We start from the raw sequence: 72089 nt of genomic DNA, 5'->3' as shown, positions 1-72089 counted from the left end.
ACCAAAACTAACTGTGCTTGGTGCTTTGGATTGAATGGTGGGGACTACAGAGAAAACTTCCAACTGTGCTAAAAATGAGTGGAGCGGCGACTATTAACAGATGGTGAGGACTTGAATTGGTGGAAGTGGTGAAAGGTCCTCTTTAAAGCACAGTCTGAGATATTTTTTTTTTTTTTGCTTTTTTTTGATTCTGCTTTCTGAGCTTGCGTAGAAAATAAACGGGCCATAATAATTCTACAAAAACATACTGATAGGTAAAAGAAAAAAAAAGTATATTGTGAATGTGATCCCTATATAGGGCTCACAATCTACATTAAAAAAAAAAAAAAATGGACACTTGATGTTCAACCATGACACCAGCACTGTTGGCTTTCCTAATCTGTGCCCTGGGTAAAGAGCTATCGGTCCTGGTACCGTAGCTCTTTACAGTCAGAAGAGCGTTCCTGACAGTCAATCAGGTACGTCCTTCTCCACAGCAGCACCTATCGCGCTGTGCTCTGAGACCGGGGAGGAACGCCCCCCCTCCTGATAATACTCGTCTATGGACGAGCACTGTGAGCAGAGGGAGGGGGCGTTCCTCCCCGTTCACACTGTACTGTGCTATAGCCGCTGCTGTGGAGAAGGACGTACCTGACTGACTGTCAGGAACGCCCTTCTGACTGTAAAGAGCTACGGTACCGGGACCGAAAGCTCTTTACCCAGGGCACAGATCGGGAAAGCTGACAGTGCGCTGAATTCAGCACACTGTCAGCTTTCCAGCAGTATATAGAACTGCCTATGCCCCGGACCATGAAAGGTCATCTTTAAGGTGATTCTCCGCAAATTAATTCAAGTCAAATTGAATCGTATCGGAAAATTTGGCGAAGCTACCAAATCAAATTTTTGGAAAATTCTCTCATCTCTAATTACTACTAAAACTTTTGGTAAAAATGACTTATAATGGATACCTGCAAGAAGGCCCTGGGGAAACTGGTAAAGCCTGCAGGTGCTTGCATACATGCATGTTCTATATAAAACTTCACTTTATAATTTATCAAGGAACCTGCTCTTGGTTTTTTCATTACTTCTCGTAAACTTCAATGACAATTTGTCAATTTTCAATCCTGTTTCCTATTTTGCAAAACCTGAGAATATTGCAAATCACGACACAGATAAAACACTGCGCAACTGGTTTTAGCATGCATGACCACAGGCCGCACAAGCTTATATCTATTATTACTGCAACGTTCCCTTTATTAGTATGTAGCTCATTTTCCCCTAGGTAAGTGATTTACCAGGAAAGGAATGAAACTTACATTGAAGACCTACACATAGTCATGAAACAAATTGCCACATCCAGATGCTCCTTTTTATTGCATATTACTCATTCTGAATAGTCTCCGATATTTACACCAGATCTGTCATTTAAAGGGAATTTATCAATCTTTATATCTTCTATTCGGCATTAAAGGGGTTGTCCAGCAATGATAGGTAACTGATACTGATATCAGATCAGTTGGGGTTCGATAACCCAGATGCCATCCCCATCAAAGTTTTGGATGTCGGAAACAGCCGTCTCCTATTCAAGTGAATGGGAGTGGGGCTCAGTTTCAGGCACCACTACAACAGTGTATAGAGCGCTGTACAACACCTAGAACTCGGCTGAAACACCTAAAACACTTTTCATAGCCGTGAGGTCTCTGTTGTATAATACAGCCCACGATCAGTGATCGCACTAATTGAGGGAATTAAGGCCCCTGGTGTCTACGTCAGAGCTGAGTGAGGCGCCACTTTTTCGGCGGAGTCTAATAAATGCAATAAAAAAACTAATAAAAAAAATTATTTAAAATTCAAATCACCCCCCCTTCCCCTTCCCTAGAACACATATAAAAGTACTTCAGTGCTGTGAAACACATACACATCAAATATCCCTGTGTCCGAAAACACCCTGTAAATGTAAATAAGCCTTTAGAAATTTGGTATCCCCGGAATCGTACCGAAACATAGAATACAGGTGACATCTCATTTTGGCTGTAGAGTGAATTACGTAAAAATGAAGCCCATAAGAAAGCTGCACAAATGCACTTTTTCTCCCAATTCTCAGATCCTTTTTTCAGCTTCTCAGAATATTGTATAGAATAATAAATGATACCACTATGAAGAATAATGAAAGAAATATAAAAAGAAAAATAAAAAAGTTATGGGATTTGGAAGGTGGGGAGTCAAATACAAAAATTGAAAAATGTCACTGGCGGGAAGGGGTTATAAAGGTTGTCCGGGATAAAAGCTAATTCCTACACTAATCTAAACACCCTCTCCCCCGCCTACTTTCTAAATGACATAATTTATCATAAATGTATATTTAACCATATTCCCAAGAAGATCCGCCCCAGGGACATTTTCTGGTTTCCTGTATCCCATATCTGGAAATGGAACGTCACTACTACTCCCCCCTCCCCATCCACCAAATTATATTTACCTATCTTCCTTCCAGACTTCCTCCCGCAGGACGGCTCCTCCCTCTTTTCTGACTGCCGAAGCGCAACAACCCCACGCTTGCGCAATTGGTAGATTGTTGGCTGCAGAGCACAAAGCAACACCGGGACTATTGCACACGCTGGCAGTCAGAAAAGAAGGAGTAGCTGTCTCACAGGAGGAAGTCTTGAAGGAAAAGAGGTAAGTATGATAGGGTGGGGGAGTGAACTGAGCTAGTTGGGAAGGGCTAATAGTGGACGGGATAACTAGAGAGACAGGGAGGGAGGAAAAGAGGAGAGGCGTACTGAGGTGAGAGGTAGCTAGTGTGGAACCTACACAGGAAGTTACACCATGTAAACAAATGCTGAAGATACCAGGAGCTGCCAGAGAAACACAGTAATCAATCAAAACACTGCTGAAGGTATTTGGGTGCATTTATTAACCCATTAATAGCACTAGCAGACTTTTACAAAAAACAAAACAAAAAAAACCATAACATTTTTTTGCCTTGAAAACCCCTTTAAGGGCGCATTCACACTGAGCATACACTGAGCTCATTCTGAACGTAAAACACGTTCAGAATGAGAGTGTACAAAGCAGATCCCATTCATTGAAAGGAATAGGGAAAAAAAGCAGCCCATTCATTTCAATGGGGAGCGCACGTGTGCCGGCTCCCATAGAAATGAATGGTATCTGCTTTGTACGCGCTCATTCTGAACGTGTTTTACGTTCAGAAAGAGCTTAGCATATACTCAGTGTGAATGCACCCTAAGCTGTTTCACCCTCCAAATTGTGCAGCCTAAATCTCATGGTAAAAGCCCTGGTGTTTTACAGTCACAGCAAAGTGGATGGAATTCTAGCAATTCCCATCCCCGCTTTGCGTTAAAATACGTGCTGCGTACATGCTGCAATTTCCAAAACGGTTGCGTTTTTAGAAATCGCAGCATGTCAATTATACGTACGAAAAAGCTGGTGGTTTCCCTATAAAATCATTGAAGCAGAAAGTTTGCTAGAACTGTCCGAACTTTCTATCAAAAGTGTTTTTTCCCACAACGCTTTTTTACTGCGGGACGCCACGTGCGACCTTAACCTTAGAAAGGAAAAGCTGCTCTGGAGCTGATAAAGATGCTGCTGTAAAAGCACAGTACTGTCATTTGCAGTTGCGAGAAGACTTCACAGGCGGTTTCTTTAAACGACGCTATTGTAGCCATCAGAAGTAACGCCAATGTAACAGAACAAACTAAACATAACTTAAAAGAAACATCTATGTAGCTTTAAGACGCAAGTCAGTTTTGCTATAAACCTCCATAAACTTCGCTTAAGCACGAGCCCTTTTATGAGGTGCCGAGTTAAACTTTACTCTTCGTTTTTTCATTACCGTTTACCTTTTGTACTCCCAATGTTACTATTTAATTGGTATTCATGTTTTATCTTTTGTACTTCATTTGCATACATTTTGCTAGAAAAGGAATAAACCGGGCTCACTGATTGCTCATTAAATTTAATGATGACTACATTACCATTACACCAAATTGGACAGAGGTTTGAATATCCTTTATAGTCCTGGATAAAAGCTGATTTTTCACTCCGTCCATATTTTTGAGCTGCTGGCCATATAATTTGTTTAGCATTTACTGGAAACAAAGTGAATAAACTCAGCAAAGAACATAATGGAAGCAATAACCTGCCCAGGCTTTTCTACAGAACCTGAAAATGTTTTACTTTATTTTTTCTGTCTTCCCCATTTCAGGATTTTTTGTTTTTTTTTTAACACTGTAAGACATGTGCACCTATAAAAATAAAAAGAATTGGACCTACATCAAAGTTATGCCCTGTAGATCTCTATTGTTTGCGTATCGGTCGTTAATACCTGGAGACCGTAGCTCTACGGAAAACTAGTGATTGGTTCTGAAATCTCTAAAATGTCAACTCCAAATGGGAAGATTAAAAAAAAATAAGCAGATATTTAGGACAAAAATCAAGGGCATATAAATATCAGTACTGGTGAGTCACTTTTATCACCTCACATAGCTCCATTATATTCTCCAATTGTCATGCATCATCTTAGGGGATATGGCGCATGCTATATGACTCAACAATAACAGTGTTTTACCACTGACCCGCGTGCCAGTATTAGTAACCATGCCCCATTACCTGTCTTATAGGAATGACAGGAGAGTATTATTTATAGAGGGCATTGCAGTTGTTACTGTGTATAGCCTTATATCTCTGGGGTGCTATTTGTATAGTAAATTATATGATAAGTGCTGACTGGCTGCTATAGTTCAGAAAATCTACCAGGTCACTGCATTCACTGTCAGCAGCATACAGTTTGACCTTGCATTCATCATAGCTAGGATGTAAATGCAAGCAATAGCTAGGATGTAAATGCAACCCTGTATGACAGGATTCGAACCTCTCCCCCCTCCCAATAAAACAGATATCTGTTAAAAAGGGACACATTAATATCAGTTAGTGTCCATTAAAGGGGTTTTACCACGAACACAACCATATTTATATTAAAGGGATCCTAATCATTGAAAGTCAATTTTTTTCTCCCGAACAAGTAGGAATAACCTTAAGAAAGGCTATTCTTCTCTTACCTTTAGATATCTTCTCCAGGCCGCTGTTTGGTATATAATCCGGTTTTCGCCGGTATGCAAATTAGTTCTCTCGCAGCACTGGGGGTGTCCCCAATGCTGTGAGAGAACTCTCCAGCGCTGCCTCCATCTTCTTCAGGAACGGGTCTTCTTCGCTTCTTCCGGCGGTGGCTTCAAACTTCTAGGCCGACTGCGCATGCCTGTCGGCCACAAGAAAATGTCCACTTACAATACTGTGCAAGCGGCCATTTTCTTGTGGCTGGCGGGCATGCGCAGTTGGCTTTGCCCTAGGCATAGAAGTTTGAAGGAGACACAGGGAGAGGCCGTTCCTGAAGAAGATAGAGGCGGTGCTGGAGAGTTCTCTCGCAGCATTGGGGAGGCCCCAAGTGCTGTTTGAGCACTGGGGACAGCCCACAGTGCTGCGAAATAACTCATTTGCATACCGACAAAAACCGGATTATATACCAAACGGTGGCATGGAGAAGACATCTAAAGGTAGGAGAAGAATAGCCTTTCTTAAGGCTATTCCTACGTGTTAGGAACAAAAAATGACTTTTAATGATAGGATTCCTTTAAAAGTTTAACTTTTTGAAAATATAAAGAATTAAAAAATTTTGTGAGTTTTAAAGGTTTTCTCTAACCATCTTAGGAGTGACAGTCTGTTGTCTTTATCAGTTGTCAATGGATATGACCATGGATGCAGGAACGTTGTATGGTCTAGGACTTCTCAGAAACCAAGTCAAGGTGAATCTGGACTCAATAAGGACATTGTGGCTTGGTTTCAAAGGGTCCATTCACACGGAGTTTTTTGGTGCTGTTTTTGGCGCTGAATCCATCTCAGAATCCATGTGGAAAAAAAGCCTCCCATTAACCCCTCCTCATATTGCATTTATAAATCACGGGGGCATTAGATTGAAGGAATATTGAAAAATATGAGGGGGTAGAGAACCTTTTCTATTGTATGTAATACAATAAAGTATAAAATACCTCTGCTCCACTGCTTCACACTCCAACACATTTCATTTAGAAACTGGAATTTTATACTCCTTGGGTAATGGTTGGGTCAAAGAGAAATCCAGACTTTAATTGCAAACGGTCGCGATGCTGTTTGCTTTATAAAGTCATTTTCAGTCTCAGAAACAAACTGTAATTTAATGAGCACAGTTAGGAGCAGAAGCTGAAATGTGCTCAATCTGGACTGCTGAGTTATGGTCATGATCATGCCTTGGTAAAAGGGAAATGGCGCATCCCACACAGTATTTATTGCATTTATAGTCAGCAGCTGTGAGCTCCGACTAAGTCCAATCATTCTTCTTCAGTTTTACAAAGTATCTGCTCACTGCTGGTAGTGGAGTGCAGACTTTTATGTAAAGGCTTGGATGAATTATTATATACATTCTGCTAATTACAGAAAGAAACGAAGGAAGATACAAACATAGACATAAGAATTATACACACAGAAAGGATTTCCGTCCACTAAATCTGTTACCATCATCTGCTAAAACTAAAGTTGTTGAGTAACAATTAACCTTGAGACCACATAGGGCGGCACTGACACAGTCGCAATGCAGCACAATGTACTTCAACAACATCCTTCACACCACGGCAGAACGAGCAGGCCTGAAACAGACCAAACTCAAGAGACTTATTAACAGTCTCACAAATGGTTCGACAAGGCTCTACGGCGCTCCGTAAGGGCAGCCTCCAACCAAAAACACAGAGACCCCAACAACAGGGAGGCAAGGGAAGCCTACGACAATATATGCAGGCGATACAAAGGCATCCAAAGAGAAAAGAAACAGAAGCACCTCTCACACAAAATCCAGCAACTCGAGGACAAAACCCCCAACAAGGCTGAAATAAAAGGGGCCATTGAGAGTGAAAAAGAGCGGTACATCGAAGAATGGAGAATCGCAATAAATAACTCCAAGAAACTCACCGTGTACCAGTCACTGCAAAGGGACTACACCGTGGCCACCTACCTGGAGAGAATACCCCACATCAAACACAGACAGACCCTGAGCCGGTACAGACTGAGCGCCCACAGCCTGGAGATTGAGACAGGACGACATAGGCAGACGTATAAGCCATGGGAGAACAGACTGTGCCAGCACTTGGACCAGGAGGCCCTAGAAGACAAAGCCCACTTCTTGCTACACTGCACCAAATACTCAGCTGTGAGGGCTGTCTACTACCAAACACTCACTGCCCACATCCCAGACTTCACATCTGCAGACCAGAAGAGGAAACGCTACATCCTACTGGGAGAAGAGGAGTCGATTGTGGAGAAGCGCTGCCCAATTTGTGTCCAGACCTCACCAAATGAGGGGAAGATGAAATCCCATGGACTGTTATACCTCATTACAACCCCCTCCAATCACCAAACCACCCACAGACATTACCACCCCCTCTAATCACCCAACCACCCACGGACATTACCACCCCCTCTAATCACCTATCAACCCCCATAAGTCCCAACCTCCCCCCCCCCCCCCCATTCCTGCCATACCAACCACTCTCTTTGGCACCAATAAAGCTCTTCTGATCTAATTTAATTTCATGAGAAGAGGAAACTCTACATCCAAATGCGAGAAGAGGAGTTGACTGTGGAGATCGCTACTCAACATGTGTCCACCTGCCACCAAATGAGGGGAAGATGAGAACCCAAGGACTATTATAAACCCAAACCACCCACCCATCCACCCTACGACCCACCTCATCCCCCCATGAAGTAAGTATGAGTCCATAATCCCAGTTTAAAGTTACATTAAATTACAATGGGGCAAATCCATGTGCGGATGTGCTGATTAGCCATGCTGGATATTTTCTGCCAGCTGGAGTGTAAGATCGGACCACAATGGAGACTGCTGTGGTCCGATCTTAGACTCTGCCTCCTCACAGACGAGCCTCCAGCAGAACCAGCTGTGATTGGCCGAATGCTGTACACTGGCCAATCCACGCTGGTCAATTCATTCCTATGAGAAAAAGTAATCTCCCTCGTAACAGCAAGCTGCCAGCTCTTCTGACTAGCAAGGACGAGCCTGCTGCAGAACCAGCGTTGATTTGCCGAATGCTATACACTTTGTATAGCATTCGGCCAATCAACGCTGGTACTGAATCGAATATTTACAACGAATAGCTAGTAGTATTTCTTTGCAGTATGCTCTAATATCACTAGATCCTACTAATACAAAACGCCTGCACGGATTAGCCTCACAATTGGTACACACATACAATGGAACTGGAAAAGAAACATAGGCTACTTATTTTGCGACTAAAGGCCCGTACCTCACTACCGGAGCTGCCGAATTCATATTCACGCTGGGCTAAAGGACCCAAGATGACGTCATCTGAGGCCATTCAGCCGCGCGAATGTGTGGGTGGAGCTATATAATAGTGTGCGGGACAGGAACATTGCGTCGCGATGCTCCGGGCTGCCGCCGCCATGCAGCCTTGGTGTGTGACTCCGCGGCATCTGCCAGCTGTGTGCGCACGGCATGCCTCCTCACTATTCAGCCTCTGCCGGTAGGGAGTGACAGTAGCAGAAATGTCGGCGGCATGTCTCAGCTCCACATACTGCGTGAGTACAACGGGGGAAGCGCCTCTTCATCCCACAGCGTGGGGAGGTTAATGGTATTTAGGGAGCCTGCTAAAGGAGCAGGGTTTATTGCTGGGAGACTGCTGGAGGAATTGGGGGAGCCGGGCCGCACCTGCAGATATTGCGCATATACTTAGATGTTGCAGAACCAGGACGCAAACCCAGGCAGATTATTGCCAGCACCCATTTCATACATATACGCGGGTTGCACCAACAAACAACCCCTGGACGAAGTCGCGGGCGGATGCTAGTTGTTTCTATACTGTGACATTGTGTCTAAATTTATACTTGAAAGTGACACTTTTTAATTTTATTTCCTACACTGTGAAGTCTCAGGTACAGTCACCATTTTGTATGTTTTATTCCTTTGATATTATATTAGTCGTTTATATTAACTTTACACTGTGACCTCTGTGCATCAGGGAGATTAAATCAATCATAAGCTTTTTGGACCTTGTTGATAGTGGTCAGGGTGGAGTAGTGCCCAGAAGTTACTTGTATATCCTGTTTCTTACATACAGTGTTGTTCAAAAGTTTTAGGAATGTTTGGAAAAAATGCTGCAAAGTAAAAATGCTTTCAAAAATAGAAGTGTTAATAGTCTATTTGTTGTCAATTAACAAAATGAACAATGAACAATTAAATAAATGTAAATCAAATCAATATTCGGTGTGAAAGTCCTATAGAGGAGGCATGGAGATTATATAATACAGTCTCCACAGAGCCCTGATCTCAACATCATCCAGTCCGTCTGGGATTACATGAAGAGACAGAAGGATTGGAGTAAGTCTACATCCACAGAAGATCTGGGCTTAGTTCTCCAAGATGTCTGGAACAATCTCTCCTCTGTGGTCCTTCAAAGACTGTCTGCAAGTATACCTAGAACTGATGGAAGGCAAAGATCATACCAAACAACATCACACAATTAAGCAAGTGATTCCTCGGTTTACCTGCATCCATAGGCCGTCATTGGTGACTGTATACAGAGTTTCAACCGCATCTTGCAGCTCTGGTGTAAGAACACAGTCTTATACTTTGTGATTACTTACTATAGTGTGTTTTTCACAAGTGTTTGAAGTAGCCTTGAGCTCGATAGAAAACAATCTTCATAGCTGCTCCTTTCCCACAAATGACTTTTTCATTTTCTGGACATAGAAAAAAAAAAAAAAAAAAAAGATTTTAAGATTCCAACACTTTAATGAGCCCTGTTACAATTATTGCCCGCACCATGCTGTGCAGCTTACGTCTGACTTTCTCTACACGGCCAATAATTAAAAAAAAAAAAAAAGTTATATATATTCTCCTTCATTATAAATGATGGACCAAATTATAATGCGATTTGGTAAACCTTACAAAATATGTCCATTTATTGTTTTGTATCGTTATACGATGAGGTATATTTCTACAGCTGTTGAGTAAGGCTGTGTTTACACGGTGGTTTATAATATTAAGACCTGAAAGCAGTTATGTGTAGAAATGTGGAATTTTGTCTGGATATTAATCAGAAAATACTCCAGATTTTCTTGCATTGCAAAGTGTGAAATATGCAACAAAAATCTGCAGCTTTAAATTGACATACTACAGATTTTAAATTTGTACCATAGGTTTAAAATGGGCAGGCAGCGGATTGTTGGCCCACCATGTTACAAAACTGGTTTGGCTTGCGGCCACCTCTAAGCCCTTGTTTGCATCAGCGTTTGGATTCCATCCAGGGGAGTCCGCATGGGGACCCCTCGAATGGAATACAAACGCAATTGCAAGTGCTGTGCTGTAAAAGCACACGGACCCCATAGACTTTAATGGGGTCCATGTGCTCGCTGCGTCCTGCCTGCATGAATCATGCGGACAGGAGAGTAGATGGTGAACTACTTTCCTGTCCGCAAGATCCCTGCAGAGATCTGGCGGTAAGCACACAGACCCATTATAGTCTATGGGGTCCGTGTGCTTTTCCTGCTCCAGCTCTTGCACTTGCATTTGGTATTCTGTTCGGGGTGGGGTGGGGGGTCCTCCCCCAGACAGAATCCAAATGCTGATGTGAATGTAGGGAAAGGGTGTAAGGCCTCATTCACATCAGCATGAGGACCCCCCGAATGGAATGCAACTGCAAGCGGTGTGCCAGTGAAAGCACACGGACCCCATAGACTATAATGGGGTCCGTGTGCTTGCCGCCAGATCTCCATAGGGAACATGTGGACAGGAAAGTAGTTCACTGTCTACTTTCATGTCCGCTGATGTGAACCAAATATTATCCTAGCAGATTTCACAGACTTTGCCCTTTAACAATCATATAGGGATCTGGTCTTCACTGCGGGGAGTCTGCTGGCCTGTCTCCTCCTGAAGTGGTCCTGGTTTTAATAGCAACTGATCTAGCAGAGCAAAACTGTGGCTACAGAAGCTGGGTAACCAACAATAATGAAGGACAGGACTACAGGACATGTAGAAGAGTATATCACAGGGAGGCCACACGGTGGCTCAGTGGTTAGCACTGCAGTCTTGCAGCGCTGGAGTCCTGGTGTTCAAAGGCAAAAGGGCAAAAAAAAAAACATCTGCAAGGAGTTTGTATGTTCTCCCCGTGTTTGCATGGATTTCCATCCCATGTTACAAAAAGACATACTGATAGGGAAAAAAATGTACAATCTACATAAAAAAGAGTATATTGCAGAAAACCCAGGGCCACAGAGATATATTGCAGAAAGTCCAGGGGCCAAACAGGGATAAAAACAGACAGGACAAGCAGATAAAACGAGTAGACAAGGACTCCAGCATAAAACAATCAACTCAGATAAAAAGCAAAGACTCTAGTATAAAACAACATATGTATTTGTAGCATTGAACTGAGCACAACACACATATCGCTAGCCAAAGAGGGAATAAGGCTGTATTCACATGACTGAGATTCACTTGTGAAACTCAATCCATGTGTTGGCCAGATTTTACTGGCCTGAGCTGGGAGGGGGGGTACACAATTTGCGCTTTAAAAAAAACAAAAAAAAAACTTAAGTCATAAATGTAGTGTGAAAAGATTCTCCACCTAGGCCATGCCCCTTTTCTCCCCTAAAAAATAAAAAGTGGCAGGGGCAGGACATCTGGGAAAAAATAAAAAGCAACAAATAAATGTGCCATGTTTTATCTATATAAATCAAAGGTACAGAGATAGGCAAGAGGAAGTTAAGCAGGTGCAAACAATAGTTCTAGAGACAAGAGCAGGAGCATATCACAGGGGTAGCAAATAAGCTAGGTCTAAGGTACTATGCCAGAGGACACAGCGTAGGCGTTACAAAACACTTTTTTTGTTCAGTATGTGAATGAGATTTACAGAAACCTCACCCAAAGTTGTGAGGTTTCAAAGCAGCCACAGCTCACAGCATAGGACGGCGATGGCGAACCTTTTAGAGACCGCGTGCCCAAACTGCAACCAAAGCCCACTAATTTATCGCAAAGTGCCAACACGGCAATTTAACCTTAATACTGAGGTTTTATTTTATTAAAAACAGATCCATGAAACACCAGACCGCCAAAAACAGGACATGTGCAGGGCCCAATTGAAATTAGTGTGTGATCCTCAATTGACCTCAATTGGACCCCCTGAAATACAGTTGTGTAAATGCGGTATTGTAGAGCTTATAATGATACAAACCACAGCAGCTGCCACACAGTACAACATGTTCCACAGTGATCCCTACATGGTACCAAATGCACCACAACAGTCACACAGTATAATATGCTCCCAAAAGCCTCCTCAAGCCGCTTTATGTGAAACCCAGGAAATTTGTTTCGCCATCCACATCTCCTTTTTGTACCACCACTTTGAAAGACCTAGAAGCCAACTGTTTGTTTTTTTGTTAATGGAATTGTGTGTGTGTGGGGGGGGTTATTTTTAGTAGGAAGACCTGATGTTTTTACTGATGCATTTTTGGTGAACATAACACTTTTGATCATTTTTTTAAGGTTTTTTGATTGCCAATTATCAACACTAAAGAAAACATATCAAAATATAACCTTTAATAAAAGATGTACTTAGGCATATAGTGAAATTATTAAGAACAAATGGATCAGCTACTAGAGCAAACTAGCTCTGGTCTGACTATGACACACAAGCGGTCACAACAAACTGACTACATCTAATATCTAACACGTTTCTACTAGGGTGCATGACCCTAGTTTCATCAGAGGTATATCTCAAGTACTAAAGGGATATAAGTTATCAACCCTCTCGGCCAGGCGGCTTTCGGCATCGGTACACATAACTTTAACTATTATTATTTGATTATATTCATTTTTTTTGTAGCCAATAGACAAACATTTATTAGGTTTATTTATTTCTTTTGTTACATGCTTCACTGTACCGGAGAAATTCTCACTGTGCTTCAAAAATAAGAATGGTACCTGCAGCCATACACTGACATCCATCCTGGGCAGAAGGACCTGCATGAAATGTATGTAATACAGCCAACACTAGGTTTCAGGGTACTGTAGGGGCCATTATATTACATGAGGGGACACTGTGGGAGCCATTATGTCACATGTGTGGGGGGGGGGGGGCGCAGTGGGAGCCATTATGTCACATGTGGGGACACTCATCAGGTTTTGCTCTTTGTTTTTTTTTTATGCCATTTATCATCATTACAGACACATTCAATGTTTTTATTTACAAAACCATTCGGAATAAGGGGAATGTTTTAATGTTTTTCAAAAAAAATGTTTTTATATATCTAACGATTAGGCCCCTAGGGGACTTGAACTTGAGATAATGCGATCACTTAAATAATAACTGCACTACCTATGTACAAGTCTTGTGTTACACCTGTTAGATGTACTAAATGCAGACCTGTAAAGACACTGACACCCTTCAATCATATTTGCTGCGATGATGATACTTAGTAAATTGATATACCTATCTAGTATCAAGGTTAGTAAAACAATGAATAATGTTCACAAAAATATACTTTATTAGCTACTTGAGCAGAAAAAGGATTTGTTTAACATCAATTAAAAACATAAAAAACAATACATAAGTGAGAAGAGCACAAAAAGTAATCTAGATACACACATATAGGGTCAAGGCCCCACGGCACATAAATGCCGCAATTTACCCACGGTGAAAACACCGCAGGAAAAATCATGGCATTTTACAGTCAGAGCAAAGTGAATGGGATTCTAGCAAATCCCATGCCCTCTCAAAAATGCAAAGTCAAAAAAGACAGAGGCCACGATTTCCAAAATTGGCTCAGTTTTGAAAATGGCAGCATGTCCTTTATACCTATGGAAACACCAGCGGTTTCCTCATAGATATAAGTGTAACAGTAAGATAACTTGTGACCACTAGGAGTTAGAGAAAATCTTTAACACACTTCATTACTTACATTTACAAAAATGATCAACTTTTAACTATCAACAAATTTAAAAATGGTTTTGTTCATGGGAATACCCCCTTAAGCATAACCTGCTCACCAGAAACCTAGAGTTAGGGCCTGTTCACACAGCAGAAACCATTTCCACGTGCGAGTTCCCTCATGCAGCTACCAGAAAAAGGATGATGATGCTGTGCATTGGCATCCCAATCAGGCCCAAATTAATGGGACTAAGTGGGAGAGATTCTCAAGCCGAAAATGCTGCGGCTGACAGCCATGGGAAGATGGGACATATCGCTTTTTCCCACTAGCTGAAAAAATATAAACCGCTGGCGGGGGAGAAGTGAGCGGCTCACATTGAAATGAACGGGAGCCTTTTCCACAGACGGATTCTCAAAATCTGCCTACAAAAAAATACATGTGAACATACCCTAAAAGTGGCAGATCCTTGCTAGTGCTCACAAATGAGTTGGCTGATTGGTAGCGGACAGCTCGCTTAACCCTGTCCCTTTATGGATAACCCCACCCATATGTAGCTAACCATGGCCCGCAAACAATCCCCCCCTCCCCCCAATCTCTAAATGGGTCACTCAGTCTCCTAAGAAGGTGTCTGTTTAAGAAAAAAAAACAAAAAAAAAACGACACCTATCATTACAGACAGTAACTGCCGGCTATCAGTCACTGCCCATTATGTCCATTGCCCATAGACCTCAATGTTAAAAAAAAAAAAACACTGTCCCTTTTTTTTTTTTTTAAACAGACAGACGTCCTGCACGTGGGATTTTTTTTTTTTTTTTATCCACTTGAAAAAACGGACATTGTTGTAAATGGACACAAAATAAATCCCCATTGAAATGAATGGAAATTACAAACAGACCAGCTAGTGTCCATTAGTAAAATCTTGTACGGATTATGCTAGGTTCACACTAGCGTTCTCCTGTCCGTTCTGTGGTTTCCGTCTTCTGCATGCCAGAAGACGGAAACCATAGACCGGGTCCGGCCGTGAGCATTTTAGGCTCTCCGCCGCAAAACCGGATTTTTTTTATCCGGACACAGAGTACTGCATGTCCGACTGTGTCCGGATTATAAAACCCGGTTTCGCGGCGGAGAGCATAAAACGCTCACCGCCGCACATCTCTCTCACCCATTCAAATGAATGGGTGAGAGAGACTCCTGCAGGTTTCAGTCTCCTGCTCTGTTTTAGGCAGAAAACGGAAACCTCAAGTACGGAGTTCACAACGCTGATGTGAACGAGCCGTAACAGCCACAGACACTGCTGAGGGTCCACCAACGGTAGTGTGAGCGCCCCCTAATAATATCACACCCCATGGCTGACAACAGCCAGTGGGTCAGATTATTAGGTTAAAAAAATGGCTTTTCTTCAGGTAGAAGAAAATTAAAAAGCTTGACAAAGATTCTGCCTCGGAAATTGCCGCAAAATGAATTAAACTAAAAAAATATATATATATATATATATATATTAAAAAAAATCCCTGTTCACTAGAACACGACACAGCAGCCGGCGTGCCCCAAAATCTGTATGGAAAACAGCGCAAACTTACACACGCAACACATCCGTTTTGTGTGCGCGTTAACAATCCCGGCTCCATTCCCTTCCCACACACAACTCCCGCCACCTCCAGCAGCGAAGTGAGGTAATCGCGCGCCAATGACCTCTTATATAGGCGCCTTACCCGGGCTGCCTTTTGTTTATAGGCCAGCCGCTTAGGCCCCGCCCTCTCGTCAGAATGTACCAACTCTCTTTGCGGAGGGGAATGTCTTGCAATTTACGCGACTATAGACCCATTTTCTATCTACTAATGGAGATCATTTGTAATGTAAATGTGTAATGATTATAAGACCAGAGCGCAGGCTGTGATATGACCGCGCCATACTACTAGTCAGCCCATATACGTGCTGCAGACAGGGCGCCCGCCCCTAGGCTGCCGATAGTTGGTGCCGCGGCGCGATCTCCGCATCTTGGTGACGGTGTGGAGCCTTCCCCTGACCCCCTCATTGATTCCCGCCCGAAAGTGACCGGTGAAGGGAATGTAATCCACGTTACACCGCGGTGACTAGCCTAATTAGATCCTTCCGCCGCCGCCATGGCGGACACCGAGCTGAAAGTTCCGGAGGACATGTTCAAGGATGTGAAGTTTTACCCCGTGGGGGATCTGGATCCTCAGGTAGAGAGATCGGGCACATATGGGGGGTCGGACAGCCTGAGTGCTGTGTACGGAGCTGGTCGCCGGTTTTAGGCGGGCTGGGGGGGCAGTGTACGCGGGTGAGCAGTGATGTGGTGCCGCTCCGGTGCTCCGCACTCCTCTCCCGGCCTGTAGTGTCTCCGGTGCCGCTCACTGCTCCCGTTATGGGATGTTTAGTGGCTGCCATATAGTGTGCCACAGTGAGCAGCGGCACGGATGACGCAGGGCGTGCACTTCCTGCCAAATAGTGAGATCTAAGTCAGGGCAGAAGTTGGAAAGAGTCTTCTGGTCCTCCAGTGCTGGCAGCAGGTCATTGTGCCCTGTACAAGTGTCACCCTGACAGTCACACCATCTTGTCGTAGCCTTCCTGCGGATCTGTACAACGTTACCTGTCGCGCCTAAGTATCTTAATACAACGACAAGGCGCAGCATCTTCACCTTGTGACCTCTGCTGCATTGGACCCTCAGTCATTGACTTGTAATGGGGTCTGCTGTGGTGAAGAAATCCATGATGGAGGCTCCTGAGTGCCCGGCGCAACTCTGAATGGCCAGTGATAGGAGTAGAGGCGCCATTGGCAAGGCCGGAGCTGATTCCCTGTCCTGGTGTCAGTCCGCTGTTGTCAATGGAGAAGTCGCATCTGGCCATCCAGTTTGTTGCCTTCTGAAATGTCGTCGTGCACACTGACCAGTCAGATGATTTACCGCCATGTAGTACAGCGGGCACCTCTGCTCTTTTTTCTAAAGTGGATCCCCCTCCTCTGCATTGTCCCTATATCCTACAATGACATGCAGAAACCAAATGTTTTCAGTCCCACTAAATTGGAGTTCCAGGCTCCTCCCTGAAAGAGACCCTAAGGCTATATTCACACTACCAGTATTAATGTCCATTGCTTTCATCCGTCACACGATAAATACAATGGACTTTAATATAAAAAACAAAAAACTTGAGTCTTCAGTAGTTGATAGCCATTGAAAAAAAAAAGGTATCTAATAATGATGACAGATTACAAGCTTTCGGGATAACTGATCCCTTCCTCGGGTATAGTTGTTTTTATACTATACCTGTGGAAGGGATCAGAGTTATCCCGAAAGCTTGTAATCTGTCATCATTATTAGGGCTGGTTCACGCTGGGATTCCACGGTGCACATTCCGTTGCGGCTGCTGCGATGGGATGCCGGTGCAGTGTACGGCATCCCATCGCGGCTTTCCGCTCCGGATTAGACCCAAATGAATGGTCCTAGCCCGGAGGGTAGTGTCGTGAATCGGGCGCGGAATCTGCCTGAAAAAAGGGCATGTCGATTCTTTTTTCCGTCAGTGGCAACATGCCGGCCACGGAATAAAGAGCTCTAGGGGTCTACCTAGACCTCCATTGTGAGGGGGCGGTTTATGACGTGGATTCAGCACCATAATCCGCCCCCTCTTGCCCCGTGTGAATGAGCCCTTGGCCATTAAAAAAGGTATCAACTACCGAAGACTCTAACTTTAATGTTAGACAGACAGAGCCCCCTCTCTGTGTCCGTTCCCATTGACTCTGATGTAAATAACGTGACAGATGTCTTCTTTTGTCGTGTTTGTTTACTTTCGTAATGGAAGAAACATTTTTGCAGGTACAACTTATTCTTCTGTCTGAAAAGTATAAAAACTTTATGGAAGAAAGCTTCTATGATGTTTTTACTTTGGGGTGAATGCAGATGGGCGACAGATGAGGGGGCCCTGTCTGTCTTTAATGTGACCGATAAGAGCAACAGACATTGAATAACAGTAATGTGAACATGCCCTTAGGCAGTATGTATATACTTTCACAAAACTGTCAATGGGATGAATTCCGTGAACTTTCAATTTTGTCTGTGGGTTCTGGGATATTGATGCCATTAGTTTTTGCTACTGATATCCCTCTATTGTCAGAGGGGCCAGCCTTACAGCTCAGTCTCATTGTTGGGTGGTGGGGGACACCCCCACACAGTAAAGGATTATGCAAGTACAGTCCTATGAAAAAGTTTGGGCACCCCTATTAATCTTAATCATTTTTAGTTCTAAATATTTTGGTGTTTGCAACAGCCATTTCCGTTTGATATATCTAATAACTGATGGACACAGTAATATTTCAGGATTGAAATGAGGTTTATTGTACTAACAGAAAATGCGCAATATGCATTAAACCAAAATTTGACCGGTGCAAAAATATGGGCACCTCAACAGAAAAGTGACATTAATATTTAGTAGATCCTCCTTTTGCAAAGATAACAGCCTCTAGTTGCTTCCTGTAGCTTTTAATCAGTTCCTGGATCCTGGATGAAGGGATTTTGGACCATTTCTTTCTACAAAACAATTCAAGTTCAGTTAAGTTTGATGGTCGCCGAACATGGACAGCCCGCTCTCAAATGATCTGAAAACAAAGATTGTTCAACATAGTTGTTCAGGGGAAGGATACAAAACGTTGTCTCAGAGATTTAACCTGTCAGTTTCCACTGTGAGGAACATAGTAAGGAAATGGAAGACCACAGGGACAGTTCTTGTTAAGCCCAGAAGTGGCAGGCCAAGAAAAATATCAGAAAGGCTGAGAAGAAGAATGGTGAGAAGAGTCAAGGACAATCCACAGACCACCTCCAAAGAGCTGCAGCATCATCTTTCTGCAGATGGTGTCACTGTGCATCGGTCAACTATACAGCGCACTTTGCACAAGGAGAAGCTGTATGGGAGAGTGATGAGAAAGAAGCCGTTTCTGCACGTATGCCACAAATAGAGTTGCCTGAGGTATGAAAAAGCACATTTGGACAAGGCAGCTTCATTTTGGAAACAAAAATTGAGTTGTTTGGTTATAAAAAAAGGCGTTATGCATGGCGTCCAAAAAGAAACAGCATTCCAAGAAAAACACATGCTACCCACTGTAAAATTTGGTGGAGGTTCCATCATGCTTTGGGGCTGTGTGGCCAATGCCGGCACCGGGAATCTTGTTAAAGTTGAGGGTCGCATGGATTCCACTCAGTATCAGCAGATTCTTGAGAATAATGTTCAAGAATCAGTGACGAAGTTGAAGTTACGCCGGGGATGGATATCTCAGCAAGACAATGATCCAAAACACCGCTCCAAATCGACTCAGGCATTCATGCAGAGGAACAATGACAATGTTCTGGAATGGCCATCCCAGTCCCCAGACCTGAATATCATTGAACATCTGTGGGATGATTTGAAGCGGGCTGTCCATGCTCGGCGACCATCTAACTTAACTGAACTTGAATTGTTTGTCCAAAATACCTTTATCCAGGATCCAGGAACTGATTAAAAGCTACAGGAAGCGACTAGAGGCTGTTATCTTTGCAAAAGGAGGATCTACTAAATATTAATGTCACTTTTCTGTTGAGGTGCCCATACTTTTGCACCGGTCAAATTTTGGTTTAATGCATATTGCGCATTTTCTGTTAGTACAATAAACCTCATTTCAATCCTGAAATATTACTGTGTCCATCAGTTATTAGATATATCAAACTGAAATGGCTGTTGCAAATACCAAAATATTTAGAACTAAAAATGATTAAGATTAATAGGGGTGCCCAAACTTTTTCATAGGACTGTATGTTATAGTATCACTTGGTGGTGGGGAACACTGAGCTGTAAGGCCGAATCCCCCACCCCCACAGTACAGGGATAGAGGTAGCTGAAACTAACGGCACTGATATCTCTGGGATCACGGAACTTGTATACAAAAATGAAAGAGCATGGAATTCAACAAACTGACAGCTTTGTATGCCCTATATTAAAGGACATGGAAGGTTCTCTTTTTTTATGTAGATTGTGAGCCTCATATAGGTCTCATAATGTACATTTTTTTCCCTATCAGTATGTCTTTGTAGAATGGGAGGAAATCTACACAAACACGGGGAGAACATACAGTTCCTTGCAGATGTTGTTCCTGGCAGGATTCAAACCCAGGACTCCAGCGCTGCAAGGCTGCACTGCTAACCACTGAGCTATCATGTTACCCCTGGAAGGTCCTCTTTAAAGGGGTCATGCACATTTTAAAATTGGTAGCTTATATTTAATAGAGATGTCTTGTTACTTACTGCCTGAGTTCTTTAGATGTTGAACATCAGCCATAAGTCATGTGATCGAACCAGCACCCAGCTCTCTCCTCTCTGTGTTCAGTGGTTTTAGGTGTCTCTGAGTGAGGGGTTGGCAGTCTCCATCATTTTAATAGTAAAGCCCGTCTCTATATACACACAATACTACAGAACATGGAGAGGAGGGTGTAGGGTCTTGGCTGGTGTTGGAACCAGCCCTGGAGTTACTGTAAAATCACTTCAGGGTAAACCATCAGTTTTAGATCACCCAGGGTCTGAGTCTTGGGGGCTCACTGTATTATATAAAGGGGTTATCCACTTTCAGCAAATAAATGCCATTGCTTCCAATATACTTTCTGTATCAATTCCTCACACTTTTCTAGATCTCTGCTTGTTGTCATTCTGATATGATCATGTGATGTGATATACAGTCATGTGGTATACAGTCCATGGTCATGTGATGCAAAGAGGTGCACAGCTCGTCACCACATCAATGTTTGATTACTGTTCTGTGACTGTGTGTGCGCATCACATGACCATGGACTGTAGATCACATGACCGTGGACTGTCTTTTGCTTCACTAAAAGTACACAATGTGTGGCAGCAAGCAGAGATCTAGAAAACTGAGGAGTTTATACAGAAAATGTATTGTAAAGTTGTATAACTTCATTATACAACAGTATCATTTAGTTACTGAACCAGAACAATCCCTTTAAATGTTGGGCACTCGCTGTACTGTTAATAGCCACGTCCCATTCAAGTCTACGGGACACCTCTGCAGTATCGATAACTGGGCTACTAAAAGTACAGCGAGTGAACAATGTATCGCCCGCCATGTCAACAGTTCCAGGAGCTGTGCATTACAGGGTATGGCAGATCTGCAGGGGTTCTTCTAGAAACGGGTCTGGACAAATCGTGTACATTGACGTCTGTGTCCTGCAGCTCTTCTTTCTAGATCTGTATCGGATAATGGAGAAAATTGCAATTGAAAGTTTTAAAGAAGACAAATGGGCCACACATGGGAAAAAATTGAAATGGATGGTAGGGCTGGGCAATTATCAGTTAATTAAAATCCCAATTTTATTGTTCAATAACCTCTGCCCTCCAGTTAAATGTTCCTAAGCCGTAGCCCCACAAAATGTAATGTCCGGGCAGCAGCGGCCCCAGTCTGTAGTCAGCCTATAGTCTGTATACACTGAAGCTGCCCTGAGATTTGTAGGCTCCATGTTTGTGGCCTACAAGCTCCAGAATCTTCAGAAGCAGGAAAGTGGGCCGGGGGCTGCAGGTATGAGATCCCTATTAAAAGGGCCTTTCTCATTGGATAGAGTGATTGCTCTGTCTACTCCAGCGTTTGTCAGGCAGTCATATCTCCTGTAATACAAGGACTTATGGGCCCCCAGAGCAACGACTGTTCTCTGCCCTGCACTAAAACAACGTTGTGTGACTTTCTATAGACAGTAGGAGACAAACCACCCCATTGAATCACAATCTCTGATCCGGCTTCATCTTTCGTGCATCCCTTGTAGTAATCTATGATGGTCATTGCTTACAGACCCTCATGGAGGACCCCTCTGTATGCGCCACTACTCCATGCTAAAGGGGTTACTTATAGTCTTATGGAAACCTTGACATTTACCATGACCATCTGAAGAACCCCAACGTTAGTGGTGGCCACCAGTCCCATCACCATCGGGCTGAATGGAGGCACAGCCACTTGCGTTTACATGTGTATTTCATCACAGATTTTGATGTGGCATTTTAGGCTGGTTCATCACAATATTTCTGCAGTTTGTGAACCCGGCCATAGTGTGACGGCTTGTTATTCACATGATATTCATTTATTTTGAACTCGGTTCCTGAAGTTCAAATAACATTCCCTGGTGGGTTCGATACGGAAACCACAGTAGTGACAATTTTCTGCTTGGAGTGGTGCCTTGCTCGTGTGAGGGTGATGATGGAGCACACTGTGAGCTCTGGCCTGGAAAAGCAGGTGTAAAATTGTTCTCTTTTTTTTATTCTCAGTCTTTAACCTCTTCCTTCACCTTGATGTACAGTTACATCATAGAAACTATGTATTCCCTACAAACTGACATGCCTCATAATGATGGTACCTTGCCCGTACCATGACTTGCACCTCAGGACCTCACTTGATCGGCACCACTCCCTGCCAGTGTCCGCTTCAGCACAAAGCAGGAACTCTGAGGCCGGAGCCCCACGGGCCGGAAATGACGTGGGAAAAATCGCAGCGTTTTACAGTACTTGCAAAGTGGATGGGATTGAAAATCGCAGCATGTCAATTATATCTACGGAAACGCCGGCGGCTTCCCCGTAGATCTAATTGTAACAGAAAGTCCACGGAGGAAAACTCTGTGAGGGCTCGTTCACCCGGGGCAAGAGGGGGCAGATTCTGACGCCGAATCCACCTCAGAATCCGCTCCCTCACAATAGAGGTCTATGCAGACCGCCAGCTTTCTTTTTTCCGTGAGCGGTATGTTCCAGCTCATGGAAAAAAAGAAGCGAGCTCCCCTTTCTTCAGGCGGATTCCGCGGCTGATTCAGCCGCGGCGTCCGCCTCGCGACAGCACCCTCCGGACTAAGCCCATTCATTTGGGCCTACTCCGGAGCGGGAAGCCGAGGCAGTCGCATTTTGGTCCTATTCTGACACGGCTCCCCGCATCAAAATCAGGACCAAAATATGCGGTCCCGTACCCACGTGTGAACTAGCCCTGCACTTTCTGTTCAAAGCACTGCAAGAAGAACCGCGATAAGTTCACACCGTGGTTGTTCCCGCAGAGCTTTTGCGCAGTGTTTCCAGCCCGTAGGGCCTTAGCCTAAAGCAGCAACTGCATGGAATAATTTCAGCCTTGCAATACAGTATAGTACAGTCTCCATGGCTAGAGAGGCAGAAGGACCCGTGGTGACCTCATCACCAACAATCCACAGGTCCTGGCACCAGTTTAGCTGGAGTCTGGAGACTGAATACTCTAATCTGGAGGCTGAGACATCTTAGGACGTTAGACTTGCACTGGAAGCAGCAGATTCTTCTCTTATCTTCTCTTTGATGTAGGGAGCTCCTGACATTATTGGGGAATGATTTGCTGCAATTATGGAAGGGTTTATTTGGGTGACTGCTTCTACCAATGGCCCAGAGGTGGAAAGGGGGGAGACTGTGCCTACCATTAGGAGAGGGAAAATTTGGGGTATAGTGCTACTAGTGAGGCTGTACTGTAGTAGAGGTTTTAGGTATCTTGTGCTGCACAGTGGTATTTTTTTTTGGGGGGGGGGGACTGATGGGGTGAGATGTTTTTTGGTTCTTCTGAGAGGTATTTTCTGCCAGATACTGATATCTGGTGCTACTAGAGAGGTATTTTGTTCTGCAATATGGTATTTGGTGTTCCTGCGGGTCTTTGGAATTTGTTTGCAACTGGTGAGGCATAGTAGCATTTTTTTGGTACTTGGTAGAATTTGTTTGCTGGTGAGGGCCCAGCATCCTAACAGATGGTCTAGTGGGGCCCAATTTAACAAAAAATAGGTTTGGGGATAACTCTGATACTGGATGCTGCGCCAGCTCGGGCCTAGCGGGGCAACATCTACCAGAACCACTTCTGATAGGATGGATGTCAGCATTGTAATGTCAGGCATAATACACTAATAAAGAAGTATTGCAGTGTATTATGGTCACACACACAGGAATTTGATTAGGAAGAAAAAATCTGCGGCAGGAATTTGAAGCGGATTTTGATGCTAATTTTGTAAATCTGGTCTTAAATCTGCTCTCCATTAATTTTAATAAGAGTTTCGATCAAAATCTGCCCAAGAACAAGCAGCATGTTTTTTTGTGTTTGTTTTTATTTTGTTAGCTGAAAACATCTGCCTCTCCCTCCTATTGAAATGAATGGAAAGTAGATTTCGGGTGCAATATAAATCTGCCTCAAAATCTGCTGCAAATTCCTGTGTGAATGTGTGATCAAGGGAAAAAAAGAAATATTAAAGAAGATCTTTCACGTCCTGGGGCACATGCAATACACTGCTAGAAAGCCGACAGTACGCTGAATTCAGTTCTGTTACCCTAGCTCTTCGTCGTCAGAAGGGCGTTTGATGGTCTGTCAGGAACGCCCCTCCTCACAGTAGCGTCTATTGAGCGGTACTGTGAGAGGGGGCTTCCTTACCCCCTAGCACCCCTCTATGGAGGAGTACTATCAGGAGTAGGGGAGGCGTTCCTCACTGCTCAGTGTCATCGCTGGCCTGTAAAGAAGCCCCCTCTCACAATACAGCGTAATAGACGACACTGTGAGGAGGGGCGTTCCTGGCAGACTGTCAGAAACGTCCTCCTGGCACTGAAGAGCTACAGTACCGGCACTGATAGCTCTTCAGCGGGGCCCCAGAATGGATTCAGCGCACTGTTGGCTTTCTTGTGGTGTATTACACCGCATGTGCCCCAGGACGTGAAAGGTCCTCTGTTAAAAAAAAAATAAATTGTTCTCCATTTAATTTTGCTTTATTATACCCAACAGAAAAAGTACATCTGATAATAATGACCAATCCTATTAGGTCACATTATCTAGTCAGAATTTCCGACTTTGTGTTCGGCTAAAAAAAAAAAAAAAAAACAAACAAACAACAGTTTCCCCGTGGACACGGGCAGTCACCTTTACAAACCCATTCAAACCCTCCACAGTGAACACCATAAAAAGAAACCCAGTAAAATATAACATGGTTTGTGTGTTATATGTACCTCAAAATACAGAATACAATTTATATAGGCGATTACATTACCTGGCCGTACTTCAGCAATTCTGTTGTTTTTTTTTTTTTTCAGAAAGGAAGGTAATGGAGCACAATTGACCATGGCATCTAAGGATGCCAGCATTGGGTTTCTGCTGCCACAAGATGACAGCGGGTGCCGGCTGCATAATACAGCCATCTCCTGTACATCAGATGCTAGGGAGCAGCTACCCTAAAACCAAGGGAAAACTGAGGGGGGAGGGCATGGCTTCAGCGGTCACACTCTGGGTACTGGTGACATCATGCTAACGCTGGGTTCACACCAGCACCTGAATTCCGTTCTCAGGTTTTCGTCTTCTGCATGCAGAAGATGGAAACCTGTCATGCCGAGTCCGGCCGTGAGCGCCGGTGAGCGTTTTATGCTCTCCGCGGCGAAACCGTCTTTTTTTTTTTTTTTTTTTTTTTTTTTTAAACCGAACATAGAGTACTGCATGTCCAACTCTGTGTCTGATTTTAAAAAAACTGTTTCGCCGCGGAGAACATAAAACGCTCACTGGCGTACACAGCCGGAGACTTTTCAAGCCCATTCAAATGAATGGGATTGAAACATGCCGACAGGTCTCCGTCTCCTGCCCCTGTTTTGTGCAGGAAACGGAAATCTGCAGAACGGAGACCGGGTGCAAATGTGAACGAGCCCTAATATGTCATTGATACCCAGCTGGTTGATGGTTGGCCACAGCACTCACCTGAGCTGCATCACTCGTAGCCTGGCCAGTGGCTGAACAGGATGAAATGGGGGATCCAGTGCTGGAACTGAGGACTGGGGTATCCCCCGGGTGTTCCTGTTTGCCCTGGAACCACCTGTAAATAAGTAAATAAAACACACCTTGCATGTTATGGTGCGCTCTGGTTCACTGTCCAAACACAAGTCAAGCACAAGTGTCTACACTACATTGGAGCACAACATCTTATCTGGGTAAACCCCTGGGCTACTTATCACCTCCCTTATACTGATGACGGTTAGTTTTCTGCTCAGAAAAGAATTGATTGACAGACGGTTCTCTCATATTTCCCATCTGGAAATCCCTTTAGTACGAAGCTGCCTTGAGGGGGGGGGGGCGGGATTAACTGATCATTTGAGGTCTATGTGTAGCCCCAGCTTCAGATGTTACCAGCTCTTCAGATGTTACGTGGCATCCATTCAAGTCAATAGACTTCATGTACATATCCTTAGGATCAGATCAATGCGGGTCCCACTGGTGAGTCCTGCGGTCCGTCATCATTGCGATTTTATGTCCTTTAGTTACATGGACCTTAATAATAAATCTTTCTAGATAAGACATCCTCGGTCCGCCTTGATCCCTCCCTGTATTGCACACTCTCGTGTGCCAAAAACGCACCACTTTTGCGCCAGAAAATCGGTATAAGCAGTTTAAATCCCCCCTCCCCACCCCCACAAAGTGTTAGTCCAAAAGTGCAAAATACTTAGGAATTTATATGTCTGATAGTAAAGTTCGTCTTATAATGCCAAATGAATGAAAAATGAAAACTTCTGATGGCCAAAATGCAGAACAGCAAATCTGAAAAATATTTCATTGAGCATTAGGCTCAAACGTGTCTGGTCATTAAGAGGTTAACACAATTTCTTTGCATTTTTCATCCTTATTTTACAGGTCATACAGTTGCTGAAAGCTGGAAAAGCAAAAGAAGTGTCCTATAATGCTTTAGCTACGCACATTATTGCCGAAGATGGTGACAATCCTGAAGTTGGAGAAGCTCGGGAGGTCTTTGATCTTCCTATTGTAAAGGTAGGTGCCTCAGTGTTTGCATTTGATGTTTTTTGTTTTTGTTCTCTCCTTGACAATGCTTGAGAATAAAGGCGGCTACTGCTTGTTCACCACTGAACACCCCCTTACGTGGTGACAAGATGTTACTAGAGGGTTGTAAGCCCACAGACTCCCACAATTTCAACCATGTCCTGAGGTTTAGGGAAGGCGAACCGTTGTAGGTCATGCATTCTCCACTACAGATCGGTTTGTGGTTTTGTTTCAGATTTTGCAGGACATTTGCTCCATAAATTGACATGTCCCAGAAATAAAATTCACGTTGCTGGTTAAATTACACTGCAGATATTTCCATCCCCTCTGCTGTTACTATAAGGGTCCGTTCACACGGGCACAGAGGGGGCGGAATATGGCGCGGAATCCACGTCATAATCCGCCCCCTCACAATGGTGGTCTATGGAGACCGCTAGCGTTCTTTTTTCCGCTAGCGGCATGCGGTGTCCGCCTCGCAGTGGCAACCTCCGGAGTCGGCCCATTCATTTGAGCCTACTCCAGAGGGAAAAGCTGCGATTGTCTGAAGCCACGACAGTCGTGGCAGGTGGATTTTGGCCCGAGAGTGAACAGGGCCTAATACATGCAGATATTCTAGTAATAGGAGCCTTGCATCAGCCCTGTCCACTGTATAGCAGTGGTTCTGGGAATTGAATAGGAGCAGCCTGCACATGTTACCCATCCACTACAGCAGCTCCTGCACCCGGAAGCTGCTGCAAAATCTGGATCTGGGTGTTGGTCCCCAACAGATCTCATATTGACAACCAAATCGATTTGGGTCCAGACAATCCCTCTAATATTAGTGCACATTCTGCTATCAACCTACACAGCCTTAGGCCTCATGTTCATGACCAAGTGTGCAGGCCGAGGGGGATCTGATTTTATTTAGCTTTTTAACTGACCCTCGGATGACTTTCAAGTGTCATCCGGGTGCCTCACGTCCTCCACTGATTTCAGTTGGGGGGGGGGGGGGGGGTTCAGCTCTGTTCCATTGTCACAAAACTGAAAAGAACATGCACAATGAGAACACCACACTCCGTCATATGCATGGGGCCTTAAACAAGGTGGTCTGGCCACCTAATGGTGAATATGGCCTCAGACATTTTGACACGTAATACTACAGAATAATAAAAGATAACCAGAGCACTGAAGGCTATATATATAGAGAAATGTTATATTCTGTAGCTTGCTTTTATGTTCTCTAGAACTGTAGGCACACTTTAATAAGAGTGTAATGAGCTTTCACTCCATGACAGGACTTGCCAGCAGACATACCGAGCACAGCTAAATGTTCTTTCATATTGGCCTGGCTTGCACTTCTATTGCCGTCATATGGTGATCCTTGCCTAAGGCTTATTCTCGCTTTATGTTCTGTAACAACAAGTTGCAGACACTTTTTTTTAAATTTCCAGAAAATCTATCAAAGCTTATTATAACAATCCCATTATACAGTATCTGAAGGGATTGTGCTCCTGCAATACATGAACTGGTCACTATCATCAAGTTACTTTACAAAATTATACACAGCGTAAGGTCACACTTACTAATATTGTCTAAAATTACAGTGTAAACTTAGACTAGAGAGTCTTATACGGCACCAGATTCATCCTAGTGTCTGATGTTACTACAGTCTAGTCTTACCTTACGCCTCCTATTGGTTTAGTTTATGCCACAAAATTGTGCAAAAATTTTGGCACATGATGTTGGAGCCTAAGCCAGTTACAACAGGGTTAGAGATGCAAAGCATGTAGCTTATCCCTCTACAGGATGATCGACACATGAGGCACTGCAAGGATAATGTTTCATTGTTGTCCTCTGTAACTGTGTAGAAAATTGATGTACAAAAAATACATTAGAAATGGTAAGTTTCTGTTTAATCCCTTCCCAACATGGCAGAAGCCAGGTGCAGGTGTTAAATATAGCGGTTTCATACAGCAGACACCATGCGCTAATGCCCCCGTTCAAAAGGCTGTTCAGGTACTGCCTCTACTACTGCGGTTTCTTTTAAAAACGAAAAAGTAGAATATGTAAATCAGCCCCACGGAGCACCCACCGCATCACACCTCTGAAAACGCCTCTCCACTGCTTGTGCTCCGCGTGCCCCAGGGGTGAAACTACCCCTTTCGCCGCCCGAGGCGAACTACAGAAAGCCGCTCCCCCCCCGGGAGGAGGGGGTGTGGCGGAGCGAAGGGGGCGTGGTGGAGTGAAGGGGCGGGGCTTAGCGCCGTTCGCAGGCATGGAGAAGACCTGCTCTCTGCCTGAGCGTGAGGGGAGGCTGCTGGAACAGCGCTGCTTCAGTGGCCTCCCCAAACCACCGCACGGTGTTAAGCCAGTCCAGGACAGCTTGTCCTGGACTGGCTTAGATAATCAAAAATGCCGCCCTCCCTGGGGTCCTGGCATAGCGCCGCCTGAAGCGCTCGATTCAGGTCGCCTCATGGGAGGTGCGGCGCTGGCATGCCCTCCTCCTCCAGACATCCTGTACCGCCCTGTCTTCTCCATTCTCGCTCTGGCTGCTAAAATCTCAGGCATGCGCCGTACCGCTCCATTCAGGGGGTTACAGCGCATGTCCGAGCGCCATTTTGGTTTAGTTCGCTATAGTACTGAGCACACTGAGCAGTATTCTCAGTTCTATAGCGAACTACACCAAAAGGCTTTCGGACATGCACAGTACCGCTCCGTTCAGAGATTTCCCGAGATTTCAACAGCCAGAGCGAATAGAATAAAAATCTGAAAATGAGCACAAATTAGGTTTCCACAATTGCATTCTGACGTCACTTTCACATTTTAAAATATTGGTTACAGATTTTTCAGATCTGCTAAAGTATATCTGTAGTTGTGTTTTCCGTAGCGTTTGTGTGATCCACATTCTCTATTCTGTAAGAAATCTAATTAAACTTTTTTTTTTTTTCTCTCCCATCTTACAGCCCTCCTGGGTGATATTATCTGTGCGTTGCGGAGCCCGTCTACCGTATCCTTTGAATTACTGTTTTAAGTAGTTTCTCATTTTTACTTTCCGCCTTTTGCCATTTGTGCTTTATGTTTCAGGAGTCATTCATAAAATCTAGTGGTTACCATCTGCTATAACGTTTTCGTATTAAGTCATTCCAAGTAGACGTTCGTGCAGTGATCAGATAATTGTGAGTCTGGTCTCCCTATGACCACACTGAATTTGACGCCTATGTTTCCCAGTGTTCTGTCTCATTTTCATGGAGCTGTAGACATTAATGGGCATCTACGGTCAGCAAAACAGACCAAAATAGATCATCTCTCTTTCTTTTTCATATCTACTATGCTACTATGGCTAACAACCCATAACCATGACTAACCCATGTGGGGCTTCTGGAACAGCTAGTGTTTGGATCTATGACATTTTTCACATTTTATTTCTTAATGCATATAATCAGTGAAAATGGGTTCTCTCCAGAATCTGGACAGATATTTTTCGGGGTTACCGCTTGTCTTTCACAGGTATGTACAATATTTTATTGAATGGTAACTGAGTATAAATATGTCTTGACTATATCAGCCTTCATACATGGTGGCCTATTAGTTTTTCTGTTGCTAATATCCTTATTATGGCTGCAGCACCTTTCACCTTTGTCTCTGAGACTCTGAGTGTGTACAATAAGAAGCAGTCTGCCCCTCCACTATTCATCTGCCAGGAGTAACTGTACAGAAACAAACAAGTAGCTGAGAAAAGCTCTAGAGAACTTAATATAGGAGAACCAGGAAAATTGAATTGTAAATATAGGGCAAATATATGCAGTTATGACAGGAAAAAGAGCCATCTATGAGCACAGTCAGGCAAGCTGCTTGCTGTCTGTAAACAATATCCCATCTGTAATCACACAAGCAGCCAGAAGTACATACAAGTACAAGGAAGACTTTTCTTGCATTGTAATCTCTGAGACTTGCAGAATCTTCAGCCCTTTGCATAGAGCAGTTTTCAGAAATCTGTGAGGAAAAACAGCCCCTTTTCTCTTTATTCACTGTGTGAAGAGAAAAGAACCACTTTACAAAGTTTTTCCGTCTTGCTTATTTAATGTATCAATGGACGTTCTTCCCTGGTAAGCGGCAGATTAGCTAGTAGGGAGACACCTAGTGGCAGATACTTTAGAGAGGTTTTTCAGGCAGAAAGTAGCGATATTTGTAATTAAAGGATATTGTATTTTGGTCCAGAAACACATGTTCTATGAAATGAGACTAACGTGTCTGAGAAGTTAGTGACCGTTTAACTAAAGGGTTTTTCCCCACACTAATGACACTTAATCCTGTCCTTACTCCATTGGATTAATGGCTGCAGCAATGACTTCTGTGGGGTCCAGACATCAGAATTACAGGCATTGATTGGTGACAGTGTCATGTTCACATGTTAGGGGGCAGGAAAGAAGCAACAGGGGAAAGATGAGTTGACTATTACTACTTTTGTTAATTTAGACCATTTGACAACCTCCTTAAAGGGATCCTATAATTTAAACCCTTTTTTTTTCTAGCTGACACGTCGGAATAGCATTAAGAAAGGCTATTCATCTCCTACCTTTATCAGTCACCTTCGGCCTGCCGTTCGGTAGAAATACCGGTTTTTACCGGTATGCAAATGAGTTATTTTGCAGCACTGGGGGCGGGCCCCAAGTCTCGGACAGAACTGGGGGCGTCCCCAAATCTGCCAGAGAACGCTCTCCAGTGACACCTCCATCTTCAGCAGCAACTGCGTCTTCTTCCGGCCGGGGTCACACTCCGCTCTTGTGCACATGCGCAGTACGCTCCTGTAGTTCTACAGAGAAAAAAAAAACGGTTTCGCCGCGGAGAGCACAAAACGCTCATAGTTGCCCATGGCCGGACACAGACAGAAACCTGACAACAGATCCTGTCAGCCGAGCAATTTGTTAACATAGTGTTTTATTTATTTTTTATTTATTTATTTTGGGGTTTTTTGTATCTCCCCTTAGGTTTCCCCTGATGATAGAAACGCTCTTTGGGCACTGATAACTTTTTATGGCGGAGACTGTCAGCTGAGTCTCAATAAGAAGTGCACTCACCTAATTGTTCCTGAGCCAAAAGGGGTAAGAACCACCTAAAAATTGTATATATTTTTTTCTAATAGAGTGTTTTCTGTCATTTTCTACATTATGGTATAAATCTCTTATTTTCAGACCAAGTATGAATACGCCTATCAAAGAGAGAACATAAAAATTGTTTCCCCAGACTGGGTGTTGGACTCAATATCTGAGAAGACCAAAAAAGATGAAACTCCATATCATCCACGTCTTATAGTCTATGAGGAGGAGGAGGAAGAAGAGGAGGAGGAAGAGGAGGAAGAAAACGAAAGGGATTCCCAGAATGCAAGTGCCGATGAGGATAGATACTCCTCTAAATCTAGTCCGGTTACATCACGGGAAGGGTCTCCTTTGCCTAATCGGGAGACCTCACCTAAGCGTAGCACTGCAGAAAAGGTTAAAGAGGAATTGATGTTTGATGACTCCGATGACTCCTCTCCAGAAAAGCAAGAGCGAAATCTGAACTGGACCCCCGCAGAGATACCCCAGATGAGTACCGCAAAGAGAAGACTGCCGCAGGGCAAGGACTCAGGGCTGATTAATTTATGTGCTAATGTCCCTCCTGTGCCAGGGAGTATTTTACCACCTGAAGCCCGAAGTAGTCTACTCTCATCGGTGCCTGGAGCAACAAATTCAGAAAGGCCAGATATTATGGCTTTTCGTAGTCCAGCGACAAGGACTCTTCGAAACATCACAAATAGTGCTGACATACAGCAGATTAATAGACCGTCAAATGTAGCACATGTAAGTAGTGTTATTTATTTATGCATTTAGAAGGCTTGACGTGTCATTTGCACAACTAAAGGGGTATTCTGGTAACAACAATTTACCCCCTAACCCTTGGATAGCATGCTGATCATTGAAAACCCGGCTGCTGGTGTCTTGCACCCCAGTTTAATTAAGGCAGTAGGTGAGAGATGCACACTGGTGCCCCATTTATTTCACTGGGAACCATCAGGGGTCAAACCTCCATGGATCAGCAGAATAGGGGGTAACTTGTCACAAGAAATTCCTTTGAAGAGCTGTGACTCCCCATTCATTTTTCATTATGAATTAAACAATTACGTTATAGCAATATGAACCGCTGACTATGTAATACATAGATGGACTGGATTACTCTCATTATAGTATATACTCTCATCACAGCATATTTACAGTAGTTGTCCTAATTGGACACTACATGTGTGTGTATATATATATCAGCACAGTTTTTGTGCTGAAAAAGCCCCCCTTGGCTTATACTTCAAGCAAAAAAAAAAAGTAGTTTTTTTTTTTATATTTTTCTTTGGGGGGGGGGGGGTCTATGACCAGCCACAATACTAATGTATAGAATCTCCCAAAATATAGTTAAAAAAAAAGAAGCTTTAAAAAAATAATGAAATATAAGTAAAAGTTCTAAATCCCTCCTTTCCCTAGAATACATATAAAAGTAGAAAATGACTGTGAAGCACATACACATTAGGTATCCTGTGTCTGACAGTGCCCGGTCTACTGAATATAGGGGATCTGCAGAGCTCCTATTCCGTCGGGAAGGGGTTAATAGGAGCACTGCAGATACCCTATATTCAGCCAGACTGAGTTCCAAGGGGGGGAAAAAAAAAACCAGTCCTCAAGCTCAGGGAAGGGGCAGACAGACAAAAAAAACCCAAAAGGATAAATAGAAAATTAATCCTTAAACTAACTCCCCTTCCCCCACCTAACTTCTAATTGACTTTATTTAAAACAATCTATATTTGCAATCCCATCCTGCAATCATACTTACCTGTCTTCAGTCCGGCTTCTGCCGGCGACTGTGCAATCGAGTTTTATCATAAAGTCGCCGGCAGAAGTGAAGAGCGCATACCGTGCATGCACAAGAAGTCAACAGAAAATGATGCCGGTGGGACCGAAGACTGTTCTCCAGGACACAGAAGACAGATAAGTATGATTGCAGGGCGAGATTGGGGGTTAATGAGTGAGATAGGTAGATAGATAGGGCTAGTAGTCTGCAGGCTAGTTAGGGAAAGAGGGAGGGGGTCTGAGAGACCGAGTGAGGAGAGGGGGATCATGGGAGCTGTACGCTAGGACAGCAGGAAGCAAATGCAGAGGATGCCAGGAGGTCCCAGAGAAAGCCAGAAATCACTCAAAATACTGCAAAAAGATATTAACCCATTAATAGCACTAAAATACTTTTTTGTTCTAAAAAAAAAAAAAAAGTTTTGCTTTGAAAACCCCTTTAAGAGTTTCTTTTAAAGCAACTAGGAAAATTGATGTGCACTCCATAGGTGAACTTGATACCGCACTCATGTATGTCAGTGATAGTATATCAGTGTATATGTATCTCTGTTTGCATTCTCTCCCTTAACCTGTTTCTCTTCTGTTGTAGCTTTTGCAAACCCTCTCTGCTTCCACCAAAAACTTAGAACAAGGCAGCCACCCCCAGCAAGGACATCCGAACTCTGTATTATTTAATCAGATGAAATCCTTAACTCCCGAAGCTCAGCAGTTGTTGCAGCAGCAGTCCCACCAGACGCCGCAGCAACAGCAACACCATCCGCTTGTGCAGCTCCAGCCGCAACAACTCATGCAATTGCAGCAACAGCAACAACAGATTACCCAGCAAGTTTTTCCACAGCATCAGTTTTCACAAGTAAACCAACAGCACCACTTTACTCAGCTGCAGTTTTCACAGCAGCAGCTACTTCGTCCGCAGCAGCAAACCATGCAGCACTTCCAACAACAGCATGCACTTCAGCAGCAACTTCAACAGCTGCAGCAACAGCATCTTCAGCAGCAACAGACACTACAGCAGACCTTACAGCAGCAGAATATACAGCAGATCCTTCAGCGGCAGCAAGCACCCGCACAACAACAGACACTACAGCAGCAGCAAACTATTCAAACGTCTATACAGCAGCAACAAACACTGCAGCAGAACATTCAGCAGCAGCAAACGCTTCAGCCTGGTATACAGCAGCAGACGCTGCAGCAACAGAATCCATCTTTGCAGCAAAACCTTCAACAAAGTATTCAGCAGCTTCAGCAACAGCAGATACAGCATTTGACCTTGCAGCAGAAGCAGCAACTACAGCAGCATGCACTTCAGCAGCAGCAGCAAATTCAGCCTCACCCTCAACTACATACACTGCAGCAGCAGCAAATCCAGACACAGGCTCTGCAGCAGCAGCAGCAAATTCAGTCACAGACAATTCAGCAGCAGATTCAGCCAACCTCCATTCAACAGCAGCACCAGATGCAAGCACAGTCTCTACAGCAACAGCAAATCCAAGCACAGTCGCTACAACAGCAGCAAATCCAGGCACAGAATCAGCAGCATCATGTACAACCGCAGGCGCTTCAGCAGCAACATCAAGTACAAGCACAAACACTTCAGCAACATCAAATGCAATCCCATAACATTCAGATACAGCATCAGACGCATCAGCAGCATCAGATCCCATCACAAATGCTACAGCAGCAAACGCTCACCCAACAGCAACTGCAGCAGCAACAAGCGCTTCAGCTTCAGCAGCAACAAATGAAACAGCAGCAGATCCAACAACAGACCCTGCTACAACAACAGCAGCAGCTTCAGCAAGCCGGCCTTCAACAGCAACAATTATCACAGTCTCAGCCATCTCAGATTCAACAGCCGACTCTTCAGCAGTCACAAGTGACCCTACAACCGTCACAAGTTCAGCAGAGCGCCCTCCCGCAGCCTCCACTGCAAGCTCAACAGGCTCAGCAGCAAAAACACAGCCTTCAGCAGTTACAGCAACAAATCCAACAGCAGCACCTGCAACGTCTACAGCAGCGGCAAATGCAGAATCAGGCACAACAGCAACTGGGACAGATCCAGCAGCAGGCACCGCCTCCAACGCCAAACCAACAGCCACCCCAATCTCAGCAGCTGCATGGACATGACCCATCTCTGGAGAGTAAGTCCATTCATATTTTTCTAGGATTGGTACTAAAAAGGGTTCTGCAATGTTCTAGGTTTACCATACAGTGTACTGGGAAGCTGCAAAAAATGGGGCGGAAATCTGTTTTCTCAAGGTTTTTACGTTTACCTATATTCTGTAGGTCCGTGCCATCTTGCCCATATCAAATCTATGCAGAATTTATGTTTAAATTCCAAAAGTTTTTGTGGGGACAGATGTACCTTTTATTTATACCATTTTGGGGGATGTCTGTTGTTTTGATGGCTTATTATTTATGTTTTAACCCTTTCACTGCCAAGGATCCCTGGAAATCTTGCACCTCCGGTAGCCGGAGAAATTTTCATAGTTTTAAGATGGACAAATCAAACCTAAATTGCATCCAACCCCCATACCTATAAATCTTCTTAAAGTAGACACCTGCAGCATTGTTAAAAACCATTTGGTACTGTATATAAACAGGCACCTTCATGCAACTTTGATTTAAAGTTTTATTTAAAAAAAAAACAAAAACAAATAAATGTATATTAGTTGCTAAAAGTAGAAACCAAACAAAAAAATTATATGCAACATACCTTCTAAAAATAAGCGTTCAACATGTGCAGAGTTCATTCATATCACTATGGCCTACACCCGCATGCACATGTCTTCAGAAAATCACCAGAACTGGAAGGAACAAAAATCTGCTTTGAAGCTGGAAATGTTAAAAAAAGTATCATCCTATAAAATGTAGGGATTACACACCGTGAAAAGCAAGTGAACCCTTAAACCCCATATATTTTTTGAAAATAGAAAACTGAAGATTATGTCTCAATAGGTCATCGATAGCCACATTCACCTTCATGCAACTTTGTGGCAAACACAAATAATTTTTTGGAAAAATGCGCTAAAACACATACTTACTCCTAAAACTCATGTTCAATCTCAGATTCATATACAAAATACATTTAAAATAATGGATTGAGGTGTAGGCTATGAGTGAGTGTGTGTGTGTATGTATGTATATATATATATATATATATATATATATATATATATATATATATATATATATATATATATATATATATATATATATACACTTTATGTACCGCAGACATCAGCTACAGGAAGAGCTTAGACTCCCAAAAACCCTAATACAGAAGACAGACAGAATTTCGCTGTTATTCACTAATATGTTAAAAAGCTATACTGCACCTAGCAAACTGTGACACCAAAATCTAACTTTTTTCAGATTTTACAGCATACCGTATATAAAAACACAACTTAATGTTTCATATATACAACCACCTTCATGCAACGTTGCAGCAAACAGAGATTACAAGCAAAAGTTGCCCAAAAATTCTAATTTACCACTAAAATGCGACTCAAGCAATCTCTTTCTGCAAACAATATGTACTTTCTAAAAAACTGCAATATGTGAGGAGTTCATACATACCACACATGTATATATTTACAGGGGCAAGTGTTAAAGAAACGCCAAAATCGCAGAAATGCGCCAACCTATTTTGTGCATGCAAATTAAATAGGACTTTACATAAAAATATTATTTTCCATCCCCCTATAAAAATTTTAGCAACTTATATGTTCATCTCTAGTGATAATCGTTATTACTATTATTTTAGTATGTAACAGAATTCGCTAGAGATGTAGTTTACTCTAGAAAGCTCAGGTATGGACAGGACAGGGACCTGGACAATGGTAAACGTCTGGGTGACAGCGCCAATAAACTTCCTAGTCATGTTCAGGGGGTATAACATAAGAATAACCATCTAGAAAAGCTCAGGAGGGAATTACATGATCCCTCTATGTTACAATCAGAGATCTAAAGTATAGTATGTTCTCTGATTGATAGGAGAGGGGGTAACAGGGACAGAAGTCCCTGCTACCCTCCTCCTGGGGTCACATACAGGGTATGCACAAATTATGACAAAGATTTCTTATCTCTGCGCAGTCTGCAGGGCCCCTCCTCCCCCCTCCCCTTCCTATTACAGTTCACAAGATGCTTCTCGAGACAGGAGGGGAGGACACTTTAGAGTCCTGCATCTCAGGACTGGATGGGGCTATTATGATGGTTTAAGATTCATATTAAAGATGAGAATGACTCCAACAGTTCCAAAGCGATTCACTGTTGAAAATGTTGTCGGGAATTGAGATCTGCAATTGAAACTCCATGCCAAAACTCTGCGTTTCAAAGTGGATGGGATTCTAATGAACTAGGCCTTACAATGAGACAACGCTGCTATTTGCTATAACTACAAGATTTGTTAAGTTTTTTTTAAGGGGTGTTCCCACATTAAAAAAATAAATAAAGCCATGTAATTTATTTTTATGTAGTAAAACTCGATGGTCATTGTCTGAAGATATCTTCCAGTTCTAATTGCTCTTCTTATTTTGCCGCTTTCAGTTCCTGAAGACTACTTCCTGATGGGCTGTGTGTTTGCCATTGCCGATTATCCAGAACAAATGTCTGATAAACAACTATTGGCGACTTGGAAACGGGTAGGTTTAATGTGATGTTTGGTCGTCTTCCTACTTCTTTTGATTCCCAAAATCAGTAATTCTATTAACATTTAAAGTGACGTATATTACCACTATATGCTATACCATACTGCTCAGGGCTCGTTCACATCTGCGCCCGGGACTCCGTTCTGCAGGTTTCCGTTTCCTGCACAAAACAGAGCAGGAGACCGAAACCTGCAGTCATGTTCCAAACCCATTCATTTGAATGGGTTTGAAAAGTGTCCGGCTGGTGAGCGTTTTATGCTCTCCGCGGCGAAACCGTTTTTTTTTTTTTAAACTGGACACAGAGTCAGACATGCAGTACTCTGTGTCCAGTTTAAAAAAAAAAAACGGTTTCACCACGGAGAGCTCAAAACGCTCACTGGCACTTACAGCCGGACTCGGCATGACAGGTTTCAGTCTTCTGTCTGCAGAAGATGGAAACCTCAGAATGGAGACCAGACGCTGGTGTGAACCCGGCGTCACTGATCCCTAGAAAAGCTTTTTCTCTGCACACTGCAGCTCCAAACTCGAGTTTATGCAGCACATTGGATCCATAGACCGCTGTGCAATACAGTCCTAAAGGGCCACCATTAGAGATGAGTGAGTATATTCGATTGAATACCTCCCCTCCATAGATATTGGTGTTAAAAAAATACAAAAAAGGCGCCAGGGGAGGGTTGGAGGGGAAACAAATATTTCCCGCCTCTCTGTGTGGTATTCGACTAAGTACACCAATAACTATGCAAATGCAGGTTTTTGATAGAATAGTAGTATTCAATGGAATACTATTCACTCATCTCTAGCCGCTTTATGTGCACTGCAGCCACATCACTTTAGGGATCTACACTAGAGATACAACTTAAGACTGTGTTCGCACAGAGGAACTTGCTGCGAATTGGGTAGTGGATTTTACTCCAGAATCTGCCATCCTTTGGCTTCAAAGGGAGACAGCATGAAGTGGAAAAAAATGAAGTGTCCTGTTGGAGACTCCCTCCTGATTAGGCCCATTCATCCAGGCCTAATCAGTAGCAGGATGCCGCAATGGAATGCTAATGCACTGCATCCACTCCCATCACGGCTAGGCCCCAGCGAAAATGCCAGCGGTGGATAATGAAGAGGAGTTTCTCTTCATTCTCTGCTGTGTGAGTCTACCCTTATAGTGGCCTTCTGATCTTGGATGTTCTAAATATTCCCAATTTATTGGTTCTACATATTATTGGTTCTAAATATTGCCAATTTATTTTTTTTAACCTTTAGTGTGTCTGTAGGAATTAGACCAATTTTTAGATATTTGACTTGCTAAAAGATCTTTCTGCAAACATGGTAACAAGCCTGCGGACAGCCAGCTCATCATGAAGGAAAAAATTACAAGCAGCCAAAACAAAGTGCAGTTTCCTTTTATAAGAGCCAGACAATAATGAGGCTAAGGCTACCTGCATATGACCGTGTATGTGGCCAGGCTGTAATTGGTCGATGCATAGATGACATCCATCTTCTGCCTGCGCCTTCACAGTCCCATTAAATACCCTCAATGAGTCTGGATTACAAACCGGACAGGAATGGGACCTGTTCTGATCTTTGCCCTGGGCTCATGGCCCCATACACCAGTCCATTACAATACACAGTTGTGTGTATGGGGTCATAGAAGCTAATGGATCAGTGTGCTTCCCTTGTAAAACACAACTAGCATACTAACAATAGGTTTTTGACTTGTTCCCAGTCGTCTTTGATATGATTTTTGTGATATGATTTTGATATAAACGTTTTTTCTCTTTTTGCCTGTTTCCATAACCAAAGATAATACAAACGCATGGTGGTACCGTGGACCCTACACTCACAAGCCGCTGTACACATCTTCTGTGTGAAAGCCAAGTCAGTAGTATGTATGCCCAGGTAGGTTTTCATGTGACTAAACGCTTCAAAGTCATATATTATAGTCTGTGATGCTGCACAAGTAAGGTCCTGGCATTACATAAAGCAAATCTCTGATCCTCTGTGCTAAAACACTACATTTTAGAAATGACTGATAAAAGTGAATGGGAGATGTTGGCCTGATGGTTGGTGGCATAAAGACTATGCTGCACATGGAAATCCAGCAGAGAATAAAGGGGTTAATCTGCTGATCCCTTCATTTTCAGCTCGGGATTTGTTGAGGGGGAAAGCCTATCAAAATATCCTACTGCTGAGGTGGTGGGGGGCTCAGGCTACAACCAGATACAGGACAGTGAGGAAGGAGAGGGGCATATGGCGGATCTCTTCTGACATACAGAGAAGATTTCTTTACCGATTTCTAATTGTAATATGAAGTGAAATAGGATCGAAAGAAGGAGAAAATAAAGGGAGCCATTGATCAGATTAATTGTATTGTGGGAATAAGGGGGAGTTGCATATGCATATTTGGGCACTTATAGGGCTAGTTGACACGGGGCTAGTGACCGTGTATTTTGGTCCTAATTTTGAAGCAGGTATCCGCGTCAGAATAGGACCAAAATGCGCCTGTTGCGGCTTCCGGACAGTCGCGGCATACCGCTCTGGAGTAGGCCCAAATGAATGGGCCTAGTCCAGAGGGTGCTGTCGCGAGGCGGACACCAGGGCCGAATCAGCTGCGGAATCCGCCTGAAGAAAGGACAGCTCGCTTCTTTTTCCCTTGAGCCGGAACCTACCACTCATAGAAAAAAGCAAGCTAGCGATCTACATAGACCTCTATTGTGAGGGGGCGGATTTTGAGGTGGGTTCGGCGTCAAAATCCGCCCCCTCTTGCCCCGTGTGAACGTGCCATTACTGTTTTCATTCTCAATCCTTAGAGGTGCCCCTTTATTGTGTCTAATAGTAATATGATCCTCTAATGTATAGGCAATGAAGGAAAGAAAGCGTTGTATCACAGCTCACTGGCTGAACACAGTCTTGAAGAAGAAAAAAATGGTGCCTCCTCATCGGACTCTACATTTCCCAGTGGCGTTTCCACCAGGAGGGAAGCCATGTTCTCAACATGTAAGGAAACCTCCTAGCCTATAGGATGTCTAACGCCTAACACAATGCATCTCTTCTATGGAGATGTAATAAACAATAGCCTGACCCAGCAAATGTTATATAATGCGTCATGGTGTGTACAGCGTTATATGTCATCTCCTATGTATTAAACATACGTTAAAAGTAAATTTCAAGTTTTCTACATCTGCATTTTGTAGACTTTATTAAAGGGTTTCAGAGTTTTTCAGATCCTAAAATTCTGGTTAATCCGTATTTGCTTCCAGATAATTTCTGTAACGGGATTTGTCGATAGCGATAGAGACGACCTCAAGCTGATGGCTTACTTAGCTGGCGCCAAGTACACAGGGTATCTGTGTCGCAGCAACACAGTCCTCATCTGTAAAGAGTAAGTCTGAGTATTATTCTTCCCTGCGTGATGTTGTATTTGTAGATCACTTTACTAACATTTCATTTCATTAGAAATTGGATCTTTATTTCATTGGATTTACATTATTTCTCATGTAGTGGTTCTAGATTGGATTTACAGGGTGATCTTGCCGATATGTGACATTGTTTCTTTGTTTTTCTGTCAATTAGGCCTACTGGTATGAAGTATGAGAAAGCCAAAGAATGGAGGATACCTTGCGTCAATGCACTGTGGCTTTGTGACATTCTTCTTGGAAACTTTGAGGCTTTACGGCAAATTCAGAACAGCCGCTACACTGTATTTAACCTGCAGGACCCACTTGCTCCTTCATCACATCTTGTGTCAAATCTGCTTGGTAAGATTTTTGTATTTGTTTCACTTCTGTAACTAGAAGGGCTCGTTCATACAGGGCAAGAGGGGGCGGATTTTGACGTTGAATCCACCTCAAAATCCGCCCCCTGACAATAGAGGTCTATGCAGACCGCTAGCATTCTTTTCCGTGAGCGATGTGGAAAAAAGAAGCGAGCTGCCCTTTCTTCAGGCTGATTCAGCCGCAGTGTCCGCCTTGCGACAGCAGCCTCCAGACTAGGGACAATCATTTGGGCCTACCCCGGAGCTGGCAGCCGCAGCAGGCGCATTTTGGTCCTATGCTGACGTGGCTTCCCGCCCAAAATCAGGACCAAAATATGCGGTCACTAGTCCCGTGTGAACTAGCTCAAAGACTTCTCCCTGTAATCTGAACGTTTAATGGAAAGTTAAAGGGTTATTCCCACCATGGATATTTTAGGCATGTCAATGGGGTATGCCATAAACATTTGATGGGTGCAGGTCCCAGCTCACAGTTCTCTCTCTATCTCCAAAATGGGAGTCCACCTGGTGAAGAGGACACAAATTGTGTGAGCAAATTACAGAAGGAGCTGAAAAGTTTTCTAGACTGTTTCCATTCACGTCTATAGTAGTCATGGAGTGAACAGTGCACATGCGTACAGACACCTTTTTGTTCATCCACCATTTAGGTGCACCATTCAGGCTGAGCAACAAATGTTCTGAAAATATGCTCATTTCTGGGTCTGCCATAAATGTTTACAGTAGGAATAACCCTGTAAGGGTGGGTTCACACCTGCACCCGGTCTCCGCTTTGCAGGTTTCCATCTTCCGCACAAGAAACTGGACAGGAGACAGAAACCGGCAGTCAGTTTTCAAACCCATTCATTTGAATGGGTTTGCAAAGTGTCCTCCCGTGAGCGCCTTGTGCCTGTTTGTGGCGAAACCGGTTTTTTTAACCAGACACAAAATCGGACATGCAGCACTATGTGTCCAGTTAAAAAAAACAAAAAAAAAACCAGTTTCGCCGCAGAGACCAGAAGACACTCCTGGGTGGACACTGACCACCGGTTTCTGTCTCTTGTCCAGCTTCTCGGGCAGAAGACGGACAGCCACAAAGACCGGTCGCAGGTGTGAACCCGCCCTCAATGTGTTTCTGCTTGGTAATAAAAATGAATAGCTAGTTCTACAATAGTTTTTTATGTTAAGTTATATACTATGTAGATATGGCTATTGATCTTCACTTACACTTGACTTCTCTCTGCTGGTGCACACTGTGATCCATTGTTCTTTGTTTTCTGCTTGTAGATGCATGGAGGGTTCCCCTAAAGGTGTCTGCGGAGGTGTTAATGGTAGGTTTTTGTAACATATTTTATATTATGATCATTCTTCTGTGATCCACGAGTGTAATAATATTTTTGGTTTGTTTGTTTTTTTTGCAGAGTATAAGAATTCCTCTGAAGCCTAAACAGAATGAACCTGTAGTTCAGCCGAAGAGACCCAGGTATAGGATTAGCCCAAGAATCACATTTCATTCTGTGATTACAAAGATCCAAATACCGTATATACTCAAGTATAAGCCGACCCGAATATAAGCCGAGGCCCCTAATTTTACCACAAAAAACTGGGAAAACTTACTGACTCGAGTATAAGCCGAGGGGGGGAAATGCAGCAGCTACTGGAAAATTTCAAAAATTAAAACGGTCAGAGTTTTTGGGTACAGTAGCTGCTGGGGAAAGGGAGGGGGTGTTTTGGTTGTCTGTCTGCCCCTTCCCAGAGCTTGAGGACTAGGGTTTTTCCCCCCATTTGGAATTCAGTCTGGTTGAATATAGGGTATCTGCAGTGCTCCATGGAATTAATGGTGCTATATAAATAAACAATAGTAATAATAACCCCTTCCCGATGGAATAGGAGCACTGCAGATCCCCTATGTTCAGCCTGGCTGTAGTCAGACTGATTTCCAAGTGGGGGGAAATAAAAAACAGTCCCAGGGAAGGGGCAGTTAGACAATTTTTTTTTCCAACTACGGCATTTACCTACAGGAAAAATATTTTTATAGATTTGCAGAGCGGGTGTTTTTGGACACAGGGATACCTAACGTGTATTTGTTTCATTGTATTAGTTGATTAGTTGTATATGTGTGCTAGGGAAGGGGGGGGGGGGTGATTTGACTTTTTAATACTTTATTTTTTTATTTTATTTTTTTACTGTTTTCAAAAAAAATTTTTTTGCATTTATTAGACCCCCTAGGGGTCTTGAACCCCAGGGGGTCTGATCACTAATGCAATGCATTACAATGCTAATACATTGCAAAAATCGTCATTTCTTTTGCAGGCTGCATAGAGCAGCCTGCAAAATAAGAGCACTACAGCCGGGGAGCCTCTACAGAGGCGCTGAGAGGAATCACCGGCAGGAGCACTGAGGGGTGGACCTGAAGGGGAACTGTGACAGGCAAAAGCGCTGAGAGGAATCCCCGGCAGACTCTGCTGCCTGGGATTCCCCTCAGCGCTTCTGACGGCAGCCGGCCGCAGTTCCCCTTCAGGTCCGGCGGCCAAGATCTTCCTTCAGCTCCGGCGCCATTGTTTGTGACTGGCAGTCCTCTCCTACCATTGGCAAGGATTTTCTTTCATGAATGAAATAAGCCCATATTTGCCATAGTTACCATGTACTGAGGAACCACTGATGTAGTAAGGGGATAGTCTTAGGATTGTATCTATCGTTTTTTACCCCTAAATAGAAATTTTCTTTTTTAACATGGGTTTTTTCTTTGCTTTACAGAATTGAAGATCTTCCTCCTCCAACTAAAAAACTGTCTCCCGATCAGACGCCTCATGTACTGTTCACTGGGTTTGACCCAACTCAAGTCCAGCAGTATGTAAAGGTATGGTCAGGGTCGCACAGATCTGGCATCAAGAGGTTTTTGCAGGCGTTTTATATTACTGACTTATGCCCAGTATTTGATTGGGGTGTGACGCTGGATTCACACCAGCGTTCGGGTCTCCGTATTAGGTTTCCGTCTTCTGCCAGCAGAAGACGGAAACCTATCAGACCGTGTCCGGCCATAAGCGCCGGTGAGCGTTTTATGTTCTCCGCGGCGAAACCGTTTTTTTAAAACTGGACACAAAGTCCTGCATGTCCAACTGTCCGGTTAAAAACAAAACGGTTTCGCCGCGGAGAGCATAAAATGCTCATCGGCGCTCACAGCCGAACGCTTTTCAAACCCATTCAAATTAATGGGTTTGAAACATGCCTGCAGATTTCCGTCTCATGCCCTGTTTCGTGCAGGAAAAGGAAACCTGCAGAACGGAGACTCTGGGCGCAGATGTGAACGAGCCCCAACACCCAGCAATACCCATTGATCAGTCTCTGGTGCTGGGACTATGCAGTAGACAGAGCCAGAAGCTTCGCTGTGTTCTCTGTGGCAGTGCCGGAGCACTACAGCTCTGCTCCTATTCCCTTGAATAGCTGCAGTATTTGGGATTGACCACTACACGGGAAACTGAGCTTTTCAGCTGTCTACTATGGATTACTGGGTGTTGGACTCCTACCGATCAGATATTGATGCCCTGTCTTCAGGAGGACCAGGAGATATGGATCACTGCACTTCACCAGATAGGTGTAACCAAATTCTCTTTATTGAAGTCTGAAATTACACAACGCATTTCGGGCTTTGTTGCCCTTTCTCAAGTGTAGTGAACTCTTCACTGTCGGGCTGGACGTGTTGTGTAATTTCGGACTTCAATAAAGAGAATTTGGTTATACCTATCTAGTGAAGTACAGTGATCCGTATCTCCTGGTCCTCCTGGCATTGACTGACACCTAGCGTGGCACGGGTCCTGCAGCTATATCACCAAGGGAGGAACCCCCCTACTATTTTGGGGGTTGTGGGTCACACAACCCTGAAAGGTGAGAAGCCTTTTGTCTTCTACATACCGACTTAATTAAGCGTTACTTCACCATATACAATTTGGTGCTTTTCTTTGTTTTTATCTTCAGGATAAGTTGTCCTATAAAACATCCAGAAAATCTTTTGAATATTGAATCTAAAGAGTAAATGCAGCTTCTGTGTGACCTTGTAGCAACTTTTCTCTTAGAGATTTCTCCAGTTCTCCAATGCTATGAATGTGATGGATCTCCTGATTCTGCCCAAGCTGCCATATGTAGACAGATACACGAGGTTCTTTCCCCTGCTGCACATTCGGCGTGAGCCCAACCTGTTTGAATGTGGGTGGTGTTGGGCAGTATTCCCATTCACTTTAGTGGGAGTACTGGAGATGGCCAAGTGCTGGTTATTGAACTGAATGGGAGTGCTGCCCAACACCAGTCCTGGCCACGATGAGGATGAATGTACAGCTGGAAAAGGATTGTTGGGGGTCTGACCACTATGGATAACAGTATAAAGTCTTTTCGTGCCATAACCCTTGTAAGACATTTTTGAATAGACTAAATCCAGCAAACCCTCTCCTCAGGATCACCTCATTATAAAGACTTCATTATCCAGTCCAGTTGTTCCATTCCAATATATATTATTCATACTTTGTATATTTTCTTTAAGAGTAGAAGTGATCTATTTTATGGATTCTTGTATGTGGAATGTGAGCACTTGTACAACAAAGGCCTTTCACTGTATAAACTCCTCTTCATAGGATGGATTCCTGTATTGTCTGCCCTCATTCACACAATGCATACTGTTTTCTTATTTCTCAGAAGCTATATATTCTTGGAGGAGAAGTGGTGGACTCTGCACAGAAGTGCACACACCTCATCGCCAGCAAAGTCACAAGGACTGTAAAATTCCTGACGGCCATCTCTGTGGCAAAGCATATTGTGACTCCAGAGTGGCTGGATGAAAGCTTCAAATGCCAAAAATTTGCTGGTAAGTATAAAAGATGGCATTGGAGTTTAGCAGATGGTCAGGGAAGGCTGGGAAGTTCAGATGGAGCATTGGAATAGGAAGTGATCACTTCTATAGTTTGTGACGCTAGGTTCACACTAGCGCCTGGACTCCGTTCTGTGGTTTCCATCTTCTGCATGCAGAAGACTGAAAGCTGTCAGACCGGGTCCGGCCGTGTGCGCCGGTGAGCGTTTTATGCTCTCCGCCTTAAAACCGTTTTTTTAAAACCGGATACAGAGTACTGCATGTCCGACTCTGTGTCCGATTTAAAAAAAAAAAAAAACGGTTTTGCGGTGGAGAGCATAAAACGCTCACCGGCGCTCACGGCCAGACATCTTTCAAACCCATTCAAATGAATGGGTGTGAAAGAGTCCTGCAGGTTTCCATCTCCTGCCTCTGTTTTGTGCAGGAAACTGAAACCTGCAGAACGGAGACTGGGCGCAGATGTGAACGAGCACTTACCTGCAATTTCTTACCCTCCTGCTAGAACAAGGGTAGGGAACCTTCAGCTCTCCAGCTGCTGTGAAACTACAACTCCCAACATTCTCCATTCACTTCCATGGGAGTTCCAAGAACAGCAGAGCTAGTATGCATGCTGGGAGTTGTAGTTTTACAGCAGCTGGAGAGCCGTACGTTCCCTACCCCTGTGCTAGAAGCTGACTTATGCTAATATTACTAGTTTTCTCACAATACTATAATTGAATAGTATCCCCTTAAGGACGGACGTCCAAAAATTCTACTACTTTCCTATCCAGAGGAATTTGCATCTGATTTTTGGTCTTCTTGCCTGGAGTCCCACATGCTGGATCCCCCACCATTCACAAGAATTCAGTCCCTGTGACTGAAGCAGTAGTGTGCACGTGTGACCATTCACTTCTATGGGATTGATAGAGATGGCTGAGCACAGCACTCTGTCTAAAGTAGTGATTGAATCTTATCAGTTTTACAGCAGTTTTACTAATAACACTTATAGAGAATACTTATATTTTTTTTCATTGTTGGAGGTCTCCTAGCTGGGACCTCAGCCATGTGAATAAAGTGCTGGTGTGTATACTTGGCCACTGCTTCATTCACTTCTTTGGGACCTCTGAAATGGCTATATAGCGATTTAGAAATCTTGTTTTTATTGGTCATGTTGTTGTCTTTTGGGGTATTTTTGTTGCTAATAGTGTGGGCACAGATTTTCTTCCCATGTTTGCCATACCTATGTGGGCGCACATCACCCTGATGACATACGTTTAACAGTAATAGACTCAAATCTAGATGCAGTAATAGACTCAAATCTAGATGCAGACTTTCTCACTTCTAAATTATATGGTTTTATATCATTCCCTCCAGAGGGGTGTAAGTGTCATGTTTTCCCAGCTTTCCATTTATGTTGTATGTATTATTCCTGTATCTTCTCTTTATATTATTATTTTTTTTGTATTTCCCTCTATAGAGGAACAGACCGAAGTGCTTTTCTGCTTTAGTTTGGAAGAGTCTTTGAAAAGAGCGCGTGTGGCTCCTCTCTTCAAGGTAAGAAGACGGGGGGTGATAAATGCAGGCGTCATTTGTGCGCGAAATACTGACGTGTGAATAAACCTTTGTGTATGTATGTATAGATCGACAGATAGATTTAGTATTCTAGCTGGTGATGTATGTAAATGTCTTACTGTCATTTTAGGGAAAGTATTTTTACATCACTCCTGGAATCTGCCCCAGCCTGTCAACTATGAAGTCCATTGTGGAGTGTGCAGGCGGTAAAATACTAACAAAGCCCCCTTCTTTCCGTAAGATTATGGAACATAAACAAAACAAAGTGAGTAGAATTTGTGCTCATGTTACATCTGATTTCTGAAATGTAATTTAGTGTATCGGTCGCAAAACAGAGACTTGGCCTAAACTGGTAACTGGTTGAGATGCCTCGACTGAAGCAGTGCATGGAGCGATTCCCTTCAGCAACATGGTGGACCTCTTGCTTAGAATTGAATAGAGGTGTCTGCGTATTTCAGGGGTATGTCTGCACATTACGTAGTCACAGCAGTAGTGCAAGTTGGGTTTGCAGTGCTAAGGATGAAAGCGGTAAGATTCCTGGTGCTGAACTTCCATGGCGGTAACTCCGCTATAAATTCTTTCTATGTGAAAAAACCTTAAAGGGAACCCATCATCTGTCCAGATTTGATAGGTTTGTAAAATAATTGGATTCCCAATGAAATACAAGTTCTAGAGCATCTTTTCTTTCTACTGTTGTATATTTCTTTTCCTACTGAAAATTTCTTGCACATTCTGGCAGTGTCAGCACTTATTTAACAGAGACTTTGCAGGAAGACTCACCCAACTTGTAACACCCATTTTATTCACAAATGCACATTTCTAAAGCAATGCAATGTTGTATTATGGAGAATACATGTATTGGCTGAAATGGATATGCCAAAATTCTATAGGGTATCTTTACGCACACATGCACACTTATTTGCTTTGTTACACCTCTTGTGTGGTGCAGTTTTCTACCATGGCTTCAGGTGGATGACTGTTCTGATTTCTGCCTGGAGTGCTGTGCTTGGCTGTGTAACTGGGAGATTTATCAATTGTGTACACCCTCCATCACCCCAATATTGTAAAAGTGTCCACATTAGGACAAACGATGAAATGAGTGACATTAGAACAAGTATTAACACATTTTATTTATCTTGTTTTATTAATATATTTCTCTATTATCTTTTGTAGAGTTTAGCGGAGATAATTTTGATATCATGTGAAAATGACCTTCACCTCTGCAGAGAATACTTTGCTGGCAGTATAGGTAAGAAGGATGTTTGTGTATGTGTATAAGATAGATAGATAGATAGATAGATAGATAGATTATATATACCGTGTAAGCCGACCCGAATATAAGCCGTGACCCCTAATTTTACCACAAAAAAAAACTGGGAAAACTTATTGACTCGAGTATAAGCCTGGGGGTGGGGGGGGGATGCAGCAGCTACTGGAAAATTTCAAAAATTAAAATGGTCGGAGTTTGTGGGTGCAGTAGATGCTGGGGGAGGGGGTGTTTTGGTTGTCTGTCTGCCCCTTCCCTGAGCTTGAGGACTGTTTTTTGTCCCCCACTTGGAATTCAGTCTGGCTGAATATAAGGTATCTGCAGTGCTCCTATTAACCCCTTCCCGATGGAACAGGAGCACTGCAGATCCCCTATATTCAGTAGACCGGGCACTTTCGGACACAGGGATACCTAATGTGTATGTGTTTCACCGTCATTTTCTACTTTCGTATGTATTCTAGGGAAAGGAGGGATTTAGAATTTTTTTTTTTTTTTTTTTAAAGCTTCCCCCCACCCCCACACTATTTTATGGGAGATTCTATACATTGATATTGCAGCTGGTCATAGACACCCCCACCCTTCCCCCCTAAAAAAAAAATATTGCTGACTCGAGTATAAGCCGAGGGGGGTCTTTTTCAGTACAAAAACTGCTGAAAAATTTGGCTTATACTCAAGTATATACGGTATGTGTATATATGTATATATATATATATATATATATATATATATATATATACATATATAATATTTTTGTTTCAGTGGCCATAAACACTTCTCTTTTTCTTAATAGATGTCCATAATGCAGAATTTGTCCTTACTGGAGTTCTTACACAGACGTTGGATTATGAATCATATCCTTTACAGTGCTAAATGTTTGATGTTCAAATGTCATTGGTTTATATACATGAGATAACATATTATCCGTTCTATATCGGTGCAAACAGTAAACTCTTTTACAGACCCTTCGCCACCTCTAAGAAGTCCAGCTCTTTACATCATTTAATAATCGCTGCTCCACTGATTCCCGCACACTTGGAATCTTTTCTCTAGCCCCATCATTCCCAAACAGTAAATGCAGTGAGTTTTGGTGCCTGATATGTTATTTAGTCTCTGTACTGTCAGGAGGGCGGTGTCAGGCAGGAGCAGACAAGGGGTGTGATTCTGTGGCTGCTTCTGATTGGAGCTCCGAATCACACCCCCAACCCCAAACTCCAGTCCACATAGCCCACCACTATTACCCATCATTTACATCACAATGGATGTTCACACCTCTGTACAGAACATCATGGTGACCCGTTCTTGCTTCCATTGCTGACAATAGATGGTCACAGCTTATCTAGTCTCTCTCCCTGTACAGATCATGTCTAGAAAACTCTCCCATAGACCTCAGTGAGTTGGCCCCATATTATTTCTGCCTATGGCTGTACAGCTTTTCACTTAATGCTGTTAACTCAGGCAAGGCTAGGTGGCTACCCCATAATCATATATCGAAATAGAAGAAGAAGCCTGCAATAAAAGTATAAAAACAGATTAGAAAAAATGATCTGTTTTACTATCTGCTTTTAAATGAAATTGATAATACATTCCTGTTACACAGGGGCGATGTGTACGACATGATGTGAGCAGAATATGGGCGCTATTTTTATACATATATATATAGTGTCAATTTCTAGAACACCTGCTAACAGCTATAACCACCGTGAGAATGAATAATTGAGGTCACGTCTGTAAGATCTTCATCCAAAGTTGTCGGTTGTTAGATGTATAATAGCTTTTAAGCTGGCAACACAGCTGTCATACTATTCTGTGGTTACAAAGAGGCCTAGCTAGAGGGCGCCACACGATACACCTTGTGCAGCTGTATTCACATTCAGTCTCCAGGCCGTCATTGCTTTCACTTGCCAGTTAATTTCATCTGTAAGTCATTACTGGCTGTGCGGTAACAGTAAAACCACCAGCAGCAACCCCAAGGGCTATTGTCGCACCAGGTACATTGTCTGGTACCACCCTAAGGCTTTATGCACACAACTGTAGGCAATGTATGAGTCTATGAACAAAATGGATGAACACAGATTGGCAGCCTTGTTTTTTTACAGACTGTACTGAGCCACAAAAATAGAAGACAGATATGGCAGTTGCTCCATATTTTGCGCCTCATTTCTACGGTCCAGATGCAGATCTGTGAAAACTGCGGACGTGTGTATGAGACCATAGATATGGATCTGTATGTCACTAATCCTTAAAAACAGATGGATATGAACCAAAACTATAGTCGTGTGCATGATGCAGAATGGTTATCAGCTACAGGCCACATCTGCATCATTGCTTTTTGTAATTGTCCCTATAGGGGTATTCCCATGTGGGGCTTTATTTATTCTTTATTATACTTATATAGCGCCATCGTATTCTGCAGCGCTTTACAGACATTGGCAGTCACTGTCCCGTATATAGGGCTCACAATCTACAGTCGCTATCAGTATGTCTTTGGCGTGTGGGAGGAAACCCGAGCACCCTGAGGAAACCCACGCAAACATGGGGAGAACATACAAACTCCTTGCAGATGTTATCCTTGGCAGGATTCGAACCCAGGACTCCAGCGCTGCAAGGCTAACCATTGAGCCATATGCCATACGGGTCCAGTAAATGTAGGTTCCGCTTCTGGCTTGGTGTTGCATATGTGGCCATGGTTTCTTGGTTCTCCCTGTTCACTTGCATAGCTATTCTCCGGGCAGTCTCCTTCTCCTTTCACTGCAGTCTTGATGGGGTTAGAACCCGCACATAAATACCAGTGCCAGAGGTGCTAAGTCATTTTGCAATGGAGGTAGATGAGATCTGTTTAATCTCCTCTAAAATTGTGCTAGTGTTGAATGCAGTGGGTTCTGTTCGCAATAATTCCGGCCCATGTGGCTCCGACCTTTAAAGAGAACTTTTACCTCCTGGGGCACATGCGATTTTATATACCGCTAGAAAGTCGACAGTGTGCTGAATTCAGTGCACTGTCGGCTTTCACGATCTGTGCCCAGGTGAAGAGCTATCGGTTCCGGTACCGTAGCTCTTCACTATCAGAAGGGCGTTTCTGACTGTCAGGATCGCCCTTCCTCACAGCAGCGTCTATAGCACCGTACTGTGAGTGGAGGCGTTGCTTACGGCCTAGCGATGACGCTGAGAGATGAGGAACGCCCCCACTAGTACTTGTTTATGAACGAGCACTGTGAGCAGAGGCAGAGGGCGTTCCTCCCTGGTCTCACAGTACAGCACCATAGGCGCTGCTGTGAGGAAGGGCGTTCATGACTGACTGTCAGAAGCGCCCTTCTGACGGTGAAGAGCTACGTTACCGGCACCGATAGCTCTTCACTGGGGGCACAGAACGGGAAAGCCGATAGGGCGTTGAATTCAGCGCACTGTCGGCTTTCTAGCGGTGTATTAAACCGCATGTGCTCCAAGTGGTGAAAGGTCGTTTTTAAGCAGACTGTATACACAAGGGGTCAGCCCCGCTCATGGACCCAATCACCGGTTAGGCCTCTTGTATATCCTTTTCCCCCTTTTAATCCTTTTCGTGTATTTCTTTTAATATTGGTTCAGTATACAATATTTTTCGATGTTTCCTTAACTAGCGCACATATAAATTCACATGAACGCTCATGAATTCGCAGAAGGGTCCGACCAGTTGAAGAAATAGTATTTTGGCCATAATGGATTCTACGTGCGTTTTTGCTTATACTATGTTTTTTGAGCAGTTTTCCTTGGTGAATATACAGCCGCGAACAGGGAAGTCGAATTATGTGCATCTTTTTTTGGGATGTGTATTTTGTTAAAAGTTAACATAAATGATTATGTTTGTATCATAGTGTGGTTTTAAGAGCCCTCGAGATGTTTAATACATTCTTTTTGTGTGTGGTTTTTTTTTTTTATGTAATTGTAAAATAATGAAGGTACTTTTAAGTATTTTTGTGGACAAAAGGGCTAAATGTTTGTTAAATACTAGGACGGAAGGAAATAAACATTTTGTATTATTTTATATTTCTAAATTCAGAGTCCATTTTATATTGATATTTTCCAAAGTCGAAAATAAATTTACTTTGGTTCTATGTTTTCGGTAGTCTGACTTTTTAATTTTTTTCTGCAAAATTGGGTTTATTGTTGCGTTTATTAACCTTCATCAGAATATTTTTAAACCCAAAGGCGATCAAGTAGGTGGTAAAGAATTGGTTCATATATTTCTGCCATGTACAGATAAGGCTGAGGCACTCTTGGGGTTGTAGTGAAGGGTCATAGGGCAACATGGCATTCTTTGGTTGTGGCCGAAATTGCTGTGTAGCTCCTGCCTTAGGCTGAGTTCACATGGGGTATTTTGGTCAGGATTTTGAGGCCGTATCCACTTCAAAATCCTGACCAAAAAGAGACGGGTCAGTTCTTTTTTCCGGGAGCGGTATGTTCCGGCTCCTGGAAAAAAGAAGCGACATGCTCATTCTGTCAGGCCAATTCGCCTCGTGACATCCACCAGAAGACACTTCCTCCCGACTAGGCCCATTCATTTGGGTCTAATCCAGAGCAGAGTGCGCGACTTGATGCCGCTTCCCTGCACCAGCATCCAGTTGCAGCTACCCGTATCTTGGTCCGGAACCTGAGGAGGCCTCCACCTCAGATTCTGGACCAAAAAACCCCGTGTGAACCCGGCCTTAGGGTGCATATGCATTATAGCAGCCGCATAAGGCTGCCAGTGATCACAATGGCCACATGTGGCTGCCACATTGTTATCGACATTATAGGTCATCATTGTGAGCACAAAAGTTTCACCATATTGAAGTCCAAATTAGTCTAATTAGGATGTGAGCCGGCTCAGAGAATCACACAGTCACTTCTAGAATAATATGTACAAAATGGATTCTAATCCTTAATGAAGGTATACCTACAAGTTATACATAGACAAAGAGAATCTGCAATTAGGATAATTAACATAATGTAATTGTTTTGGTACTTGGCTATTGGATAAGTCACAGAAAAGAAGCCACATCCCATTATAGATATCAGTTTTCTTCTAAATAAAATAAACTCTCTGATAAAGAATGTCTGAGCCTGTATCAGCAAACTACAATGATCTGACTGCAGAGCTGTACATAACAGCGAGAGCACTCAACCCCCTCCAGAGAACCTGTCTTATAAGATATAGGCAGAGCACCAAGGAAACACTGATTTAACAAAGGGAGGAATAATCTAACATAGCAGGCAAACAAAGCAGACTATGCTGGGAAATTTTTAAATTTACATAAACTAGCAATATACATAGGATACTTGAGATGGGAATAACCCTTTAAATCCTTAAATTTTAATTATTATTCTATTTTAATCACTTCTGGTTGTAAGTCAAAATATTGTTTAAAAACCGGTTTCAATTTCTTCGGGAAGAAAAAAAAAATCTGTGATGAACCACCCAAAGGCTAAGCGTTATTTTATAGTTACGTTCTCGCATTGAGGGGCCGTAGCCGAAAAGATTTCTTCAGTAATATGCATTGATGGCCTTCTAGTGAATGGGACTCAAGTACGTCCAAGACCCCCTTGATTCTGGGGTTTGATGGGGTTGTCCGAGGTCGTCTTCCATCTAGAACCAATCGTACAAAAATAGTCGGTGTGTACTAAAAACACGTAAGTAAAGATTAAACATAACCATTTATTTTAAACCCGTTTTTCTTTGTTTGCAATGGGAAGATTCTTGTTCGTTCCATTGGGCGATGAGGTATAGATGAGATCTTCTGTCCCAATTATTTTTGTCCTGATTTTCCATCCCTCTGTTAGCTGTAAATCTAATAAACTCTATATCTTGAAGGTATTTCTGTGCTTAGTATAATAAGCCTGTCGTATCACTGGCCAGCTCTCATTCCGCATCATGAGATGTTCTCAATCGTCTGCAGCCAATTTCAGGATAATAACCGGGGCAATCAGAAGCTGATGAGATAAGACACAAATATAGAGGAAGGAGGACACAGACGGGAAGACTTTGGCTTGGAATTTAACATGAAGATAGTCTTAGGGGAATGATATTTTTATTTTGTCGTAATATACAATGAAGCTGATCTCAAGCAATCTGTTCTAGCCGAGCCGGGCCGTTTTAGTTTATGAACCTTTTATTGAACATTTTGTTTGTTTATGAAAATAAAATTGAATCCGAATAAATTGAGTTACTTTTGTCTAATGGATCTCACGCTAAATCCCCGGTATACAATTGTACTATGGGAATTACAGTATTGCCTTATGATGTCAACAAAGCATTAGAGCGGGGTGACACGGTGGCTCAGTGCTTAGCACTGCAGCCTTGCAGCGCTGGAGTCCTGGGTTCAAATTCTGCCAGCAAAGAGTTTGTATGCTCTACCCGTGTTACTCCCATTCTACAAAGACATGCTGATAGGAAAAAAAAATGTACATTATGATCCCTATATGGGGCTCACAGTCTACAATAAAATAAAATGAGACGGTTTGCTCCAACATGTCCATAAGGGAGATCCTGTGGCAGACCTGGTCATGATTTCCAGACAGTTTTCAACCTCTACACTGTTTACATCACTCACCATCGGTTTCACAGCGACCATATGATTTTAAGGAATGAGGCTGCAATTACATCGCATGACCACTATAAAACAATTGGTAAGCAAATAGTGAAGCGGTCACGGCTTTCCTACAAACTACTGATCAATAGGGGTCCCAGGCATCAGCCACTTACTAATCTTTAATTATAGACCTATCTGGAGAAAAAAAATCATCAAAAAAAGGAGTTGGGAAGCCTTTTTAGGTTTAGACCCCACGTTCCGGAAACGCAGCTTTTTTTTGTTGCATTTTTTTTAACCAAAGCCAATAATGGCTACAAAAGGAATGGGAGTTTTAATAGAAACTCATACTCATACCTTTTGGTCAATCTAACCCTGGCGTTGGTTAAAAAAAAAACCACAACAAAATTTGCAACAAAAAAAGCTGCTTTTTCACAACATGGGGCTTTACCCTGAGGGTCCATTCACATGGAGGAAAGATGGCGCTGAATTTTCCGTGCTGAAAAAAACGCAGGGCGTTTTTTCCACGCTTTTTTTGCACAATGTGTTGTTTTTTGTCAAAAATGCGCAAAAGGGGGGTAACACGGTGGCTCAGTGGTTAGCACTGCTGCCTTGCAGCACTGGAGTCCTGGATTCAAATTCCGCCAGCAACGAAATCTGCAAAGAGTTTGTGTGCTCTACCCGTGTTTGCGTGTACTTCCTCCTATTGTACAAAAAGACATACTGATAGGAAGAAAAAAAATCTACATTGTGATCCTTATATGGGGCTCACAATCTACAGAAAATAAAATGTGCGAAAAAAAACACCTTGGGTTTTTTCCTCTAAAAACAGCCGAAAAAAGAAGCGAGCGGCTTGAAGTCAATGGGAGCAGCGGATTTTGAGGCGGATTCCACGTCAAAATCCACTGCCAACTTGCCACATGTGAACTAGCCCTTAGGCTAAGGTCCCACGTTGCGGAAAAAATGCAGCTTTTTTTTGTTGCAGATTTTGTTGCGGTTTTTTGAGCCAAAGCCAGGAATGGATTGAACAGAAGGTAGAAGTATAAGAACTTATAAGAACTTCCTATATATTTCCCATTCCTCTTGTAGACATTTTTGGCTTTGGCTCAAAAACCACAACAAAATCTGGAAAAAAAAAAGCTGTGCTTCCGCAACGTGGGGCCTTAGTCTTAAAGTATTCTGAAAATGCCTTTAAAAATCTGGACAATCCCTTTTTAGGCTGGGGTCCCACGTGGTGTAACTGATGTGGTTTGGCCACGTCAGAAATTCCGCAGCGTTTTGCAGTAACAGCAAGGTATTTATTTATTATGCTTACCTGTATAGCGCCATCATATTCCGCAGCGCTTTACAGACATTGACAGTCACTGTCCCAAATATAGGGCTCACAATATACATTCCCTATCAGTATGTCTTTGGCGTGAGGGAGGAAACCCACTCAAACACGGGGAGGACCATACAAACTCCTTGCAGATGTATTTGTCAGGTTTTGAACCCAGGACTTCAGCACTGCAAGGCTACAGTGCTAACCACTGAGCCATTATGTTGCCCCAGACACCAATGTTTTTTGTCATATTTTATCTAATTAAAAATTTAAAACAAAATTTTTTCTATTTTTTCAGAATTTAAAAAAAATGTATATATATTTTTTTCCAGTGGACAGATTTTGTTCAATACATTGTCATACATTTCTGTCATTATTTTTGTCCCCATTTTTATTCGATCGAGTAGGTATTCAATATAATACTATGGTATTCGAGATACTCGTACTTGTTCGAATACTACTCCTATTCGCAGTAAAGATTTGATTCAGAACCAGCATTGATTGGTCGAATGCTATACAGTGTATAGCATACAGCAAATAAATGCTGGTTCTGCAGCAGGCTCGTCCTTGCTAGTCAGGAGAGCTGGCAGCTTGCGGTTACGAGGGAGCTGACTTTTTCTCATAGGAATGCATTGACCAGCATTGATTGGCCAGTGTACAACATTCGGCCAATCAATGCTGGTTCTGCCGGAGGCTCGTCTGTGACGAGGCGGAGTCTAAGATCGTACCACAATTGAGACTGCTGTGGTCCGATCTTAGACTCCGCCTCCTCACAGATGAGCCTCCGACAGAGCCAGAGTTGATTGGCCAAAATACTGTACAGTGTATAGCATTCGGCCAATCAACGCTGGTCAATGCATTCCTATGAGAAAAAATCAGCTCCCGCACAAACAAAAGCTGCCAGCTCTCCCGACTAGCAAGGACGAGCCTACTGCAGCATCAGTGTTGATTTGTTGAATGCTTTACAGTGTACAGCATTCGGCCAATCAATGCTGGTTCTGCAGGACAAGTAAGTTCACATTAGCACTTGCCTCCCGTCTGCAGGAGAACCCCTCAAACAGAATATCTGCGCAACTGCAAGCGCTGTGCAGTTAAAGCGCACAGACTCATTATAGTCTATGGGGTCCGTGCGCTTTAACTGCACAGCGCTCCTTCTAAACACTCTCCTCCTGCTATTTGTGGACTTGGTGACTCTCCTTTAGCTGAATAGTGGTTTCCCCTGAAACAAGCATTTTTTCCCTATAAATTATAATGGGATTCAATATTCAATCGAGTAGTCGAATATTGAGGCTATACTCGAAACGAATATCGAATCTTTTACTACTCGCTCATCTGTAATTTTGATGTATCTTTTCTATTAGGAGAGCTATATTCACATTTGCAGTAGAAGCTCTTGCTATACAGTATATTCCATCAGATGAGGCCTAAGGCTTCTATGGGCACCAATGTGAGGCCGCGGTCATACTCATCATATAATGGCTCTGACACTGTGTTGTGGCTTCAGTTATATGCAAAAGCTGCGATGCAGGTGTGAACAAAGCCTTACAGTTTAAAACCTAAAGCTTCTATCTACTATTACAAGGACTAACCTACAAAGCAGTCCATACAGTATAAAGAGACATAATGTATTTTTTACATTTGCATAATTATATCTCCTAATGAAGAATAGAGCTAATGAGGTGTGGTATTATTTATTGCATGGTATGGTAGGTTTATATTACTGTATCGCCTGTGATGCTGATGTTTCACCAGCCATGTGCTATATAGGATGCTGTAAATGTACATTTTAATCAGCTCTAGGAACATATAAGAGGTTATTTCTCCTCAATCAGTTCAGAACTGTGTGTGCACTTTTATCAAATTTCCCCCGCCAAGTGTTCCTATTCTGGGAAGACATTCATTCTTCTTCTCATTGAGAGCCACTTTCAAGAAAATAGATGTAAATTTTGTAGAGACTGTCTGAGAAATTGCCAATCCTAGCTGTGAAATTGGTCCTGGGCACTGGCGCCGCAAAGTGAAGAGCTCACAAACAGTATACAAAGGGGATTTAACCGTATACTTCCTCTGTATACACTAGGCAAGCGATGGCGAACCTATGGCACATGTGTGAAAAGTGACATGCCAAGACTGGGGCGTAACTACCAGAGTAGTAGTGGTAGCGGCTGTCACAGGGCTCGGGACATTAGGGGGGAACGCTGCAGATTTTTTTTTTCTACACCTGTTTTTTGGCTTTTATTTCAGATAGGTTTTAAACTCATGTAAAGTTACATAATTAATAATGGGCCTTATCTACTTACCGAACCTGACTCCCCCCCTTCTGCGGAGGCCGTGAGCAGGAGCCAGATCGGTAAGTGAGGCCGCGGGCCCATAAACACCACAAACACTATCATTATACTCGGGAAGGGGGGTCTTTTCAGACCCCCGAATATAATGATCAGAGGACCAGGGTACATAAAAAACACTATTACTTACCTCTCCTGGCTCCAGCAGGCTTCGGGCCTGCTTAGTGACGTCACAGACGTCAAGTGGTCTCAAGTGACGTCCCGTACATAATTGAAGATGGCCGACATCAGCAGGGAGTGCGTCCCACGAAAATCCCGGTGTTTCGAACTCGGGGGGCCCCGGCCTCACTCACTATTATGTTCCATACTGGCCTCTCAGGTGTTTGTTGCAGATATTGAAAAATTTCTGTGTACACCATCCATGAACTATTATTATAATGACTGTAGGACCGGGGACGAGACAAACATAAAAAAAACTGTGTTTTACCATAACCATAGGTGGGGCCTCTACAGTAAGAACAGTGAAACTACGGATCTCTCTGCCACATGAAGTGGTGAGGACTAATAACTTGTGCGGATTCAAGAGGGGCCTGGATGCCTTTCTTGAGCGTAATGATATCATAGGTTATAGGAACTAGACATTTTTGGGATAGGGTGTTGGTCCAGGAATTTAGTCCACTTGCCATATTTGCAGTTGCGAAGGAATTTTCTACCCCGGGTGTGTCCCATTGGCGCCATCCTCATGAGATTTTTTTGTAACTTTCTCTGGAACAATTTGGCGGCTTTATATGATGGACTTGAGTCTTTATCTAATCCTATAGAACAGGGGTAGGGAACGTACGGCTCTCCAGCTGTTGCAAAACTACAACTCCCAGCATGCATACTTGCTCTGCTGTTCTTGGAACTCCCATGGAAGTGAATGGAGCATGATGGGAGTTGTAGTTTCACAGCAGCTGGAGAGCCGAAGGTTCCCTACCCCTGCTATAGAAGATTCCACTGAAGATTACTGTGATGCTAGCCGACAGGAGTAAAGAACTGGATAGACATCCATTATGCCTTATGAGGAATGTGTTGGGAATGTTGGTCAAACAAATGCAGGATCCTCATGCCCCAGGATTACAGTATTGGCAAACAGATCCTATGAACAGAACAGATTTTTGCCATGAAGCATGGCATGATGCTTACCTACAATGTGCACAAGGATTTTGCCCGCACTAGTAGTGCCCACCGTCTAATGATATGCCAATGGTTTACCTGTGTGGAGGATGTATATAGAAAATAGCTGGAAACTCGCCAACTATAAAAATTGTTGGAGCCAATCTTTCATCATGCTTGGTTCCAGGACCAATATTTGCCACTTGCCAGTTTCCTAATGTCAATGCCAGAAAACAGTAGCTATGAATCTTATCGCCTCCGGCCTTCTCTTCTCATGAGTGAATACATTGAATTTAGCACCTGATCCTGATAACCAAATCTGGACTGCATACTGAAGATAGGGACATGCCAGTTATCTAAAAATGGTAAGATAACATCTTCTTATGTTGGAGACCTAACCATTATAATACAAGACTATATTGTAGTGAGGCCCATGGATATAACCATAGAAGGGGCAGAGCCTAAGTCATCATCTCTGTGGTCCTTAGAAGTCTGCCATGACATCACTATACACATTATTCCCTTATTATTTATGGAATGTGACTTCACTTTTTGAAGATTCATTTGCATATGGAATAAAAAAGAAAGTTCTCAGGAACGGCGGCGCGGATCAGAAAAATAAAGGTATGAGAAGAATAGCCTTTCTCAAGGCTATTCCGACATTGACTTTGTAGAAAACAGTATTTTAATGATAAAATCCCTTTAAATTAAGCTTTTATTGCTTGCTTTACCTGCAGAACACAGGCATTGAGCGCTACATTTTGGTTTATGACCAAAATTACTCCGAATTACACAATCTTTTTCATTCATAAATGACTTTCATATATTTCCTCCCTCCAGTGCAAGTGATAGCGATAACCTAAAGGGAGTCTATCAGCAGTAAACTGGTTAAAACCTAATCCCTGTACTTTGTAGAGATAATTCAACAGTTTCCGCATATACCTCTGTTATTCAGCTTTGGCGCCCCATTCTCATGCCAATTGATGTTTCGTTTATAACCAAATAAGAGGAAAGTGCTTTGGGGTTTGGCCTAATATTGCCCGGGCTTTAGTCTTGGCTTTACATGCATATGAATATAATAATTCAATGTTCATGGAAATGGGGTTGCAAAGCTGAATAACAGAGGCATACTCGGACAAGGAAAAAGTAGAATCAACAAGGTACCAGGATTAGGTTTATAACTAATTTACTATTGATAGACTGCTTTTAATTTTTTGGATAGTTGCTTGATATAGATAAAAGATGGAAAAATACTGAGCAGAGAAACTGGAGTTCTTGGCATCTCCGTAGCTATAAGATTGACTTCATTTGTATGGGTGAATGACTTGTGATTGTAATGGATGTGCCGGGTGCAGTGATTGTGATTCTGTCTCTTGGCGGCACTGATGGAATTATGTGCATTTGGCTTTTCTATAGATTACACAGGAGTTACATCAAGACTTTGTGCTGCTGGATTTGTATTGTTCATAAATTCCTATTCCTCAGTATACAGCGGTAACATATAGTGTATGTCCTGTTACACACTGTGTTATACATGTATCCTGGAGCATAGTCATTCTATGGTCTCCCCCTGAGCACACATTATAAGCACAGCTGGATCTCACGCTGTTGTGTCTTCCATCAATAAACTTCATCTCTTTTTTTGCCATCTTTATAAATAACAGTAACTAGGTGAGGAAAGTAAAGCACAGATGTGTCCCCTCGGCAAGGTGTTAAATAGGTGAGGATACCGATAACAGCTAGAATGGTAACATTGAATATTTGCCATATCTTGGATTCTTGCCTGGCAGTACAGAGGGATATCATACAAAGGTTTCTGCACTTATTCGTATTGTCATTGCATAAATGTTTCTGTACACACTCCAAAAAAATCAGAAATAATTGCATGGTGATTTTGCCATAGAAGTCAATGAATTCTGAATTCACTTTTGAGCATATGAAGCAATGTAACAGTCTACATACCATACCTTGGCACCAAAAATAACTAGTAGAACTATTGATACAAACATCCACTTCTCTAATCCATCATAGGATCATCTGTCTCATCCATCATGGCCCCCTCCCTTTGCATCTGTTTTCACTGACATGACAGTCGTTGTCTTCTATTATGTTTGCTTACTTATGTAAAGGAAGAAAAAGTCCTGCATGCTCGACTTTATCTCCTGTCAGAAAATAACAAACATACAGAAAAAAGTTTAGACCCCAAAGCAGGGGTCCTAAAACCTTTTAAACAGGGGCCAGTTCACTGTCCTTCAGACCAATGGAGGGCCAAAATATAGTTAAGAAAACTATGAACAGATTCATCCCCACATAATATTAAATGCTCCACAGTAGCCCCCCTCCCCAAACAGTATTAAATGCTCCACAGCAGCCCCCCTCCCCATACAGTATTAAATGCTCCACAGTAGCCCCCTCCCCAAACAGTATTAAATGCTCCACAGCAGCCCCCCTCCCCATACAGTAACACCAGATCCCAAAGAGGTAAGTAACACTGCTTATTATGTTACTTCACCTCCCCTGGGTCTCTGGTTATTATACTGGGGGGGGGGGGGGGTGTCTGAAAAGACCCCGAGTATAATAATAGTTTAGGGGTGGGCCACTGTTTGGCATAATAGAGTTGGGTGGGCAACTTTGAGGTATAATAGTTGGGTGGGTACCTTTGGGGCATAATAGAGGTTGCAGGGGGCCTCTGCAGCGCCTTGCAGCCTCTATTATGCGCCACAGCCTCGGCTTTGAAAATCACAGCGCGTCCGCTCAGCCTAATTTACCGCTGGTGATTCACTAGAATCCCACCCACTTCATAGTGACTGTAACATGCTGCATTATGTTTCTGTGGCGTTTCTGCCTTGGGGAGATCGCTGTGGTTTACGCTATGTGGTGCCTTGGCCTTAAAGCCTTTTTGACACAAAATAGAACTGTCCTATTCCTCAGGTATATCCCTATTTCACAGATGGCACTTTCCTCTCCATGCACTGAATTCAGTATCTCTATAGCATGGTGGAGCTTGCTTCAATTTTCTTTTTTTTGTAGATTATGAGCCCCATATAGGGATCACAATGTACATTTTTTTCTCCTATCAATATGTCTTTGTAGAATGGGAGGAAATCCACACAAACACGGGGAGAACATACAAACTCCTTACAGATGTTGTTCCTGGTGGGATTCGAACTCAGGACTACCAGCACTGCAAGGCTTTTAGGAACGGCCCGCACTGTACTGAATCTACACCGCCACTTTCAGGACCTGTATTGAGCCCCGGTGAGTGCCGAGGTGAGGCCTAGTCGTGTGGAGAGGATAGGGTACGGGGCAGATGTAAGGAGAGCTGGGGGGCAGCACTGGGAGAATGGATGGGGGCGTCGATGGACTAGAGACAGGGCACAAGCATCGGGCCAGCAGTCAGTCCTCGCATGTAATTCCCGATGCTGCTGAATTGCTGACTGCTGTCCGCTGTCCCAATGCTAGTACTGAATTGCTCTGCTGGCCCGATAACGGAATAGTAACTTTTAATGATTCACATAATACAGATCTCAAAACACCTTTCATCATACAGTAAAAATTTTATTTCAATAAAACCAAAAAATATTTTAATGAAACCTATCCTTTTATTAGATATCCCTTTTTGACTTATAGGTCAACCATGATTTTTTTTTCTCTTAGGTATAAAGCAGCATCTCATGCTATAAACATAATCACTTATTACTATTTATTATACATATTAATGAATTCCCCCCAAAAAATGACAGTAATCCATGCGGATAATCTGCGCTTAACTAGAAGTCCAATTTCAAATTCTGATCTTCTGCTGCCATCTAGTGGTGAAAGATTTAAGTACAAGAGTTCCATTTATGTTAAAGAGTTGTCCAGGACCTGAAGGTAAAGGATAGTGATGACCTAGTCACATCCCACCAGTATCTGTGGGGCCTGACATCTGGACCACTCTGATTATCGTACATGTCTGCCAGAAGCCATATACAAGTTATATAGCCAGAAGCAGGTCCGCTCCTGTTTAGGGGAATGGCTGCAGTTCTCCATTGCCAACAGTACAATGAATGCACCTGGAAGCAGTATATAGAGGTCTGCACACATGCTGGGGAATGCTGCTCCGCTTCACTTGAATAGGAGCCAGCCAAACTGCTACTGGCCATATATCTTGCATGCGGCTTCCAGCAGCCAGATCAGCTGATCAGTACAGGGTCTTGATGTTGGACCCTCACCAATCTGATACTGATAACCCATCCTGTATGCATTACTTTCAGAACAAGGACAACCCCTAGACTGTAGGAGGTGTATTTTGGTTCAAATAAAAAGAATAAAAATTTTAAAATATATATATATATTTTACTCCCAAGCATCAATTTATTCTCTGTATTGTTTTTCAGACTTTTTCAGAAAATGGCACAAATCTCCATAGACACAGACATTTCAATGAGTCTGAGCCGCAAAGCGAACAGGAAAAGGACCAGTCGTGTGTTTTGCCTCTGGGCTCAGGGCTCCAAACCTACCCATAATACATACTGTATGGGGCCTAAGAAAAGAATAGGTCTATGTACTAGGCTGTGTATATGAGGCACTACATCATGTCTATGATCTCTCATGCAGTGTCTATAACTTGTCATTCAAGCCTCAGCCCCACCAAAAAGGAAATTTAAGCTTAGGGAGAAATTTTTTCAAATTTTAAAAATCTTTCCCAAAAGACCATACATTTCATCCTCTATGATACTGCACTAAAAAAATCTGCTAAATTACTGCCAAACCCCTAAACCCTATATATTTTTTGAAAGTAGACAACCTGAAGATTACAAATGACTTAAAGGGGTATTCCCATAACTCTTGTTCTGCAGCCTGAAGTCTCTGTACTCTCTTCACTTCCTGGATTTCTCGCACATTGGTGGGCAGGGTTTCACTCGCTCTATCTGCTATGATCCACAGTATGACACTGATGTAGAAGCTGATGTAGCAGAGCTGGATTTGAGTCAGCTTGCATTACATACAGAGGTAACGTACTCCTTAGCTCAGTCCTTATCAGTCAAATTCAATTAAACCAGCTGATAAGTGGAAAAGCTGAAGATAGACAGCACAGTAATCCCGGAGCTTTCACCTCCCCCTCCCCTATATGAGGGGCTCCGTTGCTTGTCAGCCCCTCCCTCCCCCCCTGAGAGCAGGCAGCTACATCACTTGACAAATGAGCAGATAATCCCAACGGTCAGTGTCAACAATGAAGTGAATAAATTAAGAAAGCGGCCAAACAAAGCAGTTTTGATAAACCAATGTATTTAGGAAAAGTCTTATATCCACATAAACTAGCAGCATAGATAGGATCCTTGTTATGGGACAACCCCTTTAATGAGTCATTAATAGCCACATCCACCTTTATGCAACTTTCTGACAAACACAAATAATTTTTTGAAAAAATGCGGCAAAACACATATTAGCACCTAAAACTCATGTTCAATCTCACATTCATTTACAAAATACCTTTAAAATAATAGCTTATGGTGTATATATATATATATATATATATATATATATATATATACAGTATGTATATATATATATATATATATATATATATATATATATATACCGCAAACGTCAACTACAACAAGAGCTCGGACTCTCAAAAACACTGATACAGAAGACAGGTAGGATTTTGCTGTTATTCACTAATATGTTAAAAAGCTACACTGCACCTACCAAACTGTGACTGTGACACCAAAATCTAACTTTTTTAGATTACACAGCACACCGTATATAAAAACACAATTTAATAGTTCATATATACAACCACCTTCATGCAACTTTGCGGCAAACAGAGATTGCAAGCAAAAATTCAAATTTGCCACTAAAGTGCGGCTCAAACAATCCCTTCTGCAAACAAAATGTACTGTCCAAAAAAACCTGCAATATGTGAGGAGTTCATACATACCACACATGTATATATTTACAGGGGCAGGTGTTAAAGAATCGCCAAAATCGCATCCCATTTTGTGCATGCAAATTAAATAGGACTGTTCCCTGTCGTCCTCAACAGCGGCACAATGTGGGGTATTTCTGCCCCTGTGTGCTGGTAGGACAGGCGGATATTTAATTAGCCAATAAGATGCGTGGCAGGCCCTATAAGAGGGCACAAGAACCTCCCCTCTGCGTGTTTTTTTCTGTCCTGTGTGGACAGAGGACAGGTGTGAGGACTTGTGTCCTCTTACAGGGCTCAGCTGTTGAGCTTGATGTTTTTGTCAAAATCACCCTCTTCCTATGGAGAGGGTGCTGGTTAGCCTGCGTTGGCTTTTCCCCCTGAATCCACCTCTCAGGCTGAGAAGAGTGCCTTGCCGGTGGATCAAATCTGTGCAGCGGCCTCCTGGGCGTCGGAATCTACCTTCATCCGGCATTATCGCCTGAAGGACCAAGTGGCAGGTTCCACTGCTTTTGCCCATACCGTTTTAAGTTCGGTTATGGGTTAATCCCACCCATCCTGGGGACCTGCTTGCTATATCCCCACATTGTGCCGCTGTTGAGGACGACAGGGAACGAGTGATTATGAAGATAATCTTGTTTCCCAAAGTCCTAACAGCGGCACAAGATTTCCCACCCTGGGAATCATATCTTATGTCTAAAAGCTGTATATAAATATTATGGAGGTACTTTTGTATTTACACGCAGAGGGGAGGTTCTTGTGCCCTCTTATAGGGCCTGCCACGCATCTTATTGGCTAATTAAATATCCGCCTGTCCTACCAGCACACAGGGGCAGAAATACCCCACATTGTGCCGCTGTTAGGACTTAGGGAAACAAGATTATCTTCATAATCACTCGTTATTTTCCATCCCCCTATAAACATCTCTAGTGATAATCGAGTAACGGATATCACTAGAGACGTATTTTACTGTGGAAAGCTCAGGCATGGACAGGACAGGGATTCGGTGAAATGTAAACTTTATTCATGACTTTGTATATATGTTGTGTGTTTGGTGTGACTTTTTTTGGCACTGCGACCCGGACAATGGTAAACACCTTGGTTACAGCGCCAATAAACTTCCTGGTTATGTTCAGGGGGTATAACATAAGTATACCCCACTAGTAAGGCTCAGGGAGAAATTTCATTATACCTGCATGTGACAATCAAGGACAAATGTATAGTATGCTCTCTGATTGGCAAGAGAAGGGTTAATAGGGACAGAAGACTCCCTGCCACCCCCCTCCTGGTGTCATATACAAGTTATATACAGAGTCAGATTGTTTCTCTGTCTCTCCGTCTGCTGGGCTGCTCTTGCCCCTCTCCCTTTCCTGTTACAGTTCACAAATTGCTTCCTTAGACAGAAGGGGGACACTTTAGAGCCCTATATCTTTGGACTGCATCAACATATCTTGATGCTTTAAAATTCATTTTAAAGAGGAGAATCTCATCTTTAAAATGATACTGAGAACTTGATGATATAACAGTGAATCGCTTCAAAACTGTAAGTTATATCATCAAGTTCTTGGTATAATTTCAAAGATGAGATTCTCCTCTTTAAACTGCATTTTAAAGTATCAAGATATGTTGATGCAGTCCAGAGATATCGGCATTAGTAGGGAGGACGTAGTAGCTATGTCCTCCACTACTGATGTGCCACCTTGGGAGGACGTAGAGCTACGTGCTTGGCAGTGAAAGGGTTCATACACTGTATTATTTATCTGAAATCTTCTGTTCTCCTCTCAATATTTAACATGATCCCTAAATGGGGTGAATACAAATAGCACAAGTATTACGTTTATTTAGCTAGTAATTATCTTGGGTCTAATATTATTGTATGAGGTTTGCATATATGCAGCTATCCACTTTTTGAAAGGCCCACTTTTGATTTGAGCTACCATTAGCAAGTCACCCCTGCGTAGGTTTCTCCCAGTTTGACATCTCTGCTGTTTGTAAATCATACACTCCATAATATAGCACCAATGTTATTTTCCTCTTAGATATGTCTGTGAAAGCAATCCCTCTGTGTATGTATGGGGCCAGTGGGCACAGTGTTTAGCATCCCTGCACATACACATGTCCGCTGGTGGGCAGCAAGAAAAGTCTGTAAAAAGTGCAAGGACAGGTTGGTGTATCATAAAGCAATGTAGCAGCATTTATTGAGCTCCCTAACTTGTCCACAAGCTTTGTTTAAATGAATAGTACAGGGGGAATATAAGAAGCATTGCAATATATTTCATATGAGAAAATGCTCCTTTTTCTGGCTCTTTTCCTCTGGTTCAACTGACTTTCACTCTGAAATCTCTGCTGAAGTTCAACTAACTTGCTGAAAAGCGTTGCTGGAAGGAAGTATTTTTGACTGAGTAGAAAAATCAGCAGAAAAATACTGTGTGAAGGGTTTAGGGTTGATGCTTAGCATTGATTGGTCAATCAAATATCTGCCTCACTACAAAGTATATTAAGGCTTAGGGAGAGATTTTGTCAAATTTTCAAAATCTCTCAAAGGACCATACATGTCGTCTCATATGAGACTGTCGTGAGTTCGATCCCTGTCCCAACCTCAAACAGATAAGCCTTAAGTCGCAGCAAACGTTAAAGAGTAGAGATGAGCGAGTAGTGAAATAGTCGAGCTTCGATATTCGTTTCAAGTAGAGCCTCAATATTCGACTACTTGATCGAATATCGAATTCCATTATAGTCTATGGGAAAAATTGCTTATTTCAGGGGAAACCACTATTCGACTAAAGGAGAGTCACCAAGTCTACGAGTAGCAGGAGGAGAGTGTTTAGGAGGAGCGCTGTGCAGTTAAAGCGCATGGACCCATAGACTATAACGGGTCTGTGAGCTTTAACTGCAAAGCACTTGCAGTTGCGCTGATATTCCATTTGTGTGTGTGTGGGGGGGTGTCCTCCTGCAGACTCCTTCTGGACGGGAGGCAAGCACTAATGTGAACTTGCTCCTCCTGCAGAACCAGCATTGATTGGCCGAATGCTGTACACTGTATAGCATTCGGCCAATCAACGCTGGTCAATGCATTCCTATGAGAAAAAGTCAGCTCCCTTGTAACAGCAAGCTGCCAGCTCTCCTGACTAACAAGGACGAGCCTGCTGCAGAACCAGCGTTGATTTGCCAAATGCTATACACTGTATAGCATTCGGCCAATCAATGCTGGTTCTGAATCAAATATTTACTGTGAATAGGAGTAGTATTCGAACAAGTACGAGTATTTCGAATACCGCAGTATTATATGGAATACCTACTCGATCGAATACTACTCGCTCATATCTATTAAAGAGCCGTCAGCCCAGTGGCGGTGATCGATAACAGGGGAACTTACTTGTCTCCAAGTGTGGGGAGCTGAAGCCTAAAATCTCATTCACTTTGATGGTCCTGTAAAACATTCCTGTATTTTTCTGCTGCTTTTTCCACTCCTTCCAGCAACGACTTCCCTAAGCCTAAGGCCACACAAGGCTGCCGAGGGGATAAGTATAAGTGCTTCCTTTGTATTTCCCATTCCATTTGAAGTCACAGAACCCGCCCAAAAATATTTTAATGAAGTCCATCAAATATTCCTTTTTGATTTATATCTTATTCATTATATTTTGCTCTTAGTTACAAAGCTGCATCTCACGCTATAAACATAATCACTTATTACTATGTATTATAGATATTAAAAAAAATAATCACAGTAATCCATGCGGATTATCTGCGTTTAACAAAAAATCCAATTTCTAATTCTGGTCTTTTGCTGCCACCTAGTGGTGAAAGATTTAAGTACAAGAGTTCCTGTTCCATTTATGTTACAGTGTTGTCCAGGACCTGAAGGTAAAGGATACTGATGAATTATGCATATAACATCAGTATTTGTGATTGCTGGACCCCTGGCCTGATTCTGATCAGCTTATATGTCTGGCGGAAGCAGACAAAATGTGGCCCTGGGTAAAATTAAAAAAGTGGGACCCCAAATGCTAACATTTTGCACCTACAACACTATCACATTTTATCAATTCAGTGTGCTGTACTGCTGATCTTTGGTGATTCTCGGGGCATTCCTAGGGTCTTGGCACAAGCATCAAGGCAAATTACCTTCCCAGCACAAAAATTATTTATACACATAGAGTTATTAAATATCAGGGCTCAATACTGTCATGTCAGTCCCTTACTACAAGACAGATTCCCCCATGTTCCAAAAGTATAATCCACATGTGGCTCTTTTTATTCTACAATGTGCCACTCATAATGCCATCCACTCCACTAGTGTCAGAGTTACCTCCATGCCTATATATGGGGGACACAAATAGTCTCCTTTTATTACAACCAATATCTTAAAGTGGTTGTCCTTACATAGTTATATAGTAGATGACGTTGGATGAAGACATCAGTCCATCAAGTCCAACCTATAACCCTATAATCCCCTACAGTGTTGATCCAGGCAGTCAGTAATAGCAGTACATGTTTGCAGAGCTGGCTTTGTCTGTGAGATAGCAAGTGAAACCCCGCCCACCAATTCACCAAGAAAACCAGGAAGTGAATAGAGCACACAAACTGCAGGATGTTGCACAAGCGAGTTGGGAATACCCCTTTAACGCACATAGATATGTGTACAGACATGAAGATAAAAACTCTTATTGCCTTACATTGCAAAATGGTCCCTGGATACAAATATAAAAAACTAAACTTGTTCCATGCCCATGCTGCTGTTCACACAGGCCCCCATCTTCTTCTCCCTGGTATAACTACATAATGAAACAATGTGAATTGTAACAATAACACTATATACATTACAATGTTTCTGCAGCCATCACACCTATGGTTTGCAATGATGTTTTTCTACCTCTTTATTAGATTCTCTAAAGACGTTTATGTTATCATTGCAGCAGAGGTGTAAAGCGCAGGGCTCTGTAAGAAGAGTGAGGGGTCCCTCTGCTGGTAACTTCATTGAGCACACCAGTTATAGTAGCAAAGATATTATTGGATGTCATGGCATGCGCATTTAACCCTTATGTGACGCAGACATTTTTCTTTTTTGTGGTTTCATTTTTTTTACTCCCTGCATTTCAAAATCCATAACTTTCTAATTTTTCCATTGATTTTTGTGTAACAATTTTACTTAAAATAGTAA

The 72089-nt window shown here is 42.9% G+C and overlaps 1 protein-coding gene across 1 annotated transcript; it reads left to right on the top strand.

Annotated features, from left to right (window-relative positions):
• The first annotated feature begins 15836 nt into the window (after positions 1-15836).
• PAXIP1 (PAX interacting protein 1) lies at positions 15837-50590 on the top strand. The gene is made up of 20 exons (XM_075271503.1): positions 15837-16187; positions 26662-26796; positions 29748-29791; positions 30228-30291; positions 31773-31886; positions 31977-32624; positions 34246-35797; positions 38205-38299; positions 40100-40195; positions 41156-41293; positions 41557-41678; positions 41870-42054; positions 43332-43375; positions 43466-43527; positions 44802-44904; positions 46731-46899; positions 48359-48435; positions 48584-48718; positions 49627-49702; positions 50511-50590. Exons 1-20 carry the CDS (start codon positions 16107-16109, stop codon positions 50588-50590), a joined length of 4020 nt encoding a protein of 1339 aa, XP_075127604.1. The 5' UTR covers positions 15837-16106.
• The last annotated feature ends 21499 nt before the right edge of the window (positions 50591-72089 follow it).

This window comes from Leptodactylus fuscus, chromosome 4 (genome assembly GCF_031893055.1).
Source record: "Leptodactylus fuscus isolate aLepFus1 chromosome 4, aLepFus1.hap2, whole genome shotgun sequence".
Lineage (NCBI taxonomy): Eukaryota > Metazoa > Chordata > Amphibia > Anura > Leptodactylidae > Leptodactylus > Leptodactylus fuscus.
Note: the sequence above shows the minus strand (reverse complement) of the source record. Positions and strands in the feature narration are given on the sequence as shown.

What these genes read in the sequence shown, in the direction of transcription:
- PAXIP1 (XM_075271503.1), top strand. Translation starts at nt 16,107, where the DNA reads ATGGCGGACACCGAGCTGAAAGTTCCGGAGGACATGTTCAAGGATGTG. An exon ending in GACCGTCAAATGTAGCACAT is followed by an intron (nt 32,625 to 34,245) that starts GTAAGTAGTGTT and finishes CTTCTGTTGTAG; the next exon opens with CTTTTGCAAACCCTCTCTGC. An exon ending in CAAATGCCAAAAATTTGCTG is followed by an intron (nt 46,900 to 48,358) that starts GTAAGTATAAAA and finishes TTCCCTCTATAG; the next exon opens with AGGAACAGACCGAAGTGCTT.